Genomic DNA, 72089 nt, shown 5'->3' on the forward strand with positions numbered 1-72089 from the left:
TTTTTATTATCTATTTATTTTGCTTGTTTAAAATCATGGGAGTTAAGACATAAACCTTTTCAATCCTTTTTGCATTAAATCACAAGCGGACAAGAATAGTATTAAGCTGGTGGATTCCGCTGTACAGTGGGTAGCGTAACGCGCTATAAAGTCCGACGTTCATGTTCGAATCCTGAGAAAAGCGTATCATTGTGTTTCTCCCATCATAATTCATTTCATAATTCTAGGGTGTTTGGTTTGAGTTAGTGTTTTAAGTCCACTTTATGCACAGTAAGGCTAATCGGGACTGGACCTACAGTTTAAAGTGGGATCCGAACCACTTGTGCCTCCACCGGGTATCGAACCCTGGACCCCTTGATTACAAGGCAATGACGCTACCACTGCGCCATGGGGGAGGCCCCTCTAGGGTGTTTGGGAAGAAGCACTTAAGTCACAAACTGCAATTTTATGTTGCTTTCATTTAAGTCACACTGAATCAATTAAAGAAAATATTATAAGTATGATTTGATATTGGGCATGTGTAAAGATTCTAAACAGTGATGATCCAATATATATATCATGTCTATAATGTTTACTATTAAAATAATAAACATAAATAACTGCCTACTGAAAAATTGCATTTTTTTTACTTAAGTGCTTTTTTCCCCGAACAGCGTAGAATTTATCCAGAGAGTATAAAACCGACATAAAATAGCAAATATAGAAAAATAGATGAATAGGCAACATCTTACTAAGTTGCCACAATTTGGGGGAGTGGGGGGGGCCAATTTTGTACCACGTTTTCTACAGTGCCTATTCAGCACTGATGGTACATTACAGCAATTACTTCAATATACATTGAGAAGCTGTCTCAATGAATGTGTTGTATAGCACTCACCACACCAGTCCTTTCCAAGACTTAACAGTTCCTAAAAATTGAAATTCAAAAAGGGGATAAAAAAAGAGATACGATGATGCGATAAAAAGAAGTAAAAGCCGATAAAAGGAAAAAGGAACAAAAGAATTATAAAAGCCGCACGATTTGCCTGCTATAGTGATGGGGTCAAGACGTATTGTGTGTATAATTTGAAAATTGTGTGTTTATGTCTCGTCTGCAAACACCCACATCCCCCCTCTGAAGCACGTTTCGCCTCGGGCGCTCTCGGAATAGCGTCAGGTACTCATAGGCTGTTGGGAACAAACGGTTAGTCCTGTTTCAAAATGTATTAGTGCAGTGCAGCAAAGTGAGCCGGGTGATCAGGTTACAAGATAAGCCTATATCTGAACACAAACTTGTTTTTTTCTTGATTTTTTATGCATTGAATTACACCGCTCTCACAAAGTTGTCTGTCGGCGCCATAAAGAGGTATTAAAATAATAAAGGATCGCAGGTTACGTAACGCGCAGAAAGTAATAGCCTAACCTCATAAAATTATCACAGCTGATTCTTCTCACTTCATAAACTTCTTGAGATCTTTGCAAGGCTCCTGCAGTTGACTGTTATGGCGCTTGTCATTGCTTCTCATTTGTAGCGTTCCGTAGCCCAATTTACGTTACAGTGTGTGAAAGCCCATTACCTGCGGCAACACATTTTGGAAAAAGTATTTCCCTCCCCCTCCCTGTAGATATTTTCAACGGATTTTTATTTATATTTTTACATATCAAATTCACTCGAATTGAAACACATTTTATTATTTTTATTTTGAAATAATACAGCCTTAATTTTAGTAAAAAACAATGGGTGCATGGTTTTAAGTCTACTTTATGCACAAAAAGGCTAATCGTGTCCTAACCTACAGTTTAAAGCGAAATTCAAACCACTGTGCAATTGGCTTACACCGGGTATCGAACCCGAGATCCCTTGATTACAAGGCGACGACGTTACCACATGCGTGTGCAATGTGATGACAACAGTACTTATCCATACGTCTCTATTAATAGACTCGGTATGGATATGTAATTAAAAGTATCACTAACAATACGAAAACCACGATGATGTTTTATTTCTGTTTTGAATATTTTATCATTTGTTCTATTTCTCTAGGCTAATAGAGACGAAAACATGAATGATGGACTGAGGATGGGACAAACAACACATCCATCATCGTAGCGCATTACTTTAACCACTCCATTACTGAGGTTAGCACAGTGTTATTACACCACTTGCCGTTTCATATATCTTTATGTACGCCACTATATTAACGGACGTCAATCCTTACTTTTTAAAACGAGGTTCCAATCATGCAACGCATTGTCATCCGCATGATCAGCCAATATTTTATCCTTAAACTCCTTATTTATCCGCGATTGTCTGAGTCATCCTTCTTCCCCCGCAGTATTGTCAGCCATACCGCCCTCAACTTCAAATTACTGGGCATGGTCCCATGGTTATAGAGAGGATTTCCTCCACAAATCAACCAAGTCAACGGATTTTTCCATTGTTTGCAAATTTATCAACCGTCTCATTGTATTCTGTGTAGAGCTTTGTTTTTATTTTTTCCCCTTCACGACATTAATGGGGATGCACAAAAACTAAAAATATTCTGAACAAGCCATATCACCATTCAGTACCTTTTACCGTCCCTTTACTTGACATATTTTGGTTTTCTTGTGATTAAGGAACTGTTTTCAGGATAACCAGTTATCGTAGATTAGCTAAATCAAAAAATGAAAAATCTCCTATGAATAACTATCGCTTGATAATTCCCACGAGCTACTATCAAATTTAACATAAGTGTTTAAGCCGTCTAAATTAGATAAGTTTGCCAAAGCTCGACTATCATCATTGATCTGTAAATGGTTTGGCAGCTTTTTTTTTTATCAAAGGTATTTTCAGATCAGTTTCAATGGGCACTTGTCCATTAAATTTACCAAGTATTTTATTGTATTCTTTTCTAGGACCTTTGCTATTTTAGTATTTACTAATGATATATAATTTTATCTAGTGATTAGGTTCAATTGCTCTTTTCTGCTGATGACCGTAAAGCACTATATAATGCAATAAATCACTAAGTTATTAAGAGCATGCAAGAAACTGGAGATTACACGTAAATGCAAAATCCATCAACACGAATGAAATGAAGTCATCTCATATTCCAGTAAATCTCAATACTTTTCGATTGATTAGTTAAGTGGTAATGAAATCGAACTTTCAAGTGAACACCATTATTTATGGATTATTTGCGACAAAAAAATTACATTAGAAACCATATATTATTTTTTACTAACAAGGTTAAATTGCATTTGGGTAACTTTCTACATTGATGATGATGATCTTTTATTCTGTCATATACAGTCAATATTGATAGACGTATTTTGACACATAGTGGAATTTAATGAAGGATGAAAATATTCATAAAATGTTTTTCAGTTTGTAATAAATTTAGGCTTTTCACCTTTTCTCGTTAAAACAAAAACCCTTCAGTCAAAATTAAGCTTAAACTCTTAAAAGAAAACAGGCAATTTAATGCTATATAGCTTTGTTGAGAATTTACTTCACGGCACTGTATATTTTATCTAGGATTGGTTTTACAATACCAAGATACAACTCAACGAGGACTCTTGGAGATAGTTTCCCAGAGCTAGTAAATCTCATATTTGTGGTATTTAGGACTCCCCGATGGCGTAGTGGTAACGATGTAGTCTTGCAATCAGGAAGGTCTAGTAAAATAAACACGTATGCAAGCAGCGGATCTTCAAGTAGAAGAAGAAAGTGCTGCAAAGGTTATTATCTCGTCCCCGGACAGAGCTTCTTTGGTCGACGGTCAGACCAAAGGAAAGAAGAAATTTGTGACTGGAAAAGTGGGGCCAAAAGGAAGAAATGTAGCTACACAACTGTTTGTCCGCAAAGGGAAGACGGCAAAAGGCAGCAAGAGAAACAGAAAGATCAAGTTCAGAAGAATCTGACCCAAATCTGTCGGACACCTCATTTGACGAAAATAATGACGCAGAATGTTTGTTTTGTGGTACTCTATTCTCGAACGATGCATAAACATTTGTTGAAACAGTGAATACACATGTTTTTAAACATTTCCCCATAGCTTGTTTTAGAATAGTTTTGTACTGAATTCACCTTTAGTATGTTAAAAACCATAATATAATTGATATACGGTGCATTTTGTTTTTAATTCATAACTTCAATTTTCCAGTTTACTTGCGTTTAATAAAATGGGTCTCATATTTGGAGACTTTACTCTACATTTTGAAAATTCTACTTGTGTGTATTTACGAAATATTTTCGACCCTTTCATTCAACATTTTTTATTCGTATTTTAGCAAAATATAGTAAGTATAGTCCCGTCTAATAATTCTAAAGGACAAGAACAGTATACTCTTTCATTTTTTCACTTTTCACTTATCTTACTTCACATTGTTTGCATCAATGTAACACTCCAATACGCTTTCTTACACGTACCCATAAATAAATATGTAATATGATTTATTAACTATTACGGGTTGAAGTAAACAGAGTCAATGGCTCGTCAAATTCGAAACTTGACACAATTTATCAGGCTGTTACTTTGGTCAAGGTGGTATATCAATGTTCCCCAGTATTATAGTTACGTTTACGAATATGAAAATGTCATATAAACATTACTTGCTTGAAAATTGGACAACACGTGCGAGTTGCACTTGTCTGCGGTTGACATGTCCGCCCACCCAGGGCAATTTATTCTGTTCTCGCTAGATAAGACGAGGAATTTTGATTTTGATCTGCTACAGTTATGGTCGATGATCAACCGCAAAAGAAGGGACGAAGATTGTAAGATGAGGAACAACAGTTATAATACTGGAAAAGAATGCGAAGTGACACGGTATACAACATAAGTAACCTCCAATAGTGCTTTTTATTAAGAGCGAAAGGTGCGTGCTTTAGAAATATGTTCCAACCTATAAATAATGCATGAGGATTAATAATAGTGTTTTAACAGTAGAGTATCACTTAGTTTATCACAATTAGACTTAATTCATAGACTAGAACGTATTCAGTCAAAGTTCCTTAGATACCTGAAATTCAAAACCTATGGAGAATATCCAACATTCGATTCATACGATAATCTAGTTTCAGAGAACAACTTAAGCAAACTAGCACTCCGGCGACAAGTAAATGACCTGCTCTTTACGTATAAAGTAACTAACGGTATAATAGACTATTTCAACATGTTATCAGCCATAACGTTTAATGTTCCCGTTTTCAAAACACGTTCCAAGCACAAAATCTTTCGTTACCAGAGAGCGAAAACGCCAGTTCTTTCTACCTCTCCGGTGTGAAGAGCGTGCAACTCTTTCAACACAATTTCAAGTGTAAATACAATTGACATTTTTGCAATGAGTTTATACAATCTTAAAAATACTATTACTGTAACACTGCAGCGAATCAGTTGTAGTAATAATAATAATTATGTAATTAGAGCACTATAATTGGGCTTGGCCTGTTGGGTTCTATTATTAAATAAATAAATAAATAAAATGTTACATAATATTCATGTATAATAATACAGCTAAAATATTTTTCATGTATAAAATAGTTTACATTTTATGTGAATATATATTATCATAAATAAAATATTTTTATTCCATAGTTTATCTCACATTTTCCGACGCAACGTACCTAGAGGGAAATGAATACATGCGCGTTATTTAATATATAAACGGAAGAACACAATTTCGTTAATTATATAAGTATATTTACTTTGAAACAGAATGCTGGTTCATGACAAAAAATAAAAAGATGAGACGGCACTGGAAAAAAAAGTTATGAGGAAGGTTTTTGGAGCTGTAATGCAGAAGGAGAATGGCGAATACGAACAAATGCAGAACTAATGAAGTTACATGGAAAACCTGACTTAGTAACTGAAACTAAAATAAGACGGTTAAAGTGGCTCGGACACATGGAAAGGATGGAGGAGAGCAGAGCTGCGAAGAAAGTTTCCTGCGAAAAACCTGGAGGAAGAAGATTTAAAGGGCTGACCAGGGCGTGTTCTCCCGTTTCGCCTTATCTCATTTCGCCTTATTGAGTTTTCACCTCCCCCAATAGAATTTCAAATTATCTATGTGACACGAACTTTCTAAGGCGAAACGGGTCATCCCATTTCGCCTTATCCTGTTTCGCCTTACACAAAAAATTGAGGACTAAAAGTGGTAAACGTTGTAAGTGCCAAAAGCGAAAGTGTTGGGAAATCGCATCGTTCCGCACATCAGCCCGTAAGAACGTGCACACTAGTGACCTCTTTACACGCCCTTTGAACTACTTAGAGGGCTAACAGCCAAGCCACATTTCACGTTTACCACATTATAAAGCATGGCACATTTCACAGTTTAACGTGGAAAACGGTGTTTGAATTATTGTGGCACTTACAGCGTTTACCAATTTTAGTCTTCAATTTCCCACCTGGGTATATTATCGACTTGAAGGGTAATTCATAATGGAAGCGCAGAACTTGTGATGTTGCCTACCTTGGCTCCCATTGTCCTGTCGGTTAGGTTAGGTTAGATTAATAATACATTAATAATAATGATCCTTCATGTCGATAATATTTCCTGGTGGGAATTTTTTTGTGTGTAAGGCGAATCAGGATAAGGCGAAATGGGATGTCCCGTTTCGCCTTAGAAAGTTAGTGTCACATAAATCACGGAAAATTTTATTGGGGAGGTGAAAACGCAATAAGGCGAAACGGGATAAGGTGAAACGGGCCGTAATCGACCAGGGAGTGGTGGCTGGAGGATGCAGAGGCAGATCTAAGGCAGCTGGGAGTGAGGCGATGGAGACAGAAGGCTGCAAACAAAGAAGAATGGACTAAGATCATTATGGAGGCCAAGGCCCTTCGAGTACTGTAGCTCCATAGCATATTTATTTTGGAAACGATTATTGGTTCAGTGTATTTCTTCAAATTACGCTGGTTTGTAATAAGTTTAAAACATGTTTCTATTCGATGTGTGCCTCCCCGATGGCGCAGTGGTAGCGTCGTCGCCTTGTAATCAAGGGGTCCCGGGTTCGATACCCGGTGGAGGCACAAGTGGTTCGGATCCCACTTTAAACTGTAGGTCCAGTCCCGATTAGCCTTACTGTGCATAAAGTGTGCTTGAAGTGGATTTAAAACCAAATCAATCCAATCCAATATTCGATGTGTATTGCTAAATGTCTAGTACTGTTAAGATGGGCGGAGGCTACCATTGAAATTGAAGTACCTTTTATCAATGACTCCTCATATTAAGTTTATTTTTAATTTCAAGTGAATGGTAAATGAATATATAAAAGTTTTTACCAGAATAGTTTTGTAGATTGAAAGGATACACTTCAACAAGCGCACTACGTCAACATGGTGGTGATTTTCGAACTGTCATCCACAGACAGCAAAATGGTGACACGAGAAAAATGGTGGCCAATTTAGAAGTCGGAATTCCATAACATCCAAGAATACGTCCCATTCATCTGTTTGCAGTATTGCATAATCATCGCTCACATCCATCAACATAAATGGCAGTTTGTGCTAACGTAAGTTGGAATTAAATTTGATCTCCGTACCATTTGTAATGTTGAAATAACCTTGAACAGAGTGATGGAAAGGGTATGCTCTTATCTAAACCGCTATTATTTTTGTTTACTCTCATCAACCAAGAAAGATATGATGGTGATTTGCTCTCAATTACAGAATGCCAAAAATATTAAAATAAATTTAATCTCTGACTGTGTGTACATCTATGAATTATTTCTATAGTAAATGAGAAGGATATGTTACATTGGTTTATGTAACTGTTTTATTTTTGAATCCTTACCCTTCAGTAAGGAGACACATAAATGATGATGGCTCAGTAGCGCAGCGCGTTAAGTGGTCGACTTTTGATCTCTCAGTTTTAATAGGACTCAAACCACGTAACAAATTTTCTTTAGTAAATCAAGGAGAATATGGACATAATTGATAAATCCTAGCAAAGTTTATTACAAGACAAATTCAAATAATTTCATATCCAGTTCCTGGGTTCCATTCCCGGCATGGATGGGTGTTCTTTGAAAGTATTCCTTCACCAATTTAATCTAATCATCACTCACCCTCATCGTCACGATTAGGCATAAATGGCAGAAATGCGACGCTAAGTAACAAAAATACAAATAAATGTAATTTGAATTATAAGTACAAAATGATTCTTTCTTGTATAAGCAATTATTTTATTCTGACGAGGTATGGTTGACACAATTTGAATAATTGAAATAATTGAATCTAAAAGCAAGTTATCACATAAAAGTAACTGCTACTGTTAAATAAGTAAACAATTTGTGAATAACCACATATTAATAGCATTCCACTCTTTATTCTCTCTGTTTTTACCAAGTCTGTGATCAATGCACTCAGCTTTTCATCTCAAGCGATACTTCTGCACATAATTGAAGATACAGCGATTTACCGTAGCTCAACAATCTGTCACAACAATGAAATCCTAACGACAGAGAATCAACAGAAGAGCACGCGGCTTCATTAACCCGTCTCATAAGCAACATTCAGGATGAACAGTTGAATAATATTGGTACCAGATCCATCATTTTTGACAAACCAACCGCGGCTGATGACTGAGATGCTGCGAGCTAATTGTCATTAAGGAGGCCATGCCAGCAGTGGTTCTGGTTGGCAGTCTGAGGTCCACAGCATCCAGTTATTTTCCGGGCCGCGCGTCGGCTTCCGGTGCCAGTGACACTTGACAGAGGACGAACTTCCGGGCCAGAAAAGACGTGCGAACTCCGACAAGCGTGACCCGGGTTGCTCTCGCGAGAGATGAGAGGAAGTGGCTGCTTAACAATGTAACGGGAAAATTTAAACTATAACAACAATGGCGTTCTGGTGTGTTACATTGCATAATGTTACCATTTAATGGTTTAAAGTGTACATTAATAAGCTCTCAGTTTCTGATGATTACAGCCAATATTTGGAGAGCTACAATTGCTGCAAGTGTACTGCGTATAAAATGCCGTGCTGCGAATAGTATTGTTAATCTACTTCTACAAATTGAATTGTAAGACAAAGATTGTAATGTAGATTACAGTAACAATGGAAATTGAATACACATGATCCCCTGTCTTGACTAATTAAGAAGTGGCTAACACTGTAACGGTAAGATAAATAAGTTTGCCATTGTATTCTCAGCCCAAGACTATAGTATTGACACCAGCATTTCCACGAGGCTCCACGAGACGAGACAGGCCAAAGTCTCGTCTCGTGGGCAACACTAGACACCAGATATTCACTGCAGTATTTCAGGTTTATTATCTTGACGTAACAATCTATTTTTATTTGTATATTTGTTATTTTTACATTATTTTTTTTCCAATTTTGACTAATTGCAACGATAAGGTTGAGTTTGAGTGATTAAAAATACAATAAAAACGTCCAAAATTCACTCTGTTTTCGAAGCTAGATCGTCTGGTTTCATAGCGATTTACGTTAGTCATTCTTCCACGGAAGGTGGTTAAAGCTTGGTTTGAATCAACCATGTACGAAGCGTTGTGCAAATCGAATGCCTCTCTGGAAAGATGTTGTGGTTAAGTCGTTGTAATGTCTCACTACTTCGCGGGGAACCATGGTTTAATTTCTGGGGGTGGGGAGATGATTTCAAGCACGAATTTTACTTTCATGTACCTGCAAAAGCGACTCTGAAGCTAATCGGCCTCCCCATCAATGGCCAGCGGGTAACTCTGAGATAGTGGCCGGAGTGTGGTGTTGATCACAACACTTCTATGGTTGAACCTGAGAATATATGGAGCTTTCGTAATGACAGTATTACTTTACATTTATTATTATTATCCATTTATTTACGTCGCAGCCAGTGTTGCCACAATATGAGGGCATAATTTCCCTTTCCAAGGAGCAACATTTCCCTTTTTTCCCTTTATCTAAAGACTATAATAATAATAATAATAATTTTTATTATTGGTGGTGGTGGTAGTAGTAGTAGTATTTTCGTTGGTCCAAGAACAAATTAATCTCATCGCTTCCTGGCCAGATGTCCCAGGTTGAAACCCTGGTCAGGTATCCATTAATCTTTCATCCTCATCGTTGCTATTATCCGAAGATGCCGAAAAGCGACGTACAACAAATAAAAACACATTATTAATAGATATAAGCTTATACTAAAAGTAGTAGAAATAAAAAGGAACAGCAAAAAAATGTACTAATATTGAGTCTGATGTCTTCAAATTTCCCTGAAATTATGGTATTATTGATAGAATTTCCCTGCAAGAGAGAAATTTCCCTTCATGTTGCAACACTGGTCCTAGCGCGTTAAGTAGCCGACTTACGGTCTCTCCATACAAGTTCCGAAGTTCAAGTCCTGGCTGCTTCGTTGTGAGTCTCTCTTCATCAATTGAAGACTAAAATTGGTAAACACTGTAAGTGCCACAATAATTCAAACACCGTTTTCCACGTTAAACTGTGAAATGTGCCATGCTTTATAATGTGGTAAACGTGAAATGTGGCTGGTAGCCCTCTAAGTAGTTCAAAGGGCGTGTAAAGAGGTCACTAGTGTGAACGTTCTAACGGGCTGGTGTGCTGAACGATGCGATTTCCCATCACTTTTGGCACTTACAACGTTTACCTCTTTAGTCCTCAATTTCATCTAACCAGTTCATTTTTATTGTTGCGATTAGCCAAAAGTGGGAGAAAAGCGACGTCAAATAAGAAGAAAAACATACAAATGCATACAGTAAATGTAGGGGACGGATAAACAGATTCTAGATAATCTTGTATATTTCCTCATTATCGTTGACGCAGAAATGAGAGGATACAGATGTACATTGTACCACCTGAGATATTTTAGAAATGGTATGGTATCTCCTAAAATCATTAGTACAATTTATGCACCATTGGAAACCCTCATAACTTTCCCTGCCAGATGCAAAAGCTAAATTTGGAAGAATTTCATTTTAGTAATGCTCATTATCTCCAAGAAGCAAATAATTAAAACCATATCAAACCTATAACACATTGTAATGATAAATCAGATAAACTGTCCTGTGCTTCAGGAAAAATTGACGTGTGAACATATTTTATATATTTGACAATTATGTTTCTCTAATCCTGATTTTCAATCGAATGAACTGAAAGAGCTCCTCACACCTTTCTCTCCCTTTCTCAAAGGTTTTTCTTAATAATTTTAAAGAAACTGCATAATAAAATTAGAAAAAAATTATCATTTTATCGCTTTTACTTCATATTTTCAAAATAGAATTTTTCATGTAAGGGTTTTGAAAAATCGATGTAACTTGAGAAATTTAGCTGAGAAAGTGCTCTTAAATTCACTTTTCCTGAAGCTGAAGTTATAATTTCAATTTTCAAAATTTGAATTTGCAGTCCCACAAACTACAAAATTTCTTCTATTTCTGGTTATCAGTATTATTTTCTTACGTAAGTAATAACTGGGTAACATAGAAATTTTAATGAAATAATTTAATGTTCCTATTACAGTTCCATAGCCAATATTTGGCAAATTTTGTGTATTTAAATATGGGCGATGGTGACCAAGAATTTATTTATAAAGGCTAGACACATACGATTGTCCAGAATTAAAAATTGGGCTCACTTGTTGACAAATTCCAAATAGTCATTCTTTTTTAATATATATATATATATATATATATATATATATATATATAATTTATATATGTGTAGTATATTAAAGGCTACTATGTATTGCTCTTTATGGTTTATGTTTTTTGTGAATTCAAAGAAACTGTTTCTGCGTCTTTATTTGCAGAGCCTTTCAACGCTCAAAATTAGAGGGTTCCATCTGAAAATGAACCCTGTACCTTCTGATTGATTGACTTGGTGTTTGAAGTCCACTTTATGCACAGTAAGGCTAATCGGGACTGAACCTACAGTTTAAAGTGGAATCCGAACCACTGTGTGTTCCACAGGGTATCGAACCTTGATTACAAGGTGACGACGCTGCCACCGGGCCAATTGTACCTTTTGAGTACAAGACCTGAACTAGTGTGTGTCTGTGAGTTTTAAACTTCTCCCTGGAAATATATAAAGCCGTTAATTGTCTATGTGTTTAGGGAGATTGACTGTACCCCATAAAATGTTGTAATCTCTGTATTTTGAGATTCAAGGTGCGAATTCTGGTGGGATTCAAAGCAACAGCTCTTTAGCCTCGCACAAGTGGACTTTATTTAGAGCTGTTGAGGAATGACAACACAAACAGAAGCTTTCGTCGTCGCCTTGTAACCAAAGGTTCCTGGGTTGGATACCCAGTGGAGGCACATATGGTGGTTCGGATCCCATTTTAAAATGCAGGCCCAGTCAGAATTAGTTTATTTGTGCATAAAGTGGACTTAAAACAAAAACTCAAAGGTACTGAAATTGTTCATAACGTTGTTATTTAAATAATGTTTATGCGCGTGCTTGATTCCTCATCGCAACCGATTCTTCCTCAAGGTTTGCACCCAGAATGGATTTACTTCCTCCAGGTAAGTCCAAATAAGGAAGCCGATTCTTTTTGGCGTGCTTGTGTTTTCGTTCCACATGCTACCGCGCCGGCGTGTGGTAATAACTGGAGGAGGAAGACGCCCCCTCCCCCCTTCTTCAGCACACGATGGACTCGCTAGAGCCGTCCTTTGCACGCGCTCAACAGCTGACTCCAAGCACGAGTCTGGTTTTTCTTCAGTGATTTCAACGCGCGATTCAAGAACGATCTTCGAGTCTTTCAAGAGCCCCACGGGACTGTGAACATACCCGCGATAATACTCTTCGGATTGCATTACATGCTACTTATTGTCCACACTTTTTGGATCATCGCTGTCCAATAATAACTTACTTGTCGTGTGGCTGTCGTGGTGTCGATTCTGCTGGCAGAGTCAGCTGACACTAGGAATGCCATTACTCTCACCTCCTCTTGAGCCGAAAGCAGCTCTGCCATTGGTGCTCTTCCGGCGAAGCCGCGTTCCGATTGGTCCAGCGTGACATCACGGTTATTTTTAATCCCTTGATAGAAGCAGCGTAGCCCATGGTGGCTTCCTGAAGTGATTTTAAACTAGTCCAATAAGAACAGGTGTTATTGTTGCCGCGTAGCCATTCTTACAGTGAAGCTCTCGCGAGGGAGAGAGAGAGAGAGATAGAGGACTCGAGTCGGGTATTGCTCGCGGGGTACTGCGCATGTCCACGCCGCTCCGCAAGAAGAGGTGGTTGTGTCTTCACACCCACGCAGCAGAAGCAGCTGGTGTCGATCTTACGGGCTTCCATGATCTGAGATGGCCGATTTTCAGGAGGTAAGTGAACATCACGTGATACTGTTTCCAACAGATTGTGTGTTCATTGTTGACATCTTTTTAGTTTATGTATTTATTGTTGTACGGTTCTTGCCAGTGTATCATACTGCACTTTTCGGATCACGAGAACTTTGTTACACAATGCGCGGTAACAAGGGACACTTCAAAAGGTTCATGTCCGAAATACTTTTGGTTATTTATACATACCGTCGCGAGTGCTTTAAATATATATATATATACACGAAGACTGTAGATTTACAACTTTTGAGTGAACTGGCGGAATAAGGGTTTGTTATGAGGTGCATGAACTCAGTAATCTACGCACGTGTTTCTAGAGTTTAATAATATATATTTGTTTTCATGATAATAGGTGGGCCTACTTCTGTAGCCACTGTGTGAGTATCTGACAATTATCCTTTCCTTTCTCACTCTGTAGAACAGTTTCAGATTTGTGTGGAATATTACTTGGAAAAGTTTGATATCTGGCCCGCTTCCATGCACAGTCTGGAGCTGTGGGCAGTTTCTTTTGCTCCAGAAAAAAACATGTAAGAGCTCTGGAGCGAGAGTCTATTAGGGTTTTGTCCTTGTTTCCTTTAAAATGCACTTTCAACCTACAAAGCACCGGCTTAAACCTATTCTATTAGATTCATGTCTGTGGATTTAGCCACATTAATTGCAAATAACCCTGTCCTGTGTGAGCCTCGTTTACAACTTGTTACATGCAGATACAGTATTGCTAATTACGAACATTTATTAGTTGAAATAATAAATTAGCATTACCACCAGTCTGGATACATGATTTAATAATATATTCTTGCGTTTAGGCTTCAGAAGACAGTCAGAACCATGTACAGATCTTCATGCATTTCTAGTTGAAAATTCACTATTATTATTATTATTATTATTATTATTATTATGAACATTATTATGTGTTTACTCAGTTAATTCGCGTGCATAATATTTTTTGTACTGTTTAGTTATCTCTAGTGATAACAACGGTTGAATGATTATGATGCAACTAGATAAACAAAAGAAGGATATACTTCATTATTATTTGTTCAGGATTAACTTAATAATAATACTTGTAAACTATGCCAAGGGAAGTAAGTAGATTAAACTTTTATTACCAGTAGAGAAAAATGAAGAGTTCATTTGAATGTAATTAAACTGTAGCTGCTGCTCTACCTATTGGTACCTGACCGTGAGTGGTATGTTTTAAATATACGACCATGTACGAGACAATTTCGAAATGGACAAATAAACTAATTAGATAATATATATGTTAAATACAAGGCAACTCTCTTCTAAATGTTATTTCATGTTTGGTTAACATGAAGTACTGACTGAGAGTAATATCAGTATGCCACACTTGGATAACTAATCAATGTTTACTTCCTGTAAATGAATTATAGTTATGGAATAGAACAGTACCTGGACATATTAAATACTACTTCATTTCAATTCACAATTGAACACAGTATACTGTACTCATAGCAGACTATAAATTAAATAAATCTGATTGATATAATATCTATTCTGACCTTGTTATGATTATAATTAGTACTATTTTAATATTTGCTCTTTAAATAGCTATTTTATAAAGACTCCATGAATTATTATTATAATTTCAAAGGTGATTATGAAAACATTATAGACAGTATTATATTAAATATTATTGATATCATCCTCTCACGAATTGTAATTAAAAATTATCCGTTAAAATTCAAAACTGATTTTAATTAAAAACAATAATATCGAGATTATATGCCATACACAATTATAACATACATACATCTCATTAGAATCAAAATTACACTTTTGATATTTTATCGCAAGAAAAATGATTTAGTAACAACATGTAATATATCGTTAAAATTACAATGAGTTAAAATTCTGATGCATTATACGATGGAAATTTGTGTTGCCAGATATAAATATTTAGTCAACTGTGGTTTGTTGTACTACGAAATAATTATTTCCGTAATTGATAGAGTATACGTTTTCCTTGTTAGGTACTATTTTAGGGTTTCTAAAGCCATCTTTTTAGGTACTTCAGGTGCTTCTTGAAATTTGATATCTCTGTATATACGTTATACATGGTCTAATCTTTCTTCTATGGTTAACATAAAGAATCACTTTAGATTAAAAATGAACTCATTTCTACTTCAGGAATTTGCCATAATCTTCAATAAAAAAATCCTACTTAATTACTAATTACATGAATCTTAAAGTGAAGGCCTAAATCTAACTTTGGACTGGTAGTAAATTAAAAGTAGAAGATGGCTGTCATTTATAAAAGATATAGCCACTTGAAAAACAAAACAGAAAAGAGAGAGAGAGAGAGTGAGGGAGGGATTGGAGGGGAAAAAATCTTTACCCATAGTAAGCAATTTAAAGTTGAGAGTTTTATTGCTGCTGGAGGCGATAGTTCTGACCTGCCGTCACTACCACAAATTACGACTGCGGATTCCACTGCAGCAACAAAGAAAACTAGTCGAGACCCTCTCCTCCGGTCTCCCCTAACCAATCCGAAATTTCTTCTTACCTCAGGTATTTCACCGGCCCCATCAGGGAGCCGCGGATTTCTTGGTAAGGACCTTATTATGGAAACCACAAACAGGCTATTATACATTAAACCAAAATTCGATAGGGGCATAAAGGGAACGTACTGACGCAAATTTCTTCTGCTCTGTTTCATTTGATATAAAATATGAATTGTTTTAAGATTATTTCCGTTGTGATTGCCTAAGAAATAACCACAAACGCATCTCATGCTCGTCCAATAACCCTTTCTTTAGTGCTAGTGTTGTTTTAGTGCCTCTAAAACCATCATAATCCAACCAACCGCTTTAATTGCTTGGTGCTTTCTCCCGAATCTAGACGGTCTTAAAAACTTTACAACTTAGAACCATGTGTCCATGTTTATTATGTGTCAAATGGATTTTTCCTAAGTGTAATGCATTTAGCTGATACAGATTTGTACCCAGATAAAAATCCCATACTTTAATTTTCCATTTACTATCGCATTTTTGTTCTCTTTGGTCTAGCGGCTAGTGTAAGGATTCATAACGTATAGTAAGTAACAATTCCTTCATCCTCTTCACCAGGCACATAGCCAGGGGGGGAGGATTCGGAGGGCTGAAGCCCCCACCGAAATCCTACAAATATCTAAATAGTATACAGTGGTAATTAACTTTACTTCCTTAGCAGAACTAAACATCTTGTATAATAAGTTGTAATATGCTGAGAAATTCATCTTTAAAACTTCTTCCCCTCACTTCTTCGCCTTTAGATGGCGGCTGCTGATAAGGGATAAGAGTTCCCGAAATAAAATTCTGGCTGCGGGCTTGCCCTTTACCATTATCCTTTCAAATCGTCGTTTTTAAATATGCGATGAAATGTACCGGTGATGAGTGTACATAACCTTACTTCAATGAATCTGAAAGCCAAATCAGTGTTCTTAAAGATCATTTCGAAAGGACAATTAACTACTTCAAACAGTTCTTGTTCGTTGTCCAATAGTTGGAAGTCAATAATTGCAGTGACTAACATATTTGGATCTCGCCTATTCTTCTGTCTAGGATAGCTGCAACGATGAGAATAGACGATCAATTGACAAAATAAATGCTAATGAAAGCAGTATGACACATTCATGCTTTATCCGAGATTCGTTACGGTAATCAGTACACAACAGAAATAGATTTTCTTCTTTACATTTCGGTTATAAAAAGTCGCCTTGCTAGTTCTTATGTTAGTGGCTACAATGAGGATGAATTATAAACTTATGAAATAAATGTTGGGATGAGCACAATGATACATTCATGTCTTACCCATGATTCGAACCTGAGATACCTGACTTCCGCCACGGAGGATTCTTATTTCTTCTTAAGAACCAATGAATAACTCTGAATAGTCAATTCTGCACATACAGGAGATAATCCTTGCTTATATATAATATAAATATTTGCAGGTATTCTTCATATTTTTCAGTATGCAATGTTGACCAAGTTTCATTTTATTAGTTTAAATGAAACATACTTTGATTTCCTTCTGATAAATATCCCTCTGTACTATGAAACAATATCTCCTATTTTTTGTGGGAACACCCCAGTGCAAAAGGTTGATCTTTTCCACCCTATTATTATTTTAATGAATATTTCATGATTTATTTCCTGCCAGTGTGCAATGATTTGTCGCATTATATCCGAAAAGTGGGAAAACATCTGCTATGTAACAGAATTTATGCACATATTTTAACATGCACTGGACTGTTTCAAATTTGACAAGGTTGAGTGATGAAACATATGGTGGTGTATGATCACTTTATTTTGTATCCAATAAAATTAAGCAAACGTATGTCATTTGTGTTCTATAGACTGCTGACACGTCAAAAATAATTCTTGTGCTTAGCTTGGAAATTGATGCGTTAATGTGAAACTTTAAACTATGAGTCAGCAGTAAATTCAGTTTTAATAGGACTCAAACCAGGTAACAAATTTTCTTTAGTAAATCAAGGAGAATGTGGATATAATTGATAAATCCTAGCAAAGTTTATTACAAGACAAATTCAAATAATTTCATATCCAACATTAAAAAATGCGCATATAATGATGAATATGAATGTAAGTGCAAAGCGATGGGAAGCTATGACTAGAATATAGAGTTAACGGGTTTGAATCATGGATAAAGCATGGACTTTTTTGTTTTTCTTATTATTGCTTTTTTTATTATTAATTCACCATTTAGTTCCATTGTGGCGATAAACCTAGAATTTACAGTTTGTAAACAAACACAAAAACACACATATTTGAATTTCATCACATTTGCTACTAATCTGATGATATATTACCACGAGGTCAAATAAATTATGTACCAACATACAATAACATCACAAAAATGGAAGCCTTTATGCACTTTTAAATAAGTATCATTTAAAATATAACAATAATTAATTCATTCAGAATTTTGAAAATTAACGAACCTACGTAAGCCTATTGCCTGTTGTTACCTTAACAAGAGTTTTAAAACTGTTTAACACACGTGGCTACAGAATATAACAAAAAACAGTGTCAAATCAATCATAATTATGCGTATTTTGCTCCAATTATTTCGAACTCTATCAAGGTTTAAAGCCGGAAATGGTAGTTGCACGGTTATACGATCTTTCCAACGTCAAATGCAAATTCACTTGGAGTTCACAACGTTGGAACCACCTGTTGTCGGTTGCTAATATATCGCAAGCCGCCCCGTGGCTAACGTATTCTGTTAGAAAAAAATAAGAATTATACCGAGACGAGACTTGATACAATCTCGTCTCTTGAATGAGAAAGCCTGTCTTGGTCCCGAATTAAAATTGCCAGTCTCTGCCTCTCAGTCTCAGGTTTCAAATCCCCGTCTTGTTTACAGACTTGTCTTGATACCCACTACTAAACTGAATCCATACTCGGTCCCGGGAATCTGAGAAGCAAGGCCGCGCATAACGGTAGAAGGAGGAGAAAGCGAGTGGGCGGAGCGGAGTAGTTCGCACCGCTGCTGACAGCTCGTAGCTGCAGCCGCATTTTCCTCTTCATGCACTCAAATCCCCTCTCAGTTGTTCATTGGTCGAGCCCTCTCGAGTCCCTACTAGCGCAGAGACTTATTTTTATTCACTTGCTCCAGAGATTCCTGAGATATAGAGTAGAATTCAGTCTCGGTCTCGAGTGGAAAGTCTCGTCTTGAAGTCGTAAGGAGTTCAGAAATAGCAGATAAAAAAATATTTATTCAACAAAATACAAAATGGAAAAAAGTTTTCCCTTGGCATGTCTAAAAAACCCCACAATAAACCAATTTTTATTTATTTGACTTGATCTCTGTCTTCGTACTATTTCTAACAGATAAAGATACAACTCTAAAAGGCATTTAGTTGCAAATTAAATTTCGCGATTTTCCCATTTCTTGCAAGAAATCCGATTAGGAAATTAGCTTGCTATAGCTGACTGACGAGTATTCGTTGTTTGTCGTAAGGTATGATCATTACTGAAAACAATGTTAAAAATGTAAGTCTTTAAGAGTTACAATGGTTTAATTCGTTATGTAATGGTTTTTTCCTATGGTTTGATATGATTTTGATTGTTTTTTCGCTTTTCTGCCATTTTTGGGAAATCGCGACGATGAAAATGTTTGAGTTTATGTTTTAAGTCCACTTTATACACAAAAAGGCTGATCGGAACTCGATCTAAATTTTAAAGTGGGATCCGAACCACTATGTGCCTCTGAAACAGTGCGTATTAAAATGATGTCTTACCAGCATTCGAACGTGAAACTCCTGGTGTCGTAGCACAATACTATCGGGGAAATCATGCTGCATAATGGATGGGATTCGACTTTAAACTGTAGGTCCAGTCTCAGAGTATCCGAGTAAAACGTGCACTTAAAAAAAATCGCAAACTTTGCTGATGGCTATGCTACGGAGATCGATGAGAGAATATTAGAACATTAGAAAATATGATATACTTCTCTCATCGAGCTCATTATATATATATATATATATATATATATATATATATATATATATATACACACACATACATATATATACATACATATATATTTATATACATTATATATATATAGCCTATATATAAAAAAATACGTGATACAATGGCATGATAGAAATATCGTGTGTCAGTTCGATTTCAGAATAACCATATTTCATCCTCTTAAGTAATGGTTATATGGTGATTGGCGTACTGCGTAGCCCCGTTTAGATTAACAATCAGTAGTAGGCGTGGAAAGGAAATGTACGCAACTCTATCTTCTTTTTCGTTTGGGTGGAGCCCCTTCAGGAAGGAAGACACGGTGCTCAGCGTTATGCAACCGACCTACCCATCTACTCCTTAATGCTTGTCAACTTGCACATCGTATTTTCGAAATGAACGTAAGCCACAAATATTAACAAAAAAAATAAAAAACGCGCTCCAGCTCTTGCTTCCTTGTTTATTTTGCAATGCGTTTCAATGGAACCGTAGCAAAAACAAACAGGATGACACACAGTCTTGGGATGAACGTTGCATTTTGCATGTTTGCTAGTAAGCGTAATCCAATAGCTCTTCAGCGATTGTAAAGCTACTTATTGATCTGTTACAAGTGTCGGCCGATTAGTCATCGTTTAGGGCTTAGTCAATAAGTCATCCGCTTGGTTATTAGTTAGCTGGCAGCAACTGCAACTCAAGAAAGACGGAGTATTTTCTTGAGAAGCGATCCTACATATCACTTTCAACCGGTTAAGAAAGTATGAAGTTCAGCTGCACATTCAGCACTCAAGATAACTGTGATCAACAAAATTATTGTTATTAACTATAACTAAAATTCGAGTAGGCGCCTAGTCTCCGTGCATACTTCCCCAGTTCGATTCTGAGAGTACTGTCGCTGAGGAAGCAGTAACAGAGAGATGCGATCATAGATGCAGTCCTTATTATTTCTTTCTCTATCATAAACTTATATCCTGACGTGGTATATAACCTGTCTATTTATGGTGTAACTGCGGTTGCATATCTATAATGATACAGGCGATTCGCTTGACTGGATTCAATTTTAAAGCTGAATGTACAGTCACCGGCAATACAAATTGGGACACATATATCCTCAAATACCTGCTTCCCTGCAATGTGTTGTCTGTGGCACTTAATTCTACAACGGCATCATAACTTATTATTGATAATGAAGTTATACTATCGCCGTAGCGTTGGGCAACACACAAAACGCATTGCAGGGAAGCGAGTATTTCAGGATCTAGGTGTCCCATTTTTATTGCCGGTGACTGTACACGAAGTCTCTCTGATAGCATAGTGCTTAACTTTATCATCATGTAATCAAAGTGTCTCGGATTTTATTCCCGGTGGAGACACATTTAAGTGGACTTAATATTGCCGCTTAGCATAAAATTGACTTCAACTTTCCCAAACTTTGTTCTAAGACCGCCTTAGAATGTAGGTCCTATTGCTCAAGGATATCATCACAAACATCTAGAGTAGGATGTGTGGATTCTTATCATCCATTACCACCCATCGTTGTGGAGAGCAAGGGGTAAGTCTAATCATTCAGCAATTTTTCTAAAAACTTAGTAAACTCAAGACACACCTAGGCTGTCCATCTTTACGGGATAACTTTGAAAATAGAATTTACGCTCTCGGATTTCAAAATCCAAAGATCGAAAATGTGGATCCTCGTACGTTATACAACAACTTAAAGCTGCTAAGTTACACGTACTCTGTAAAGGTAAAAAAACTTGTAGAAATTCTTTGCTTTTCATGTTAAATACTAAGAAATTTGACACAGTAATGAAAAACTGTAAATGCCATGTATATCCGCGTTATACACGAAGGTGAATCTTAGTGAAATTGGATGACGTCTTTGGATAACCTCTGAAACAAGGATTGCCGGCTTTTGCTGCTAGCTTAAATCGTGTTGTCTTCTAGTAATCAGCTTATTACGAGAAACGGAGACTGGGTTAATAATGTAAATAAGATCATGGAAAGCTGCTACCAGCTTCTGCTGGAACAAGAGAGAGAAAAAGCAACAGAAGCCAAAAATCACCGTGTGTGAAATACAAATGAGCGTGTGCCGTGTAAAATTGTAATTGAATTCTCATTGTCGTTTTTATCTTCTCGTTCTTTGTGTTATTTATTACTTTCAATCTCGTCGACCGAGTTCTCACATCGCGAGTGCTAAAAACTGGAATTCTTGTTCGCCTTTTCTACGATACGTGTCGCTATTTAATGCTGTCGATGGTGAATTTATTTGTGTTCTAAAGGTTTAAGAGGCTTTCGAATGATTTGCTACAGCCGTAATCAGCCATCGCGCTCAATGCGATTGACTGTGATAAAATTAATTTGGAAGGACAATTCGGCATTGGGTCTCCAATTCCGGAGGTTCTTGAGTCGATTCCCTGGCGCACCGAACGAAATCCATTGAGTCATTTCAGTTTCATCCATTACGTATCTGTTTGTAAGCATATGGCCTGAAAAATGTCGTCTGATATTCCGGTTATACCTCTCCTGTGTAGTGTATAGACAAAGTTTGTTTCAATCCAATTTATGATGAGATAGGCTAATCGGGAATCGAACCTGATACCCCTCGATTCCAAGACGAGAGATTTACACAATCCCATCGTGGAAGTTCTGGGTGCAGTGGTTATTATAATGAGGTGCGAAGCCAAGGTATCGGTGTTCGAATCTCCAGTAAGGAATGGGGCCTCCCGATGGCGCAGTGGTAGCGTCGTTGCCTTCTAATCAAGTGGTTCCGGGTTCGATACCCGGTGGAGGCACATAGTGGTTCGGATTCCACTTTAACCTGTAGGTCCAGTCCCGATTAGCCTTACTGTGCATAAAGTGGACTTAAAGTAGCAAATCAATCAATCCAGTAAGGAATGAATGTTAGTTTGAGGTTGTTCGATCATCAGCTTCATCAGTTCACTTATTATTCTCATCGTTGCGATAATCTACACAGGTATGAACGCTAATTTAAATAACTAAAACATAGCCTGTTACTGCAACACAATCCCGTTGTAACACTAGGTTATAGGAAAGATGTGAAAACGGGTGACGAAAATAAACTCCAAGGAACTGGAAAAAAGATAATAAAACATAAATATTTTAATGTTCCATTTCGTGTATGAAACTTCATTCATCATCATGATTGTCTGTTAGTAGGTTCATCATAACGTCGCGCATTCCGAACTCATAGTTAACTGCTACCAACTTCTGTCACCTCAGTGGGTTGTCAAGTCACGATTTTGACTCCAAAAGTTCGGGATTCTATTCACGGTCATGATATGAGCATTTCTGAAGTTCAGGCAATCATCAGTCAGGCAACGTTAAAATAAGCTATATAAATAATACAAAATAAATACATTATGTCAGTATTTCATGGATTCAATTTGACAGAACGCATTCCTCAAATTCAACACGCGATGCAATTCTTGTGTAACGTATGTACTGATCCAAACTCCCTTTCACGTGCCCTCCTGTTCTAAAACCATGGTAAGGATATATTTGTCTTTTTATAGAGTTAGGGTCATGGTTCTGGATGATGACACTGAGTGAACGGAAATGTGTATCCGCATGCGGTCACGAATATGTTGTATACTTTCCTGTGGCGATAAAGTTTGAATTGAAGAAAGCTTCCAGGTTGTTACTGTTATGCTAGTACAGTCACGGACACATCTGTGTTGTAACTATCCTATTGACTTTCAATGGAATCGATACAAGCCAGATGTGTCCATGACTGTAGAACACTTCAACTGATCCATCCTATTTCGAAAATATGCCCCTTGCTATGGAGATGAAATGAACTCTCAAACCCAGTGCTGCTGCTGATGATAATAATGATTTCTTTATAAGCAGGCGAGGTGTTCCTTGTCAAGAGTCCTTTCATCAATTTAACCATATCATCACTCATCCTCGTCGTCGCGATTAGCCAAAAGAGGCAGAAAAGCGACGCTTATTTCAAAAATCGAGCCAAACCATTATCTATCTGCAAAAACGAGAGCCAATATGCCTCTTTCCTACACTCATAGGTATGTTTATGCAACTTAAAATATTTCTTTAAACATGCTAGTTGTATAATGGAAAATATAACAACATATTGTAAAATAACTTGTGCCAGATCTAACTACACTTTGAAATATTTATCCTCCAGGGTATAGCTAAGAGGGATGATTTGAATAATAACAATTTCCATCCGATGTTCTGTGCGTGTAGAAATAGTAGTATAGACAGTAAGATCGAAACGCACTGTAATCGAAAATTAATATCCATTCGAATGTACGGAGGATACCTGTTTTATTATTTGTCTACACTATTGAGTACATGTTTATGATAACACTGATACAACATGTAAATATGACTCAATGGCTACGCTTTAAGTAGAAATAACTGACGGAGCTGCCTGAACCAAACCTCCCGGAGTCGAATCACAGGCAGGACATGAATGTTGGCCATTAGTACGTACCATTTCATTACGATTAACACTGTTTTCATATTTGCTTAAAACCTCGAGGGGAAAAGAATAAACGAGAAATAATCAGAAACAAAATATCTCCAGGAAATGTTCTACCATATTAGTAACACGCAGTGGCACTGTATTTTGTATCTGTATTATTTTTACATCATCTTTCTACCCCCCATGTAACCTTTAACGAAGAAGATGAATGGTGAATTCATGAAACAGATGAATGCTAGGTTTGAACCTAGCACCCCTGGCTTTGCCTTGCTTGTTGGTCCCATACCAGCGCTTGAAGTGGAATGTGTTCAATGGTGGGGGTTTTGGTCGAGTTTTGGGGTTAGCTAAGGGAATCGTCCAATGGTTTAGTATGGTGATTATGGGGCAGGTGGGGGGATGCTTTGTGGCAATTTTGATGGCTGGAAGGATACCATCCTGCCGAATCCCCCCGTCACTTTGAGCTCTGTCCACTTCGAAGTGTCGTAAGCAGCGGCGTAATTTGGGGCCTTCCTGTGCGGGGGGGGGGGGGGGGGCATGAACCTTAGGTTCCAGAAGGTTAAAAAATACAGCTAACATGTACATTTCAATACACTTGGAAATTTTGTGGGGTATGTGCCCTCTTGCTCCGTCAAGTTACGCCTTTGCAGGACTTGAAAGATGAAAAATAAAATAAAATACTTTTACGGTTGTATTCCAGGGTGTACTCCGGTCGATCTGCGTGGCGAAGACAGAGGTCTCAAGTTCAAAGCGTACGTCTTTTTTATTTCATTATCGCATCAAATCTGGGCTAAATGGGGGCCAGGGACTATAAGAACGTTACTGGACATACCCAAATTCTAAGACATCGTAATCACTTATACTCTTATGCTTAGTTATGCTGTCGATAGCTATCTTTAGTGAGGCGAAAAGGAATGAAGAAAAAAAAGCGAGGTGAACGCGAGATGACTGTGACAGAAGAAGAAGGGGCTGTCGGCAAAGACGTTGACGGCAGATGCTTAGGCGCCGGCCGTCACTCGCGCTGCCGCAGGCTCCCTATTCACACAGGATCAAACCGTAGCCCAAGCCTTGAACGGTTCGCTGCCTCGCCATCCAGTTTCCGGTCGTTTTCCTTCAAAAAATAGCTTCCTCTTTCTTGTCCAACACTTTTCCTACTACACATTTGCTAACAGCTACGACATGAACGAGAAATAACGAGAAGAGGGACCGGGAAGGCAAAGCCAGTGAGCAACGGCGGAACAGATGCAAAATTCACTCGGTCGCAAAGTCAAGGGGAGTGCTTATGTTTTCTTCGTTGTTCCAGCGCGAGCGCATTGTCCCGCGCGCGTGTTTCCCCTCAAGTAGAACGAACATGAAAAGTCAAGACATCAGCGCTTCCTGTCTTTCTTTTAACGAACACGTGTTTAGGGAGGAAAAAACGTTGATTTTCCTTACTAAGGTTTATCATGTGGTAATTGCTGTAAGATTGAGATCTGATAAAATGGTGTTTCATTTACACTGGGGCGTGAGGATTGAATTACCTGGCTTTGTACATATGATTAGACCATTTCATTCAACATTTTTTTTCACATCAAAAGAGATTGATTTTACTGCAGTAATGAATGTGAGTGAATCAATGAATGAATGAATGAATGAATGAAAGTGTATATTTTTAAAGAAGCATCCGGTTTGTTTAAACAGAGAGCCTTTTGGAATTTGCAGTGAGGTTAATCACAGAAAACTTGTACTGCTTCCATGTTTTGAGTTCGGAACCAGATTTCATAAATTTGTATATTTTATATGTCCACGTTGGTAGCAACAATTTTTACATCTAATTATTGTTACCAATTTTCTTTTTAATTTTAACTCGTCATCTCTTTACTTATTTCAAGTTTATTTTCTGCTAACAGCAACAATAATGATGAATGATGAATAGATAAAATTGATGAAGAGACAAACACAAGGGAACCCTCATGCGTAGTTCGGAACTCGATCTCAGATCGTTCAACGGCGAGATCATATCTTGATTGATTGATTGCTTTGGTTTATTTTACTTAGCTTTTCTGCCACTTTTTTGGCTAATCGCAAAGATGAGGATGAGTGATGATATGATGAAATTGATGAAGGCACGATCACAAAGAACACCCACGCCGAGGCCGGGATTCGAACTCGGGACACCTGGCCCCGTAGCTGTGCAAACCACTCCGTCACGGAGGTCCGCGAGATAAAAGTATTCTAATAATAGTACAGGTTAGATACATTAGGCCGTATAAAGCTGCACGCGTTTGTAACACAATTACATTACTATGTAAGGCTGTGGGTGGTTGATATTCAATTGCGTTGTCGTTAACTGTAAATTTTCCAGTCGTTTTGCCAAATTTTGAATCTCGTTCCAAGTCCTCGAATTCACGTCCATTTATACAATTGTGCCTGTGACTATTTTCAGTTGCGATATAAACGACATAGCATGTAGCTTGTTGCACTATTACATGTTGAATGCTCCCGTCACACAAATCCATTACATATGCGCAAGATAATCTAAATTCAAGCGGGGAAACGTAACGATCGAACTGTACCTTTTTGACGCACGATTTTCTCAAACACTGCCGATTAGAGTGCGCGTCAAATCTCCTGCATATGGCGATAGCTAATAGCAGCGCACTGCAGCGGTGCCATGTCGAAATCTCACACAGAAAGGAGACAGCGTGGTTGAGCGAAACGCCTTGTCAAGGAGAGCACGGCAACGCCGCACGTCTGTGATTCGCTGGTGCTGTTCAGCCGTTCAAGGCCATATGCAGGAGATTTGACGCGCACTTTATTGTTTCTGTGCATGTAGACAACTTGGAACGAAATAACTTACATTTTATAAAAATTGTGGTTGCAGGCTTCACGTTGTCCGTATTAATGGGAATTATTGTTGCCAAATGCAATTGCTTGAATTAAAAATATGAAAATTCCAAGATGCATATAGCTTCATTTATTTCTTATTACACTTCAAACACTTACATTTCGTAAATCACAGGACACATTTATATGCACTGTGTTAGACATGTTTATATTTTTCTCAGTATCATGTTTATGACAAAAGAGAATATACTCTGATTAATAATCATTATATGATTTCCCTGGAATCAGTGATGCGTTTGTATTTGGTTATTTAAAACTATTTCTAGACTTCTTTGGGTTGACCGCGATGATGAGTTTGGTTGATGATTCTAAATGACTCAGATGGAAGAACAAAGGCATTCATACCTGTTTCTAGGCTAGGTGTAACCTATACAGGGTGTATCTAAATTCCCCTTACAGACTTTGAGGGCTTGTGTTTTACTTGTAGCGGGGAAACGGTACGTTTCCGGACATGAGTTCCTATGCAAAACGTAACCGTTTTGGTCCCCACTACAAACCCTCAAAGTCTGTAATGGGAATTTAGATACATCCTGTATTTCCATCACCTGCATGATATATGTACCATATAGGTTTTGGTATGATCCTCTAGAAAACCCAACAGACTAATTACAGTATGAACATTAGATGTTAGAATATTTTTCTGTGTCTTGGAAAAACTGAACAGATATTGCTTAATTGCACTGATATCGTACAATATTTACATTACTCACTTTTCATTCAGCCACGGTATCCACATGATGTGTGTAGGTTAATGAGATTTGAGATGACTTGAAATTGGATTCTTGAGATTTTAACAATCGACCGATACATGAATCAAGTTTCATAAAATACTAGGATACAAGACATTAAAATTATAACGGGTTTGAATCGGCCTTGGAAGTTTGGTCCGACGCTGCGGTCCGTGATCAAAATGACTTCGTCACATGGTCATTTAGTTCATAATATATGGCCACCTATAAAAATAAACCCAAGAAGTTTATTTACTCCCAGGAGAAGTGTGGTATCAACGAAAACGCAGATCGATTTGACGGAACTGTGGAGGGCTGTATATGAGGGGAAATGGTTCAGGTGAGCTGGTTAATTTATAGAGGATATTCCCCTTCCTTGGAATTCGCGTATATAAAAATGCATACCTTTCCTCTAGTACGCAGGTAAATAATAAAAACCCAATAATAACAGTAATTCAATAGTAGCAATTACATGAATATAATGAAATTCTGGCTCAGTGACTATCTTACGCTTCTTCCTATTTTTTACGGTATCTGAACACGTTGCTGTGAAATAAAAAAGTGTATTCTCTATTTTCCTACTGATTTATCCACAGGCGTTGAGTGGATTTGATTTGAATTGAATTGAATTGACTTTATTGCTGGGCGAGGTTCGGCTGTTGCTGGTCTACCACATAACCCCAAAAAGTACAGATTGAAATAAAAATAAAATTCATACAAAAAAATTAAACAACAAGGAAGTACAATAAATACAATAGGAATAAAATCATAGACAATAGAACAATTTGAGCAGTGAATTAAAATATAATAGTAATTAAGCTGAAGAAAGTTGAAACTCACAGTATTTTTCATTATTCGTATGTTGAATTTTCTTGCTTCTGATCGTTGATCATTGATTCACGGAGGCTGAATGTCTTCCAAAGCCGCGTGATAATCAGCTATTGCATTCCAGAATATAAAATGTGTTTTAGGAAGACTCATGTCTTACATTCTTTTTACAATTTGTATGTTCCCAATAATGTACGTTTCATATGATTTACCGATTGGATTTGTTAATGCTATATTTTGTTCCTTTTGTTCACTAAACGGCTAAATGTCGCAAGTGTCGTAAATGTGAGATCTAGCATTTGAGAAATAACTTTGTATGTGATAGAAAGCTCAGCATACACACACACATACACAACATCTTCCACCTGTGTAAACAGAATATCGTGATTGAATGAAAAATTCTAAGGAGTGTTCTAGCAGGTGTTACACAGAGAAGAGTAAGGTAGTGAATATTACTTCTACTTCTACTGCTTTCTGCTAAAACGTTCTTCTTTAATTTTCACTTTTCTTCAAGCGTTTTGCAATATGCATGAATCCACGCCGTGCCTAAGTAGCTTGCACCTGAAGTAAACAGCGTTAATTTCTCCAATCTGCCGAACGAATTAAAATACATTTTTGATGTTTTGTGCTTTGGATTCCGAGTACTTTGAACTCTCGATGGAACGTAAAATTTGTAAATATTGTGATGACCAGCATGCTCAATATCACATTTCACATTTCTTTTTGTAATTTTATCATTATTAATTTGTACATTTGTACTGGTTGTAGATCAGTAGCTGCCGAACTTCGCCCAGTAATAAAGTCCATTTAATCCTATTGAAAAAGAGCCGTCCAATCGGTAAAGCTTCTGACTGCCACGTGGAAGACACGGGCTCTATTCCTGGGGTGGGAACTTTCACAACAATGTCCAGCGGCTCACTCAATCTTTAATCAGTGTTCACAACGACGGCAACGCTGGTGGAGAGGGAGTGCTAGTCAAAGCCCCCGGAGCGTATTACTGATCACATCACTTCCACTGTGGCTAAGATCGCGAATGCGTGATACCAGAAGCTTTACTTCTTTAGTAACCTTCCAAGTTCTTGTATATTGTTCCATTCGTCTCATTATTTATCTTTCCATCTCCATCGTCTCGGTAGCCAATCAGGCTACACTATTACGATGCTCCTTCATCGTAATACATAGTCCAAACATATCCTACTGAACACGAGCGGAAAACTACTTTGTTGTCAAGTGTATAGTGCTATGGCAGCAAACTCGGAACGTATGGTGAGTACTAAAGATAACCCAGGAGGAGGGTAACAATGGAAAGAAACAAAGAATACGACGTAATAACGAGCACAGATATAAGTAAAAGTACCTTGAACATTTTAGATCTATTTAGCACCACCCTTTTGTTACAGGCGTCCTCAGTTTGTTCAATCGTTCTGGTGCCATGGAGCCACAGGGCAGATAGCAACTCTGGATGAAAATAATGCCATAATTCTTTAAGGTTCACCACTTCTAAGTAAGATTTGGGTGTAAAATGTAAAATGTTGGTGAAGCAAAGAGTATTGACCTAAACAGATTGGGAAAAAACGTAGAGATTACTAAAAGAATATATACAAATCTCACTTTACCATTCTATAGGCACAATACATGATTATTTGTTACAATTCGTTTGTCTTTGGTGGCAAATGCAAAATGAACTATTTCCGTGATGTTTACTTTTTTAAAGGCATAATTACCAATGATCATATGATTAAATTTAAATAATTACCAATGAAACTTACATTGCTGCACTGAAAAAACCCACTGCTGTTAAAGCGACTCAGAGAGTGATTCCAGGCGGTCTACGCCACATTTTGCTCAACGTTTAACCTCACTGTTGTTGAAATAACACAGACAAATGGTTGGAATCAACATCTTTTTGACACCACTGAGGATAAATATTGACCAAAATGTGGTGTAGACCTCCAGGAACCACACACTGTGTCGTTTTAACACCAACATTTTTTACAGTGTGCCACTTGAATTTTAAATTGTATAATTCCCAGTGCATAGTTAGCTCACGGTATAAAATGCATTAAATAAATAATAAAAATACATCTATATAAATCAAACAAACAATGATTTAATATATTTTTAATTTGTTTGCGAGATCTCTCGGTCAGGAATTTTAAATGGACAGAATATTGAAGAAATTGCAACGCACCTGAGTTTGAGGCGGGTAGAAGAGAGAAGTGGGTGGGTCGATAGTTGAAAACATTTTGGTTTTGTGTTGGTAGGATTTATTTCATTGAAATTAGTTTATTAATTTTTAATAAAAAAAAACTGCTCAGTCGGTAACGCGTCTGACTACCATGCTAAAGGTCCCGGGTTCGATCCCCGGCCGGTTCAAATCCGGGAACTTTTCTAACGTTGGAAGCGGCCCGGCGCCCACCCAGCGTCGAATGACATGGGTACCTGGGGGACACCCTGGGGGGTAAAGACGGTCAGGGGCGTAATGCTGATCACATCACCCCCACTCACGACCGGATCAAGAAAGTGTGGGGCGTTACCCCCACACCCCCTATACACCTTCCTGGCGTGTTGCTAAGCACACGGGAGCTTATTAATTTTAACTCATTTATGTTTGATATTGTATGGTCAATATTTGCCGTACCAAATCATACAATCCCAATTATGTATTTCCTTTTGAAGGGGATCATTGTTCGTCTTTGCGGTTAACAGGTACATGTCTTTTTTTCTTAGCATCGCACTTTGTGTTTAAGGTGGGAATTTTTCATAGTGAAAGAATATCGGATGGATAGAATTGGAGATGTTAGGAGAAATTTCTTCGTAGATAGTTTTCGACGGCCATTCGTTTGATTGATTGATTTGCTTTATTATACTTCGCGTTTTGTGCCACTTTTGGCTAATTTGCGAAGATGAGGATTAAGGATGATATGATGAAATTGATGAATGGCCACCCACAAACATCCATGCCCTGGCCGGTTCGAACCCAAGACCACTGGCGTCGTAGCGCGATCTGCTAACCACTCCGCAGACACGGGGGTGTTTCTTCATGTTGGAATGTCTGGAAAAACACCAAGATATGAAGATTGATTGATTGATTTGGTGTTTTTTAAGTCCACTTTATGCACAGTAAGGCTAATCGGGACTGAACCTACATTTTAAAGTGGGATCCGAACCCCTAAGTGCCTCCACCGGGTATCAAACCCGAGACCCCTTGATTCCAAGGCGACAACGCAACCACTGCGCCATCGGGGAGGCCCAAAATAGGAAGAATCGAAAATATTAATCAATTTATTAAAATTTTCTACGGTATGATTTTTCTGCTGATCGGTATAGAAAATATCCTTATCAATCCAAGATTGCATTTCATCGATAGTTACACATTTAACTTATATAAAATTGCTTTCTAGCACATTATGTATTCTCAAAATTAAGTATGGCACACCGTACTTTTTCGTTATATATAATATTATTCTAATGCATTTGTTTTATAGAATTAATACATTATTATTATTATTATTATTACTATTATTTGGGTACAAAAATATATTTAACAGTATTATTCAGTAATTGCTACCATACCTGTTCATATTTCTTATTGTGCACTAATAGCTCATACACCAATAGAGCTATTTTGAGCAGAGATGCTGTGTTTACGGAGGTTTGGATCTTTAAGATGATAATAACCACTCATGTAAATCAATTATCAACGCTTCATCCAGTGCTCAATTTATCTCTTCACCGTACTCCAATCTCTTTCTGAATGAATGTTTCAAATATTTTTGTCTTATTGCTACTAGTAATTTTATTTACACCAATTCCTTAAATTGTTATTATTTTATTTTTTTCAGATGTGGCAAGATATTGAAACCGTTATTCTTGGTGTTGGACCACCTGGTCATCCTGCAGACCTTCCTCACGTCTCCGAGAGCCCATGTCCTAATTCTTCGGACTCACCAAGCCCTGGAGCACAAATGGTATTTGGTAACACGAGTGTGAAGGGAAAGCTTGATTTGATTCGTGAGGGTAACGGCGAAATGGACTGTATATTTCCTTCTTCGTGTTCTCCAGAGTCAGGTTACTACAGCGAAACCGGTGGTCCTTGTCAGGGTTCGGAAGGCAGTAAATCTGGGAACGGAGATCAGCAAGTGCCGGTCGTGTCACCGTCGAATTTTTTCCTTCAGTCCAACGAGGATCCCGGAGGCTCAGCAGAATTACCTAAACCTGAACCCTACTTTCCGACGGCCAAAATTAAGACTGAGGCTAACCTGGAACCTATGTTCTCGCACAGACAACCCGTAGGATACCCAACTCAATATCCAGCGAATCATTTGGTTGTGCATCCCAGCGTGTCAACTTCCACTCCTGCGATCCACTCGCAGCAGTTCTGTCCTCAGTACGTCGGGAACGGACCTCAGCATCAACTGTATGCATCTGGAAGTTCAGGTGTTCAACCTAGTGTTCCCTTTGGTCAGATATCCCCTCCGTCAACTCCAGAGAATTGTGGTGGATTCTACAACCAAGTTCACTCTCAATCAGCTCCGCAAGCCAGTTATGGGGATCTCTACAGGCATCATCAAACTTTTGTAACTCAGGTGTCTCACTTTAAGATTCTCACTCCACCGTCCTCACCGCACTTAACAAACCACCTACAGCCTGCAGCTGGATTTTTGAGCCACCATCCTCACCATCCTCACCATCCCCACCACCACCATCACCCACATCTTGCTCCACCACCGAACGGAACCATTCCTCATCACACGGCCCCACCGACAACAGGAGGTATTGTTGCCGGTTGCCCTCCGGTGACTGAACAACCCAAAACAAGGAGAAGAAGAAACTGGAGTCGGAGGAAAGTGATTGTTCACACGTGTTCTCACCCTGGTTGCGGAAAAACATACACCAAATCTTCCCACCTGAAGGCCCATCTGCGGACACATACTGGTGAAAAGCCTTACCAATGCAGTTGGAAAGGCTGTGGGTGGAAGTTTGCCCGTTCAGATGAGTTAACTCGACACTACAGGAAACATACTGGAGACAGACCGTTTCAGTGTCGACTCTGTGAGCGAGCGTTTTCTAGATCCGACCATTTGTCGTTGCACATGAAAAGGCATATGACTATGTAATTCAAATCTTTGTCAGTAGTAGTTACGCACTAGTCAAAGAGGCCAGATTTTTAAATTTTATCCTGTACAAGAGGAATCGAAAGTAGCTTTATAAATTTTGAGAAAGAGCGAACAATTTAAATATTATAATGATTAAACTAAGAAATCAATACAGTCATAGAACCCATTACTTTAACTTGGTTTTCCACGTGCGAATAGAGTATCAATTCCAAAACGACCAGCTCTTATTCAGAACAAAAGATTACACTCAGTTATTGCTTTACTGTTATCTCTTTCAGCGTCTTTCATTTTATACTCAGATCAGATCAAATTCTACTCTATTCTCCCCAAAATTTAAAAAAGAAATAAGCCGTATGCAGTGATGATATTTGCCTGTGAATGTGTCTGTTTTCTTCATCTCATCCCTTTGATTCTGAACTTTATCTCAGATGGTTTAGATAAAAAAAAATGGATAATATATTTTTTTAAAGTTTATTTTAAGTTTACTTTATGCACATATGAGTTAATTGCGACTTGGCCTACAGTTAAGTGAAATCCTAATTATTGTGCTATGTGCCTCCACCGACGATCGAACCCGGGCTCCTTAAATTATGAAGAGATATACTCCAAGAACTGTACATTGTAAATATACGTATTTTTGTTTAAATGTAGCTATCATAAAAATACGATAATTGTTTTTCTGGTTTTAATGTTAATTTCTTTCGCGAATTTCAAAACTTTTGGAAAATCCTGTATTATATTTTATTTCAATTGCAGAAAATAGACATATTATTCATTCACGCTGGGCGATGTGCAACAGACATATCAAAGTTCAGGGTCAAGTAACATGGAGAATGTATGCCATAAAACCTGAGTTGAATGTATTTAATTGTGATATAATTGTTGTAAGACTATGGCCTATTGATTTCTTTAGTTTCTATTTTTACGTAGATCGTGAAATTGAATATGAATGTAAGTAAATAAGAACTTTATACTTTATTCATATTCTCGTTAGTTTTGTTCTTGAGATAAAAATGTTATATATTTTCATTGCAATTACGAATGTTTTTATCTCGCTGTGTAACACGACCGAAAATTCAAGTGTACAACAAATAATGTAAGTTGTGAGAATTCTGTCAGTTTACATTTCCTAAAATATTAATTTATATTTCTAATTACTTTTTGATAGACATGAACAAGTAGCTTTTTTATGTGCCATGACTCCTGTAAATATTTTGTACATAGCTCCTCCGACCTGTCATTCTTTACAAGTTTATTTTCCATTCATGACATTTTTTTTCAACATACACAATGTAATAAAAGATGTATATAAATTCACTCATATGTTAAAAATGTATTTTGGCCATTGAGTACTGTGCACTTGTAAATACAAGAAAATTTTAACAGTAATAAATATATAAATACAAATTTATGACTTCTTGCTGATGGAGAATATTTTAAAATTCAAATTCACGGAATTTCTGTTACGATATTTCGTAGAAAATTCTGTCCAAGAAATATACTTGCCCAACAGGTTTCAACAGGTAAGTATTTTGATAGGCACTAATACATAATGAGAGTTGCGAAATAAAATTAAATAAACATTAAAAGATTGCCCTTTTATTGAACTGTACAACATTTACTCTAACTTGACTTGCTTTGCTTACGTCGCATTTTCTCCAACGTATGAGATTCGAAAAAAGGAATGTTTCACATCAAGTAGTCATGTGACAATACTTTGATAGTTTGTATTATAATGATTAATAAATTTGTTTCAAATCCATCTTTATGCTCTAGTAGACTAACCATGACTGGGCTTGCAGTTTCATGTGAAATCCTAACCACTACATTACACCTCCACCATGAAATGCTCCTTAGACTCCTTGATTAAAATGCGACATAAATTACAACATCGCTATTGAGGAGACCCCAATGCTTTTATTTAATTGAAAGAGGCATATAATATAACATTACATATTAGCTAATTTGGCTCATTTGAAGTAAGGGATATTATTGAAATCTTAGCTACGGGTGGGTGGTCTTTTATTTTAATTGCTTGAAGTTCTTTTTTATTCTTTGTTTTAAGACCATTTTATGCACAGACAAGCTAATTGGGACCGAAAATACAGTTTAAAATGGAATCAGAAATACTATGTGGCCCCAACGGGTATCGAACCTGGAACCTTTTTATTACAAGGCGACGACGACAATACCACTACGCCATCGGGAGGCCCTTAATTTATTGTTTAATAATTTCTACATACTGTTGTTTATGGATTAAGGGTAAGAAGATGTCAAAGTAGTTTAAGTTCGTTTGTATAGTGCCGTTTCATACTGCGCATATTCCACTTCTACATAATTATATTGAAGAATTGATGTTATAGGAAGCCAATCATTAGTGTACATAGATGTGATAAATAATTTGTAAACCTTGCCTGCTATACTAGCTGCGTTTAAGTGCAAATTATGCAAATTTACGCAAATTGTCTCATCAGTAGTTGATATATGTAAATTGCATTTAATAGTGTCATCGTATTTAAAATATTATATAGTATTTGATGTTGTCTGTGGTAATTTCATTTCGCTATTCAGTCTCCCTAGATTAATAGCGATGATGAGAATGAATGATGAACTGATGAAAGCTGTGAGGGACTTACAAAGGTAACATTTGAATTTGAACCCAAGTCTCCCCAAGACACTAGCCACATTCGCAATGGTTCGCAATTTGTCATGCTAACATGAAAGATTGATGCTTAAGAAGATTTCAGATAACTTGCTTTGCATTTATGGATATGTAGCTATAGTGAAACTTGATAAGGTGTTCTTGACTCTTGTACAACAAATAAGGAGGAACATCATGACAGTATTGGATAAGATATACATTAACACATCCTTTTACACGCTATCGCATTCAACCAGAGACGCAACTATCTGACATGTTGACATGTCCATTTGTTGGCTGACTGTGCATGTTGACCTTTCTACGGTCACCAAACAAAATTTACATTGACGGAACTTGAAGATAGTATTGGCAAAACTTAACGGCTTTAAATATCACAGAACGGAAGAATACACCACTATACGTAGAAGATGTTAACATAATCTACCTGTTTACACATCCAATCCGCACTATTTCCAACGCGATTCTTGAAAATATCGTCTATACTCTTCAAAGCTTTATTTTCCTCACAAAGAACAACGTTCTAACTTCATTCTGATGCTTGTAAATAGGGTAGTTAAATGTTAACCGTCCATCGCCCAGAAGCAGGAACATGTTGTTTGTATACAGAACTTAGAAGATAAAGAACAAGTTTTTTTGTCCCCTGTCATGCTCATGAAGTTGCGGTCTCCGTATAACAAGTGTAAGCTGTGGAAAAAGTGTTCTACCATGTTTCGGTAACTCCTTTGAGTGTCAAGTTACATCTTTGTCTGTTCCTTCATGCAGGATTTAATTTCAGATCACCTTAACCATCCATGCGTACCATCTTTCAGTATCAAAGGAACCCTGAATGAGGATTATATGATCTGCATCAGATATAGTCTTTCACACTTGTGGAAGTGGCCGAAAGCGTCTGAGGAAAGCTCCATAACAGTCTGCTATTCTGTCATCAAGATGGCAAGGTGACTCTCGTCTTGATACTGTCGCTATGGAATTTGTCAGGCGTGGTAGAAGCTTATTTATTTTTATCTAACAGTTTAAGGACTTAGTTTCATATCAGTAACGAGAGAGTAACTGTACTGGCATTCAAACCTTATGCTCTAATCGACTGAATAATAAAGGGGATGAAGAATTTCAGAATAATGTATTACATTATAAATTTTAAATTTTGCTGAATATATTTTACACAGTTACTAATAGTTCAATATGTAATTTGAGTTCCAAGCGAATCTGTTTCCATATACAGCTTCACCACTTAGATGAGATGCAATGTAATGTATATAATAGTTATAATAACAATACAAAGAATAACACTATTTTATTCTTCGATTTAGCACTCTTCGTCGTATTTCGAATTATTATTGCGATGTTGACCTTCCTTACAATTTAATGTTTACCTGAACACTCAATTAATTAAGTCGCTTAGTAGTTGAATAACATATATCTCAAACTTTTATATTGTAATATTTCTCTTATTTCATACCACGTATATACGCATGTCATATGTATTTGTGTTTTGTGTACGTTTGTGCTAAAGGTATTGAAGATTCCCTGTCGTACTGCTGCATTCCAGAATTAATTGGCTCTTTACGAAATATATTAGTTCGAGTTTTTAAGTCCAATTTATGCACAGATAGGCTAATGGGGACTGGACTTACAGTTTAAAGTGGGATCCGAACCACTATGTGCCGCCAAAGGGTATATAACACGGGGGGACGCCTTGATTACAAGCCGACGACGGAAATATATTAGTATTGTATGTTAATAATATATTACATACTTAAGAAATTATTTATTTTATCCATGTATGAAGCCAACTCTGCATTCTCAACATTGGATTTTTTTTTAAATCTTGCATATTTCAAATCTAAGAAGCCTTCACATTACCATATCCAAGAAATATTTTCCTAAACATTTTCAAAATAGAACAATTTGTCATTAATATACAAATATATACATATGTATATTAATGACAATAATAAAAATATGTATACACTATTCTATTTCTTTTCTATTTAAAAACAGTTGAAAACAAATCAGTGTAAATTATATACAATTCTGATGTTGGTTAACATTCCCAATTGTTATAAGAACTCCAAACCATAATGTAGGTGGGAGGAAAAAATAATTGTAACAAAATAGAAGACAGGGGATAATGATTTGTTGTTGAAACTATTATATGCAATAGGCTACAAGATAAGATGACATATTCTGTTATTTTTCAAATAATAACCTTTCCTCTGGTATGATGTTTAGTATTTATAGGCAACACTACTTTACGCTGAAGCATTTCGTAGCATTTGAGTTAGATTTTGTAATTGTGTTGGGCATAATAATATAAATATTACAATATATTACAACAATACTAATGTTATTTCTACTCAAATAACAAACACAATTTTGATTTGAAATTCAACATTTAAAAAATGGAAGTTTTCTGAGTGACTTATTATTGTACCTATACATACATACATACCTGAAGAGATGAAGGGAAAACATTTGTATCATTACTATCAATTTCCAATTCTAATTATTCCTAAAGATAACATAATACAAGGTAGTCTCTGAACGGGTACTCCGCTGTATGTTTAATTCACTCACGCTCGCCATGGCATCTGCACAGTTATGGTAAATAACATAGAAATTAGTGATGATTCTATCTGTAATTCATGCCATTCATTATGCTGAAGGTGGCATACTAACTCAACACCAGAAGCTGGATTTCCTTATTTCAATTTTAGTCGTCTTACGACTCGTTTCTACCTTTAGGTTATAAATCGCGACGATGAGAGTGAGTGATGAACTGTATAATCCTGTACGTCTCTTATTTCCCCTTTATAAATAATAAAGATGTGAGACGAGGATTATATTATCTGCGCAGTGGAAGTTAATTATCATTCAGTAGGTATTTAAACTATTTAATGTAAACTTAATATTCTTTCAACCATAATCTTTATTAACAAATCATATCATTAAATATACTTTCCAAATTTATATATGCATCACATGGTTCATTCATAACCAATCAAAGCACCTAAGAACCACATTTTTGTTAACTCAACAAAAATAACTATGTATTATCTCCCAATTAAATTATAACAGTCCGTCCAATTAGATTGTCAAAAGTCAGTACGTAACGGCTATACGAGTCCGAGTCAACTGCAGCCCCGCCCAAAACCCCCACAGCCAACATGACCCGGAGCAATCTACCCTTAAAAAAAAAAAAATCCTTCTCTAGCACTTTTAAGAAGTCGAAATAACTGTATTAACGTTAGGCAAATTACACCAGGCCATGCAGGCCCAAAAAGGGTGATACACGGAAATACAGTATACTCAGCCTGTGTCCAGTTAGTCCTACGTCTCCCCCAGTCGGCAAGGATCTGCCACGCCAAGCTCCTCGCTCAACCAGCGCAGAAGCTTAGCCAATAGCATGCCCTACCTTAGTCACATGTATTTTGAGTCTTCAATACGTCACCAATGAGCTATCGTACACTACGGGCTTACAACTGATATAGTACATGATGGAACAGTGATACACCGATGCCCTTACCAGTGTTCGAACTTGGGATCTCTGGATTCGTAGCGCGTTACGCTCACCACTCCGCCACGGAGGTCGACAATAAGGGATAGTTGAAGGTGAAATTGCAAACAAGATTTTAACGAATGCACAGAAAATATAGCATGTACTGAATGTTTTTACAGAAGACGTTAAACAAAGGGCGCATTTCTTATACTTTGCTTCCAATGGTTAGATGATATAACGGATATTAAACAGAACATCGTTGATGAAAAGCAAAGCGATGTATTATATTTCAACGTTCTCTCCTGCAAGAAGCATTCAGCTACCACCAAACAATTGTACCCCCCAAATCTTGGTGTGTGGGGCGAATACTGACGGGTACTTAACTTGAATTTTATTCGCTTCATCAGTATTCACGATGCTTCCTCTTTTTTGGCTAGGGTAGCACATTGTCCGAAACAGAAATTAAGTTTTCTGTACATAAATCTACTCTTACCGCCAACGTCACATGCATGCCACGGTGCAGAATGGCTTTCGTAAGGTGTCCGTCTTGCCTACGTGGTCAAAATTTATTTTCCTTTGGAGTTGTATGTTTCCTCCTCAAGTCGAAAACAATGGTAGTCCGTGAAAGCAGGAATCAAATTAGTTTCCAAAAGATTGTTTTTGACAGCAATAACTCTGCACGTTGTAGATAACTCGTCGACTGGGCAGTTCACGTGGCAAACCTTTGATACTGTGTTACGTGAAAATATTTTATTGCCTTGTATCTCATGTTAGGGAAATGTACACAGAGTGAATTCAAGTATAGGTAAAGGCAAGACAAGTAACGGATGAACCAAGTGAAAAGACCACCAAAGATTCATTGCCCTTCAAATGCCAATATGGATTGAGGAACAAAAGAAAGTGTCCTAAGCCGATCTCAGTGGCTGGGTGGTTAGTTTAATGCGAAGCGAAGCCAGGGGCCTTAGGTTCACATCGTGGATAAGGCATGGATGTGTTTATATTTTTCCTATTTAAGTCGCCTTTCCTCCTCGCGGGTGTGAGGATTAATGGTGATTGGATGAAGTCAGGACGGACTCGAACCAGAAACCTTCGGTTGCACAGTCGTGAGTTAACCATTCAACGCGAACGACCTCCAAGGTGGGTAAGTCAATATGTTTGGCTAATAATTTATTTAATTCATCATTGATCCTCATCGTCCCGATTGACCCAAGAGTCATAAGAGCGATGTAAAATACGCAAATGAAAATAGAAACACAGGAAAAACTCTATACTCTGCCTTCTTTTTTGGAAAGATTAAAAACTATCCTTAGCTGATAACAGTTTTACTCTAATAGAACAATTACGACGCATATTGTGAAATGAACGAATGCTAGAATCTACTGTTACCCGACAGAATATAGCAAAACTCGTAAGGGAACAATAATATCCAAAACTTCCTCTTGGTATTTTATATTAGACTCCCCCCCCCCCCACACGCAGCCACACGATCTTGTCACAGAAGAATCTGGAGAGAGCATGGGTGTTTCATCGTGTTTGTCTTGCCATGTATTTCATGCAATCAGTATTAACTCTCGCCATTGCAATTAGCTTAAAGAACGATGTAATATAAGTACAATACATATCTTAGTTCTAATAGACTTTTTATTATCATTATGATTACAGTTTCAATTATTCGTAAAAACTTTAATGTAACCCCATAAAAAAACTAAAATATCACAGCAGCTTTAACTATAATTACCATGATCCAATCACTAGTTTACTAAGTAAGCAGAAAAACACTGTCAGAAATTATTAGAATATGACGACCACAGGGAAAGAACATGCTTTGTTCATTTTCTTGATTTTACAGGAGAACACGTTATTTCCTTGTTATGAGCATGCTCTTTACCTGTATACGCAACCAAAAGCTCTTTGCAATGGATGGAAGAAGCACACTCTATTCTTGTACAATTCCTAGTTAGAAAGACCCTTCACAGAGCTATTTAACAGCACCTTTACCTCAATTTGGCTAAAAATGGACTAAGCGCGTTCTTTTCCTGTTCTTCATATGTATTACAGTAAGAATACATTTGTAAAATCACAAAGTAAACATCATAAATTATGTTATATCCCTCTTGGGGTGTAGAAAATTTCATCCAGCCTTCTGTTTTTATTTATATGTTTTGAAAGTCCATTCATTGATTCTAAGTTGTTTCACTTCATCTCCTGGTGTCAAAAATTGGGTCAAGTTTCTTGTTGCTAACACACATCTCCAGAGACAAGCTGTCAATAATTTTGGCACTTCAGGTTTTGCTTTATCTAGACGATCGTCTGCGAGCCAAATAACGGCTTTTCTCCTCCCATAATGAATTTTCAATTCAAGTAGCGAATTACGTTCGTGTAAAAATATTTCTTATCGCACCATCTCCAACACTCAATTTTGAATTCCAGCGTCCTTCGTGTACGCGACAACCTTGACAAAAAACGAAGAAAAACTAACCGACCGGGTTCTCGAGGAAGAGTGAAACTGGCGAAGTGTGTAAAGGACATGGACAGTGAAAAGCGAGGACAGCTTCAAAATAATTAAAGATCTCTAACAAGACAACGGAAATGTTCCTTCTACCTGAATTACCTACGTTCCAGATCACAAACAAATTGGATAATGGAAAGAGATCAACTGTCAGAACTTATGTTTACTCTTTTGCTTAGCTACTGTTATTCGTTATAGTTCAATAAGCATAATATTTCGATTTACGAGTTCGTTATTGCCTAAATATGTACAACGAGGTGTGATATTTTCATAACTTTCCGTAACTTTTGAAGATACGCAATCAGCACCATGCTCCGATCACCTTCACCCTCCCACAGGATTGCCGTCATTTACCCCAGAGCGGCTTATGTCAGCTTGTTAACAGGGAAATGCCCACCTGAAGTCACCTAACCTGGTGGGAAAAATACATCTGCCCTTGTGGGGCAGTTAGGCACCTTATCATGCATGGCTCATAATAAAACTTTCAATAAGTTTTATTTAATTTCTCACCAATATGTACATGTTTACGGCAAAAATATGACTTGAAGAAGTCATAGAAACCAATTCAAATTGTTTCATTACAATACCAATAGCATTAAAGCATAATATTCTAGATAAGGTAGCCCGGGGCTATATCGATCACGGGGCTATATCGATCGACGAAAGAATATTCGATCCTAGCGCATTGTTAATTCTCGGGTTGGCAAACTGCATGGCATCAGTGGAGAAGGAGAACCTACATGGTTGAGATGCGCACGACACTGCTGCTGTTTGTAAATTAACGTGCCTGCAAAAAATTGGTTTTGGAAACAAGGTGCGTACTCTGCATGTGCATTTTCGCATAGTTAAACAGATAAGCTTTAGAACGTAAGCTGTACCAGCCACATTATTATGAGTAAGTGAGTAACTATATATGTAACAATGGGGTAGGTATATTAGTTGTTAGTCATACACGTTCGTGGCGCCAAACCTGTATAGCGCAGTGTAGCCAACCAATGAAAGAAATATCGGCTTTTGGGGCTTTTACGATCATTACGATCCTCTTCCACTTCACCATTCTCTGAAATAATCCCATCTCCCACCAAACAACCAGAAAAGACAAGACGATGTAGAAGAAAAGTGGGAGCATGCCATTTAACATCTGACGAGCATACGCCTGTAGGGAAGAAAATGAAAAAACGACAGCAAACTAAGAATGTCGGTAACGATGACCTTGCGGTTCTTACGGTCAGTTGTACTACTCCAACAAAAGTGCTGTTAAAGGTGGCTGGATACGATGTCAACGATGCAGCACTTCGTTTCATGAAATATGTGTCGGGGCTTTTGGTAAGAAATAATTCATTTGTGGAAAATGTATCTAGACATGTGATTTTAAAGTGATCAGAATAGCCCCGTCAATGATCAGAATTACCCCGTAGTTTTGAAAAATCTTGCAATGTGTAGTGTTTCAGTTCTTCCATTTTTACAACTATCAGAAATATAAACATAATTTTAAATTGTGCACTTTTGTAGCCAAAAGAATGATGTTTCAGAATAAATTAACAGTTTTGGCAGGAAACGTTTTTTCAATTTTTTATATACTGTTCAATGTGAAATGATAGATATAGCCCCGGGCTACCCTACGTATATTTATTTTAAGAACAGTCCATTTTTCGAAAACAAAATATCATTTTGCACAGAAGAAAAACAGTTTCATGATTTCCTTTTCCGCATGTCAGTAATACAATTATTGTTATCTCTTCTCGAAATTATTTAGTTAGTTAGAACTAAAATATTAGCTTTCCTGTACGAAATTTCGTGTTCAGGTGGGACATGATTGATATCTACATAATGCAACACTATACCGCAAGCTCTCGTAGAAGTTCACTGAATGTATCGTTGTGTTTGTCCGATCATCCATTTAATCAGCTTATAATTCATCCTCATCGTTCCAATTAACCCAAGAGATGAAAAAATCACACAAGGAAAACAAGTATCTATTCAATAACATGAAAATACACTCTGTGTAAATATTGTTTAATGTAGTCTAAACGATAGACCTTAGTTGTCCTTGTGCAGAAACGAACTTTTTTTTGGTGGTTTCAGCCATTAACAAGGACACTGAAAAGAAAACGACCTTTTGTGCATTTTCCTATGATGAAGAAATATTGTTTTCCTGCATAGAGAAGACTTTACGAGTGTTTACACCAAGGCAGTTCCTCATCAGGATTTCCGGACCGTGCCTTTAACAATAAGGAAGCACCACATTGGCAACTGGATGTGTATATTGACGTAATATTTTCTTAACCATGAAATTAAATCCTCTCTTCCGTCAAGATTTTCTTCTAAATCAGTGAGGATAGACGCAGCAGAGGTTGTAAAGTGTATGATTCAGGTGGCAAAAATGTACTCAGTTCTTCAGGGCTGGCCATGAGTAAATAGATTCATTAAGAACAGTTTTCGAATTAAACAGGGGTGTAAGGGCGGGATGACCCTTTCTGAAGACACCCAAATGTCAACCTCACTTCCGTGTAATTCACCCTGGACTGCATATAAACAGACTAACGAGGCCCTGACGCCTGGACCTGCAGCCAGGATAACACTCTGTGGGAAATGTTTTGCGTCGTCCGTATATGTTTGTGATTGTCTTTTCAACTATCTCATCATATCACCACCATTCATCCGCATCGTCGCGACTAGCCAAAAGTGAAAGAAAAGCGACGTAAATAACCCAATTCAATCAATCAATCGAATTGAACAGGTTGCATAAGGGGGAAATTCATATTTTTTTCCTATGTAATTTTAAGTCTTATGGCCTACCCAATGGAAGTCAACCTGAACCTACAGTTTAAAGTGAGATCCGAACCACTGTGTGCCTCCACTCGGTATCGAACCCGAGACCCCTTGCTTACAAGGCGACAACGTTAACACTAAGTCATCGGGGAGGCGTATAGCTTAAGAGTTCTAGTTTTTTCGCAAAGATTAGGCATATCAGTGGTGAAATTATCCCTTTCGTTCTTTAAAAATCTGTTTCTGTAATGAAAAGTACAGATGAATGTCAAAAACTGAGCGGGAACAAATTACAAAATGTAGAGCCTGAGGTGAAAATGTCAGATACAGGTGGGAGGGATGTTATTGCCAATTGGAACACTGAAGAAGGATCAACGGCTGTTTGCTTACTTCCAAGAAAATTGCTTGGAGTCGACCAATCGTATCATAGACATGCTTCATTCAAAGCTATAACACTTTAAAAGAAAATACCTATAGGACTAGCAACACTTTCTCTTATTCAAATACAGAAAATTCCAATCGTACAAATGTGCTTTGTTGTGATGAGTAAGGCATAACCATGGAAAAGTTTGGAGCATGATTACGTCGATGGATAGAATTCTGGCTGTCTTGATTTAAAACCTGCGAGGATCATCTTCTCTGCTGTGGTACCTCGACCTCTAGAGTTTTTACTTTTTAATAGATATGCGTTTAAATATCTTAGTCATGCATTGCATGGAATTTATATCCATTATTGTTATCCATAAACAGACAATGTCATAATCTAATGAAAAATATTCCTAAAACTTTAAAAACTAAATCCCATGACGAAACATCTCTCCAAGGTCCAAGGCTTGTCAAAGGTATTTTCATTGGGTAATGCGTGGTCAGCGCATCGAGTCCCATCGCCGCTGTTTTCTGGCTTTCGAAATCGGAGCCCGCAACTCATCTTTGCAAGTAGCTCCCTAATTGTTCTGAAGTTGGCGGGTCATTACCAAAATTCTGGGAGCTCCCAGCGGGTATTGAACCCAAGACTGCTCGCACCAAAGGCAAGAGCACTAACCATTTGGCCATAGAGACTCAGGAAAGCGCGTGCACACACACACACAGCTGTGCGAAACGTAATACTTCCGCAATGTTTGCAGGTGTTATTCTGATAGAGTTGACGTATTCGAATAATAAATAGAATTAAATAAAGTTGTCTCATTAATGATTAATGCACTGTACTACTATCCCTTATATTTTTATAGATTTACTTTATTTTACTTCGCTTTTCTGCCACTTTTAGCTCATCGCTAATGAGGATGAACCATGACATGATGAAATTGATGAATGAACACTCACAAAGAACATCCATGCTCAGACCGAGATTCGAACCCGGGATCCCTGGCATCGTAGCGCTCTGTGCTAACCACTTTGCCCCGGAGGTCGGCTTATCGAACCCGGACTCGGGACCCCTTTATATTTTTATTCACATATTCTTGCAATACTATATTAGTACAGTACATTAATGAAACGTCGGTTATTTTTTTTTGGCCTAAAAATAATGGGCTACTACTAATGATTGATGCAATGTGCGTGCGCGTGCGTGTATATACATATTACACACACACACACACACACACACACGAAATCTGCTAAATATCTCGCATTTCTACAAATCAGTTAGTCGTGCTAAGCAGATATGTGCATACTAACTGAACTGTAGAGATATGCGAAACATTTAGGAGATAACACACTAGTACATTTTCAGTTCATATGAAGGGCCATGGTCAACGGAGAATGTTTTAAGAAGTAAGAAATAATCTGTGTGGACCTTTCTCCCTCTGGAAAAAATATAAAAATGTTAACATTATTGTTGTTAATTAATACGTTGTTCTAACATATTAAGCCAAACTTCCCTTTGTGTAGGTAAGCTTGGAAGAAAGCCTGCAGAAATTGTGTCAAGGGGGATAAAGTACCAAAGAGGACAAGAAGAAAGAACAAAGGCAAACATTTGCACGGTAAACTTGAGAAGACTGTAATGAACTTGAGATGCCTTCGAGTTGCATTCAAAGTATCTGAAATTTATCTTAAAACCCATTAGAAATATCCTCATGACATCATTATTGAAAAAGGACTCCGAAATGTGATACTGACACAATACTTAATTAAAAGTTACTTCTCTAACAGGATTTCAAACACAATAACAACGTTTGCCGTTGAAAGAGCCTTTGTGTTACAGGAGACAGTGAAGCATATGTTCTTATGTTCTTCCCATTTAGTTGAACTCTAACACTATATGCTCATGACAAAGTTTACTTAGCGTGGTAAATTGCTAGTGTACACTGTATGAACACCAACGCATGAGAAGCCCCATTGTAAAGAAGGACCGTGAATTACTGATTAACACGCCGAGAAAACGGTGGCTTTATGCTTCTTAAGAAGTCCATCGGATTGCGCCGGAAACCCTAATGTGTGCAACATTGTGAGGAAGCTGTAGGCCAATGAACCTATCCGCCATTATGTCTATTACTCGTATTAACCCTAAGGTATACAAGGCTATTTCCTTCATTGGTGCCTCCCCGATGCCATGGTCGCCTTGTAATCAAGGGGTCCCGGGCTCGATACGCGGTGCAGGGACATAGTGGTTCGGATCCAACTTTAAACTCTAGGTCCATTCCCGATTGCAAAAAGTGGACTTAAAACAAACTGAAACAAACAAACAAACTTCATTGGATTTGTAAACAACGTACTCAACGAAGTAGATACCGTATTATAATGTATCTAACATTCCACATGTGATTAAACTTATACTATTTGTGATAATTGGATGTCTACTTAGAAAATAGTATTCATTCATAGCATGACAAAGAACTGTGCAAGGAATATCGGTGAACAAGTAATTTTACGAAAAAAAAAAAATACCGAACCTTGCAAAAAATATGTAAAACTGAAAATTTGCCAGAAAAGTTTTTTTGAATCTCCAGGAATAACATGCTAAAAGCCCCAAAAATCCCATTTCTGCGTCAACCCAAAATGGCGGCCAGCAAACTGCACCTATGGTTATATCTTCATAGAATATAACCATATGATCTGCTTCAAATTAGATTTTTGAACCTGAGTAACGTATTTTGTAAAATAACTCTGCAACTACAGTATGTGATGAAAAACAAGGTTATTATAGAAAAGAAAGCACATATTTGCGAGTAATTTGCAAGTTATTTCAATAAATTACCTTTCATAGCATGGATGTTACGTAATAAAATATATGCATAAAATGAAAAATCATGATCCAGCGAACTGTACACCAGAATTATCATATTTGCCTAAACTGTTGGTGACAGTAATGTTAGATTAGCTTGCAAACTTAGAGCTAGGTCTCTGACGAAACTGCTTATGAAAGTTCTGTTAGGTAATTTTAAGTCTATTTGTAATGTTTTTATATTATTTGCCACAATTGATTTTCACGTTATCATGCGAGGAGTTATCGAGAAGTTTGTGGCATCACGTTTGAGGGACCAATGTAAGAAAATCAAATTCACTTCTTCGTTCAATTTCTATCTCTCTTAAATGAACATACTCGATTGTTCATGGGACCTAAGATACATACTGGAGAGAAGGAAGTAGTTAACAGCACTTCAAAAAATACTGTTTGTGGGGGAAAATGCGAACAAGCTCTGTTGGAAGTGCCTAAGTCAAATATTAGAGGAAGGCTGGATCAGTTAGATATTTGTTTCTATGTTCCTTATTTTACGTAGCTTACTACATATTGGATTAATTTCTGTATTGTATCTTGCACAGCGCGCTACGCCACCAGTGGTCATGGGTTCGAATCCCGGCTTAGGCAAGGGTGTTCTTTCTGAGCGTCCCTTCATCAGTTACGTAATATAATCACTCATCCTCATCGTCGCGATTAACCCAAAGTGAAAGAAAAAAGGTCGTTAAATAACAAAAATCAATAAAAACTCAAGCACTGTATTGTATACTGCTTTGCACATTCTTATGGGATACAGCCGCTAGCACATGTTAAGACATGCCTCTATGTTGGGCATTTTTAATGTGAGCATGCATTAAATAAAATTTAGTACGTTCCAAACCTTAAATATAAAAAATAGTGTGCATTTAACCAAGTGCATATCTTAATGACAGTAACGAACAATACGTAGACAATTATATCAAAATTTGTGTTACCTTTTGAAATTCAGTACAAAATATAAATAAATTGTAAATTAAGAAAATAAATATCTCTTAACTTTTAATGCAATTTTCTGGTTCAGCCTAAGAGCCAAGAAAAATTACAAGCAAAAATGTACAACTAAAGAGCTCCTTAGCCTTATATTTTGGTCCCCAGGTAGGATTCTGGTTTGGCTCCCGCCCTTCCCCCGCACTACCAAACACATACATTTTATGTGCATCCTTCGATTATTTTCTTCCTATGGCATGGTTTGTGATATTTACATCCTACAAATTTTGAAATGAGGAAACAAAGGAAAACTCTTCAAAAAATAATTATATAGGCTATATTTAAAGATCCGATTTCTGATTTTTTTTTAAAAAAAATTTTAGCCTATTTAAGAATATTTTATTTATTAGTGCCGTTTACCTCTGCCAAGTGTAAATTTCTCCGTTTCATTACTTTGTTGTAAAAAAACAAAAAAACAACAAAAAAAAAACAACTTTGAATGCCGCCCTAGGCAGGCTTCAGTTCCCTTAGCCTACCCCTCGCAACGGACTTGCAACTAAAACACAGGAATGATTCCCCTCTCCACTCCCCTTGAAGGGGTTGAATAAAAGGCACATGACAAAATATCGAAACGTAAAAGCGGATGCCTTTTGACAGCAGAAGTGGCTATAATTTTGAGTCTGTCCCATACTAACACGTTCAGCAGGGCGTTTATGCCAAAGAAACATTCATGAATGAGGGTTCTGAATTGGCCACGGGTATCAGGTGGAGGGTGAGGTTGGGAGGTGGCGGTCGGCGAGGACCTGTCCATGCACGGGTGTTAGGAGTCAAAAGCTTCGTAGCGTGTCCACGCACTAAACGGCAGGCGAGATAGATCTGCGCCTTATATACCGTAAATTCTTTTATTGCCTAGCTTATATGTTATATTCGGAATTCTCTCCCTCTTCCCCTACCTCGTGCCAAGCATGTAAATTCCATAGCAGCTTGACTGCAGCGTTGCTATTCTTTAGTGTTATTTTTGTTGTTATTTTATATTGTTAGTACATTCCAATGTAAAATGGCAAACGCTGTATTTGGAACCCTATGTTAAATAAATAAATATTGAGAATTTACATTTTCTTTGCAAGCTTCTTGTAATTTATGATAGACCGCCAAAGGAAAGGTTGTATTACTCTTTTAAAAGGCGAGCTGCAGGTCTGGGAATATGACTTTAAAAAGTCTTGCTAACCACGTCATATAATTCGAATTAGCTAACAGGAATTGCAAAAAATACATAAAATAATAATAGAGAGATTGGAGAAAAATTAATGCATTTATTTTTAATGTGCTTGATTTGATTTATTTTACTTCGCTTTTCTGCCACCTTGGCTAATCGCGAAGATGAGGGTGGGTGATGAAATTGATGAAGCCATGCCCAGGCCGGGATTCGAAGCTGGAACTTCGTAGTTCCCTGTGTTAACTATTCCGCTTCGGCGGTCAGCTTCATTTTTACTATATTTACAACATTACTTGATTTGTTTATGCTAGTATACATGAACGTAGGCATATTTGTATTTGTTTGTGCTACCCTATTTTTTCTCTCTCTCTATTTCACCCCCCCCCCCACACACACAAAGAGAGACATACAGTGTTCCACACACATAGCATTACCACCAAAAGTTCTAATCTTGGAGTTAAAACCAAGGGTGTTTTTTTTTCATCTATTTGATATAATAATTTCTCACCCTCATCGTTGGGATTAACCTATATGCTAGACAAATGACACTCGTGATTCATATACATACATACATATATATATATAAAAGAATAAAAAGTGATTACATAATTTCTTTTGCAATTCTTGGTTCTTATAATTGTTTGTTATTACCAGTCAATAGAGCTTAAATTCTGTCTCCTTACAAAATGTGTTGTTGTTGAACACATGTTCAGTTGTTATGATTTTGGAAAGTGTTACAACAATTATATCACCCGAGATCATGTCCTAGCAAATAGAGTAGCGCGCTAAGGAGTTTTAATACCTGGACTCGAATATCGTGTAACCAATGGATCTTATGCCTGTTGATACATTTTCATTATTATCAACAGGAAAGGGCACTCACAGAGAAACAGCCTTTCCCAGGCCGAAACTCCGATCCACAAATTTTCATGGCGAGAGAGAAGAATTAAAATATCCTAACAAACCGGGAGCAAATTTATTTGTTATTTGAAATAAATATCAGCTACAGACATTTGTATTTGCTTCATAATGGACAGCTATTGAAATGTAATTTTGTTAAAAAGTATTACGGTTAGTATTTATAACAATTGTAAAAGTATTACATTTTGTAAAATCTTGAGTAACTTGAGGAAACCTTTCAGTAAAATGATAAATTACTTGACGCTATTCACGTAAATTTTCATTAAATATTGCCACATGTAATGTGACAGACAGTTACAAAGCTAACGGAATGTGGAAACAACCACAGAATACTAATATTTACATAGACACAAATGCACTCGACACATTCAATTAAGGCAAATAAGTTTTCTATTCCTACTTTCATTTGAAATTAATTTGATATTAATATTTACTGACTAAAATAGAATTTTTTAGAAAATCAATATAGTCAGTTTCAATTTTGAGAAGTTAATTTTGGTACATTACTGGAACTTTAATGAACACAGTGGCCCAAACAACAAATATTTACTTTCCATGGCCGATATTACTTTAAACTGTAGCTGTTAGAACTTGAAATCTATGTCATTGGACGTTTGAAATTATTATAAATTCTGGTTCGAAAAAAAAAATATTGCCTCTCCATCAATTTCGACAACCGCATCCTACAAGAAAGCACCACACCGCTCTGGAAACAACACCTACCTGGACACTTGGTAACCGATATCACAAACGGACGAAATAGCAATTTACACCAATATTATATTCCATTCCAAAAATGCACCATAGACACGAGATTCTCGTATCACATGACCATCGCACAAAAAAAAGTAGCACAAAAGAAAACTGCAACGCCCACGTTCAATCCGAGAGCTCTCCATATTTCTTAAACGCCTCCGAGGGGAAGCAACAAACTTGCCGCCACTAACGGCTGCTGGAAGATGAACATCGATCCACGAATCTGCACATAATATTCAATCTTGGTCGAAATTGGTACCTGGTGCCGAAGAACTGTCGATCTTCGAGTCCTCACTGCCTCCAAGTGTGAGAGTGACTACCGTATAAATTGCAGCCAGTCGATATAACCCTCCACCAACGTTCCGTCTCCACCTCTTTTGCTCTCTTTACACAGAACCGGGTTTGGTTACAGACAGGGTGTTGGACTCCAAAACGTTGGTCAGCCAACACCCGTTGTCTTGTAACCCCTCCTATCTATAAAGAGTTGACGACTCGAGGAACGTGCCGTCGAGTGCAGGAGCCTGTGTTCGTCGGTGGACTCCCTGTCATACAAACGACCATTATTCACACATTATCCAAAACAAAACACACATGAGCTTCATCTCATGTGATGTTAACATTTTGTGGCTCGTTGGCAAAGGGTTCACGTTCATTGAAAAACTTCGCGTTCGCATAACAGAGGCGGTGACGAAGGCTTTCACGCCCTTTCGCTGCTAAAAGGGTGTGGTGAAGCATGTGAACACGACCACATCTTTTGAACATGCCTTCCAAGGTACGTCTCTGCTGCTAGGAGTACGACGTGCATTACACACTGTTTTTCTTTGTCGATTTATTTTTCTTTTTTGTCCTAGCCTATCCTCCTACTCGTGTTTTCCTTCCATTCTGCTTTCTTCATTCATATTTCTTTGCGTTCACTAAAATCTCTCGACGCATCTCAGAATAAACGCATACATATGAGAACCAGTTTCTCGGTCTTTCTTTTCCTCTTTAAGATCGGATTTCTTTATGTTTATACAATGCATGAATGGAAACCTCAAAAACAGCTATATTTCAATTTTGGAATGCATTTCCCGACCTCGTTCGTATGACAAAGGTTTTTTAAAGAGTATTTATTAAATAAAATACTTTTATAGTCCAGCGGTTAAGATACTTGATGTCCATGTAAGTGACGCAGGTTCAGTTCCAAAGACCATCAATGGATTTTTGGCAGTTTATTTATCAAATGGAGTCCTCCTCCGTGGTCGTGCGGTCTAAGGTGCCGTGCTTTGGACTCCAACTGCTGGACGGCATGGGTTCGAGTCCGCCAGGGTTCAGTCTCTGGGTTTTCGGCCTGTGTATAGGTCCGGTGGCAACCTACCACCGTGAGGGAATTGGGGAGTTACGAGTGAGTAGCGTAATCCGGTCTCGGAAATATCTTATAACGGCTGAGGGTTCGACGTGCTGACCCCATGTCACCCCATTACTGGTTGAAGAATCACACCTCTTGGTAGGATTGTGCTAGGGAGACTGACAGTCGGGAGATAGGCGAAGGGCCTTCCAGGGCTGTCGATCCACGGATTATTATTATTTTTTATCAAATGAATACATACTCAGATGTTATATTAATTTTGGAACGTGAAAATGATAAACACTTTGAAAACACTTCTCAAAATTTCCTGTGGCACTGTCCAATAGATTTGATCAACAACAATTTATGATAATTTTGGTGATGATTTACCTTCACACAGCTATAATTCCGTAAAACTCCATAACATTGAAAATTCTAATTATGTGCTTGTGACGTTACAGAAGAGCGGCACTAATAGCATCATTGACACTGATTTTAAAATAATGGACACGTCAGCACATAGACTACTTGTGCCTGTCACACAATATAGGGATAACCCCCATAACTAAAACAAAATGGAAAACACAACCCTAACAAGAAAAATATATATATAATATATGTGTTGAGGGTGGGGAGTGCGTATATGAACATGAAGTTTATACATCCAAAATCTGAAATATGTATTCGCCAAATATCCATTCGCCAATATGATATTTGATTTTTTTATTCGACGACGTTTTTCTGCAACTTTCGGCTGATCGCGACGATGAGGATGAGTGATGATACGATGAAGTTGTTGAAGTTGATATGTTGAAGTTGCTCACAATGAACATCGGTGCCCAGGCCGGGATTTGAACCCGAGACCCGTGGCGTCGTAGCTTGCTGTGCTAACCACTACGCATCGGAGGTCGGCACGCCATAACAAGTCAAAGTTTGTTTTTAGTTCACTTTGTGAATAGATAAGACTAATCGGGACTAGACCTAGAATTCAAATTGGCTGGAGTTAAAACAAAACATGTGTCCCCACCGGGATCTTTGATTACAAGGTGAAAGCGTTATCACTTCGCCTGCCTCTCGCTCTATCTCGGTCTCTCTCTCTCTCTCTCTCTCTCTCTCTCTCTCATATATATATATATATATATGCACGTATGTATGTATATATATACGTATATACATAGAGAGAGAGAGAGAGAGAGGAGAACAGAACTGGAGTCAAAGGGAGTACGATATCCATCACCAAGCAAGAGTATTCAACTGCGCCTTGGAGAGACGAAGCCTATTGATGTAGATTTATTACACGTTAATAAGCCGCGCGTTGGAGGCAAGTCCTCGTGGTTTTCCTTCAGGCCTGGCGCCAACACTCTTCTGCAGACGTCGCAGCTCTAGGTGTTTGTAAATCTGTCCAATCTGCAGCTGCAGCTTCTAATGTTGCCATTTGAACTCTTTTAGCACTAAATAAGGCTCCTTTGTTGCAGTGAAGAGCACATGTACTTGTTTTCATTCTCCATTGGGTACTGGAACGAATAGTGTAGAAAGATTCTTAAGTAGGCCTGTAAGTATTTCAAACATGAACGTTGAGGGCAAGTAATGAGTACTTCTTGGACCAAGATATTCAGCATAGTTTTACACTGCACATCTATTTCAATTGGTAAAGTACGAGTCTACTTTTAGTATTTGCCAACGTTTACTATTTTTATATTTAAAAAATCATATAGTCTTCTAAGGTATTTACCAGTTCTTTAATAAGCCTATGATTAAAATATGCATCTTATGATCCACTTTTATAAAAAGGTATATTTGCATTGAAGACATTTCAGCATCAGCTTTGTGATTGATTATGTTACATGCATTGTCATTGTCATTGAATTGAATTTTTAAGTCCACTTCCAGCGATAGGCTAATCGGGACTGGGCATACAGTTTAAAGTGGGAGCCGAACCACTGTGCAATGTGTCTCCACTAGGTATCGAATCCGTGAACCCTTGATTGCAAGGCGACAACTTTGCAATTATCCCATTGGGGAGACTTATGTTATACGTATTTCACACTACGCTATACGTTTTGCTACACTAAACTAACATGATAATCTAATATTCTTCCAAATCAAGGGTATGCTTAGAATCGTGGATAAAGGATGTGTTTCTTTGCGTTTTTTCCTTTCATCTATATCATTGCCTGAACGAAGAGCTAAGCAAACAACGTAATAGAAACTAAAATACAAAAAATACGTACAAATACTTGAGGCAAATATAATTAAACTGCAAATTATAATATTGGAAAATTATGAAGAGAAAGACTGGTATTAAATTTCCTGAAATATTTGTCGCGCTTGAACTGTCATTTTTAAAATAGAATAGGTTAGATATATGTACGATAAAGTACTCCTATTAAGAAGATGATGCGGTGAAACCCATGAACTAGTTTTCATTTGTAATTTTTTTCATCCTCAGCCTATTTCATCTAAGCTGACGATTAGCTTTAAAGTTCCAATTAATTGAAAGAAGAAACTCGTACAATGTGATTCTCTGCGAGGACTTAAGAATTTATGGGATGGCAACACTGTCAATTTCCCTTGCACTTGTTCGTGTGGTTTTACTCAGCTGTCCAGCTCTAGCTATCGCCACCCTCCGCCCCCGACACTATCAATCGCACATAAAACCTGACATACACGTTTTCGCAATTACGGCACATGTCTTATCCGCTATTCCAATACATGCATCCAATTCATTCTTCCAACTTAACTCCCTTCTCGCATTCACTTCTATCTATGCAACCAAGTTAGGATGGAAGCCACGTTCTTAACGAAATTGTCCTTTTCCTACCTAGGTATTGTAAAAGTGAGTTGTATAGATACAGCTAGCTGTCACTTGACTTCAACACATGGCCTTATTTTATATAGAACCAAATAAAATTTCTGGATATTACTGACAAATGAGAATATATTACATCTCACCTTTGAAGAATTCGTAAACTGCATGATATAATTTTACGTGTTGCGGAATGATAGCGTGGAGGGTTTCTACCCAACTAAAGATATACAGACCATTTTCAATACAGCTGTCTCATATATTACATCGGGAATTTTGAAATTACATTTATACATATGCATACAGAGTGTCCATAAAGTTCAATAACACATTCCTTGGTTTTTTGTACAGAGTTTACGAATTATATAACTTTTTACGTATATCATGTAAAAGACAAACTCAAATAGTTTTGTCGTTTATTTGGTTGTTTTACATCGAAAGCTTGTAGTTCCACAATTCGCCGCATTTGGTGTTAATTGTAAAAAACACCACCTCACTTCCATTAATCATCATCAATGACCTACAAATTCTAAAAAATGTACTAAAAGTAACAAAATATTTTAAAAATTAACCATTATTTTTTTTTGTATTTTAGATATAAAATATTTAGAAAGTCCTCTTCGCACCGATGTTCGTAATTAACTGAACACAAAATTCCCTCAACGTCTGATCTCTATCTCCTCCACTTATAACCGTTCTCTCTTCGTACCTGCAGAACCGCCGACAATATGTCATGTATCAAGGCTGCAGATCAACTGAATACATGGCCAGTTCAGTAGTTCCACAGGGGTCGAATCTTGGTCCCTTGCTATATTTAATTTTTATAAATAATTTGCCAGAACTACTCACAAAATCTGAAACGTTAATCTTTGCTGACGATGTTAAAATATATAAAAATATCGTAAATGCTGATGACTGTACGCAGTAGCGGCGATTAGGGGGGTGGGCAATTGCCCCCCTACTGTCCCCACTTTTGCCCCGACACTATACTAAACCTTATATACACAAAGGGAAATATACTATATTTGCACCGTGGTTTTGGAACCCGATCGCCGCCACTAACTGTACGATATTACGAAAAGAGCTTGCTTCAGTGGTGTGAAATTAATAAAGTCAGCCTGAACTTAAAGAAATGTAAACATGTATCATCACCCACAACAGACACCCTACTCAATATTCATATACTATTTCTAATGTGTTAGTACAAAGTCTGAATATCGTTACTGACCTAGGTGTCACCTTTGACCAAAAGTTATCATCCAACCACACATTGCCGGCATTCTAAGCGAAGCTCACAGAAATTTGGGATTTATGTGTAATGTGTAATCAATTTAGAAGAAAGGAAACATTTATATTGCTGTATTATACGCTCGTCAGATCTAAACTCTTGTTTGGAACCTACAATTGAAGAAAGATATCGAAAAATTAGAAAAACTTCAAAATAAATTTCTCAGATATCTACTATTTAAACTTGATGGTATATACACTGGCTGACAAAAAAAGTGAAGCACCCAGAAGGAGTGGTCGAAGATTACCCCATTTCGGTATACATGCATACCATTGATGTGTGAGTAAATGATTAGATGTACAAGGATCTGTAATGTGTAGAACGCCCACCAGAGGGCATTTGTGACGTCACCTCCTGTTGCTGATAAGGTGGGACCAGTCACCTGCTATGAGTCAGACAGTGCAGCACGAAGTTTAGAGAGGAAAACGAAGCACCGGCGATGCCTCGCAGACACGTTAGACAGCCGATCCAGCAATTGACAGCATTTGACAGAGGCCGCATTGTGGGACTGCATGAGGCAGGTTGGTCGTATCGGGCAATTTCCAGGCATGTGGGCCATTCAGATGTCACAGTGGCCCGATGTTGGAATCAATGGGTACATGAGGGCACCCATGCACGTCGTGCAGGTTCAGGTCGACCAAGAAACACCACCCCGAGGGAGGACCGTCATATGGCGCTCCAAGCAGTGCGGGATCCTACAACTTCGGCACCCGTCATCCAAGAACATGTACTGGACACTCTACAACATCCTGTGAGTTCCCGCACAGTGTCTCGACGACTCGCATCCACCGGATTTGGGTCCTACCACCCCATGCGCCGGTTGCCGTTGACACCACAACACCGATGCCTGCCGTTGGTGTGGTGCCATGCTCGGGAGGTGCGGACAGAGGACGAATGGCGTTGCATCATGTTCAGTGATGAGTCCCGCTTCTCCATGACCTCTGATGACCATCGTGTGCGGGTGTGGCGGCGTCGAGGGCAGAGGGCACATCCTGCCTACATTGTGGAGAGACACACAGGTGTGACCCCTGGCATCATGGTATGGGGAGCCATTGGATATGCGTTCAGGTCACCTCTAATAGTGCTTCGGCAAACTTTGACGGCACAGCGATATGTCACAGACATTCTGCATCCATACGTCCTACCCCTTATGGCACAGCACCCTGGGACAGTGTTCCAACAAGATAGTGCACGCCCACACACAGCCCATGTGTCTATGGACTGCCTAGAGCATGTTGAGGTCCTCCTGTGGCCAGCACGATCCCCGGACCTCTCCATCATTGAACATGTGTGGGATGACATTGGACGGGGACTCTGTCCTAGTGCCAACCTGCGGGATATGGAGGGACAGCAGCAACACCCGTGGACGAACGTGCCTCAGGAGAGGATCCAAAGGCTGTTTGACACTATTCCGAACCGCATAAGGGCATGCATTGCAGCCAGAGGGGGTGCGACACCCTACTGACCTGGTGCCACCATTCCACCTGTAACTGCCAACGGCCTTGACTCTTGCATCCTATATTGTAATCAGTTCAATAAAGGTACATGGACTTTCAGCATATGTAGTTTCATTCACGTCCAACCACTCCTTCTGGGTGCTTAACTTTTTTTGTCAGGCAGTGTATATCCAAAACTCACTCCTAGTAACATATTACGCGAAATATTTAATATCTCGTCACTTGAAGAAAGAAGGCAAATAAGTCAATTAACTTTCCTCTTCAAACTTATTAATGGTAAAATAGATAGATAAATTCTTCTAACCTGCTCTCGAATTTAAATTTTTACGTAAAAAAAACTGTATGTTATTAACGCCCAGAACTGACCTCTCTCAAATCCCCCTCGGAAGAACCAAAATGACAGAAGCTGAACCCATGAGGAGAATGTGCAAGTTATTTTACTCACTTTCTAAGAATAACCCAAGCATAGACTTATTTAAATGTAATTGTAACTTTAGATCTAATCTTTGAATTTTTATATATTTTTTTTTTCTGTTCATAGAATTTCAGTTTTCAATTAGCTTGTAAGTTCATATCTCACAATTTAGTTTCATTATTATTGCATTGCTTCTGTGTTATTTTTGTCTCTATAATCTAATAATTAAATTCTTTGCACAATTGTTATTTAATACAAATTGTATATTACGTCGTTCATATTTCTTGTGAACTATCTTTATTATGATCTTGGTAATGTAATGGTGGCATCCAATATTGAACACTGTAATTTGGCATGCACCTGTTGTGTTTCAATTAAATAAATATAGCCTATAAACAAACCTCTCATACAATGGCCACAAATGACGACGGATATGACTCTGCGCAACTACTGCGTATGGGGTTATGTAAGGAATCTCGTCCATTTGTCATATTGCCACAAAATGAAGAGGAACTACGGATTTGAATATTTTCCTATATCATCACTCATCCTCATAGTAGTAATTAGCCAGAAGTGGAAGAAATGCGACGCTGAATGAAAAAATAATAAAACAAAAACATGTCAAATCTAGTACTTCAAATAAGGTTTAAGCTATCAATTAATATTTGCATTTATCCCACGTGGCGTTACCCCCACACCCCCTATACGCCTTCATGGCGTGGTGCTAAGCACAGGGGAGCAGTTTTTTTTTATTTATCCCACGTTTTCTCTTATCGATAAACGCGGCGACAATGATGAATGATAATTAGAAAAAAGTAACAAAATAACTCACAGATAACCAACTGTGCCCACAACGGGACTCGAAACAGGAACCTGAGGTGGCAGATCAACCTGTCAGGCGTTCGACCACCGAAGAGGCATGCAACTACCTACTAGAGCGTGGAAGCTGACTAGGAATTTGACGTCTTCTATGGTGTAGTGATAACGCTGTCGTCTTCAAATCAGGGACCTTGGTTTCCAACCCGGGTGGAGGCATATAGTTCATATCCCACTTTAAACTGTAGGTCCAGTATCGACATGTCTGTGCATAAAGTACCTTAAACCTAACATTGTTGTTGGTATTTGTATTTTTGTTATTAAGCGTTGCTTATTAAGCCGTTTTGGATAGTCGCGATGATGCGTGATGATATGATGAAACGGTGAACGGACAATCACAAAGAACATCTATACTCTGTTCCGGGTATCTGTGGAGCAAACGAAATAGAGCGAAAACAAGCCTCTGCGCAAGTAGTGACGCGAGACGGCTCTATCAATGAACACGCGAGAGGGAACGGGATTGCGTGGAGGGTGAAAGTGACTGCAGTACTGCTTTGTTCTTCCCATTCGATCCCCCCTTCTCTACCGCTATGCGGGGCCTTGCTCCATAGATTCCGGTGATAGAATATGTATATGTCCAGTTCGGGATTCGAACCCGGGACCCCTGGGGTCGTAGCGGGCTGCGCTATCCACATGGTTGTTGGTATTGTTTGTTACCGATTAGGAATTATTGTACTATAAAATTAAGTTTTCCTAACATGTCAATTGTCTTTTGAACGACTGTATCTTATCAGATACCTTTCCAGATTTACTTTTGTTTACGGCATGTAAGAAGAACTGACATAGAACCTAACGGGAAGTGCTACATGGTATGCCATGTAACCCAACTCCAGTGAAATTCAACAGAAACCTTCCGTGTAGGCATTTTTCTTCCATTTTGTCATTTTCTAGAGACCCAGAACTCGAAAACAGCCTTAAACACCTTCTTGTACCGTGGTCACGTTGAGAACAGGATACGCCAGGCTGTAAGGATGGGCCTTCTCGTATCTGATGAAGTCTTCATTCCTGTAACTCCTTGACGCAGGCCTTTTGTACAGCGACACTAAGGTCAGCCGGAGGAGAAGAAAAGATCCCGTTGGGTACGAAAGCTGGCAGTTCTTTTTCCCCACGTTGCCCCCCTTCCCCCCATTCTATCACGCCGCATCATCTCGCCCACGCACACATCCAAACGGGATGGCAGTTTTCGTTTTATTCAAAGAAGGGGGAAATTTGAATTTTCCGAAATTAAACGTCCGTTTGTAAACTTGACGCGCTACTTTTGCTACGTAGCTCATTCGTACCGTTACGTTTGCCACGACGAGCTAAGGGTAGAGAACGGGACGCGGAGATGTAAGGAACAGCCCGTGGCCTTCTTCAAAGCTACCACTCCAGCATTCGCCTAGACTAACTGAGAAAAATCAAGGATAAATCTATACTCTGCCTCGGGAATCTCTGGAGCCAGCTAACGAAACAAGTCTCTGCGCAAGTAGTCACTCGAGAGAGTTCCACCGATGATCACGTGAGAGAGAACGGGATTGCGTGGAGGGGGAAATGCGACTGCGGCTACCAGGCGTTTGCATCGGCATGTACTGCTTCGCTCCGCCGACTCGCTTTCTCCTCATCTCTATCGTTATGCGCGACCTTCCTCCATAGTTTCCCCGGGATAGGGTATAAGCCGGTTTCGTATCAAAATTTAAAAATATATTTTGGAGCACTTGCAATAGTCGCTGTTGAACGATCTATGATTGATTTATTTTATTTTAATTTACTTCGATTACTTCCACATTTGTCTTATTGCGATGATGAGGATGAGTAATGATATGATGAAATTGATGAAAGGACACTCACAAAGCACACCCGTGCCCAGACCAAGATTCGAACCCGAGACCCTTAGCGTCGCAGCGCACCGCGCTAACCACTCCGCCACGGAAGTCGGCGGACGATCTATGATTAGGTGTAAATACTGTTATAATTGCAAATATCTTGAGTCTTTTGGTACGATTTCAATGGATGGATGTTCTCTAAGACGGATGCTCTAAGAAGAGTTAACGGACAATAAAGTTGTTGAGGAATTCATTTTCAAACTTCTTTCGTGTATATACAGGGTGTATCATTTAAAAGTGGTCCAACCAGATAAAGTACAAACAGGTTTACTCACTCTGTTTTACAGGAGGTGTTGAAAGTGACGACTTTCGACGCAAAGGTACACTTCGACCTTGTTGAATATGTTCCTAAGCACACGCTGAAGCTCGTTCACAGAGGTGTTCCTTATTTTGAGTTCAATGTTAAAGTCCTCAAATCTTCGTGGATTTGTATCGTAAATTCGGGTTTTCAACTTTACCCATTGGTAATAATCACACACGCTTAGATCAGGTGACATCGGAGCCCACAATCCTTTAAAGATAGCCGATCTGAAAACTGTCTCTCGAAGAACGCCATTACTTACCTTTCATTGTGAGCAGGAGCGCTATCTTGCCGGAACAATGCGTAATTATATTCATGCACTGTTAATTATTTGCTGATATTATATTCTCTCTTATCCCGCACATGGCCACTTTCATATAATAGCCCCATTATAACTGCCTTATGTATACTCTTTTGTATCATTCGTAATTTAGGTCGCTTTTCTTTCTCACAACAACGATGAGAATCACGTGATAATGTAATTTAAATAAAAATCTGATACAACTACGGATTCGAACCGAGGACACACCATATCGCGCTGTGTATTGTGTGCTGATTTGAAACGACAATAAATGAGGACTAAAAGTGGTAAACGTTGTAAGTGCCAAAAGCGAAAGTGTTGGGAAATCGCATCGTTCCGCACATCAGCCCGTAAGAACGTGCACACTAGTGACCTCTTTACACGCCCTTTGAACTACTTAGAGGGCTACCAGCCACATTTCACGTTTACCACATTATAAAGCATGGCACATTTCACAGTTTAACGTGGAAAACGGTGTTTGAATTATTGTGGCACTTACAGCATTTACCAATATTAGTCTTCAAGTCATGGATGGTTTTCCGGTGTTGTGTGAGTTCATCGTTCATTCTAGGCTTCATACAAAGGTGGTGATAATAAATAAAGAACGAGTAAAATATGAATACAACATATTTTGAATAGAGTTAAGGGATTATGTGGACTCTACCGGTCCCCTTTGCTTATTGGTTTGTATCATACGCTGCAAAACCAAAGGTTCTAGTTTCGAATACTCGGTGCGGCAAGAATTTGGGTCTTTTGAAGCATCAATTATATTTATAAGAAGAATACGCAAAAATTATAACACGTTTTAATACTGTACAGTGTGTAAATAATCAACCTAGAATTCTTAAGAGCACAATAAATAGAAAAATGTCAAAACTACTTTTTTGTCTCAATTCATGTCTCATTAGGCATGATATATTTGTTTAGAATCAAAGTTCTTGTTTTTATGTAATACAATCTTCGACTGACTGATCGATTTGGTTTATTTTACTTCGCTTCCACTTTTGGTTAATCGCGAAGATGAAGATTAGTGATGATATGATGAAGTTGATGAAGGGAAACTCACAAAAACATCCATGCCCAGGCTGGAATTCGAACCCGGGACCCCTGGTATCGTAGCGCGCTGTTGCTAACCACTTACAAACTTTGATTGATATATATATTAAACATAAAATAAAATATTGCTAATAATTAATCTTATTGTCAATAATATTCTGAAGTTTACATTCTTGCTCGTATAGATTTCAATGAAACGCACTTATTGGCTGTATCAGAAGAATGATGATGGCATTTAAAAAATACTCTTTTCATCAGGATGATACCATGACATCTGCGATAATATCACAGATGATGGATTACAAGCACTCTGGCTGCAACTTGTACATTCGGGTGGTGTACGAAAGTTTAAATTTTTTATCCGAATATTATTTATTTTACATTAATATTTGCACAACAAACAATTGGAAACTAAACTGATGAATATCTCAAGTTGTCGAAAATATTCCAATGATTACATTTGTTAGATCATTCAGAGGTACATTATCATATTCTTAACTTTCCATTTTCTTTCTCCAATCCTTTTATAAATGATGTGCAAGACACTATGGGCAAGCAAAGGTCCCTCTTTACCAGTCGGTTGATGGCTGAGGTCTGCTACCATTATCGTGGAGGTTGCTTGACTGACAGCCTGAAGAGCTCTCCTCCGAAGCATCATAGATGCGCAGCAACGATGTGAACGATTAGTCTTTTGTTCCTATGCATGAGCACGTGGCTCCCATCTGATGAATCCAAGGCTTCCCCTTCCATCAACCTCGCTGTGGACTCTGCAGAGGGAAAGAGTTGGAAGAACGAGTCTTGGCAGCGAATGGGACAAAGTATTGTTTAGTCTGTTGGCTTTCAGCGGGGGTAAAATGGAAAAGCAATTTGCACCTCTACAGACAAGATGTCATGTAGAGGTCGAAGTTGTGTAATTACCTTTTGCCACCCACTGATCATTCACGATGCCTCTGACCCCCCTAAGAGTATTCCTCAATCTACTCGGGTTGAGGAGGAGCGACCAAAGATTGACTGGAGGACGATTAATTTGCAAAATCATGCTTTTTACCCTCTTTATCTGATTAGACAGACAAAATGGGACATTGCCCCCCGCTGTTCTCTTCCCTTGTATCCCGAAGGCACAAGAATATGAAGAGCTTCGTCAGTGGGAGGAGATGAAAGTGCAGTTGTTGAGCCCATAGTTCACGGTCCTACTGTAACGATGTTTGCACGACGAGTGATAAAATATCAAAGGAATCCCTCCTACTCGGCATGAAGTTTGTGAAAGGCACCTTGCTAGTTCTCACAATGGAAAGCAGAAGATACAAGTACGTAAAGAGAACCAAGAAATTTTATTAAACATACATACATACACATATCTTATTATTAATAATAATAATAATAATAATAATAAAGTAGAATATACTTGCCTTGGATTAGCTGGATTTGTAGTAAAATCACAAGTCTGTCGTAGATTCGATTCCCACCAGTTTTCTCTTTCACCTGAATATGTATAAAAGCACTAGACAATAGATAATTGACAATTAACATTGCATGCTAATGTAGAACCATTGTTACTAACATTCAGAGAATAAAATATATTAGCAGTTATTATTTTAAGCAAGAATAGCATAGATGTCGAACAAGGTTAACACGACAATTGCAACGCTAGTATGTCCTTCATTTTCAATTCAAAGTTAGTAAAAGCAGTCAATATTTGGTACTACATGATATAATATAATTTTTAAATTGCTCCACCACATAACGTTCCTTGAGTATACTTTGTACATTCTTCTACAAAATAGTGTCTGGACAGGAGAGGCAAGCTATTTTCAGTTTATATAATTTAATACCAATCACATATTTTATTAAATATTTTACATTTGCATAATTTTAATATGTAGTGGTTCCGTCAGGTAAAATTGGCTGAACAAATTCTTTAGTTCTGTGTTTAACAAGGAAGAGTAGGGTGTAAAATTTGTAAGAAATTAAAGGTATTTCTGCACCAAAATTTGTTCTCTTTCCTTGTTTTGTTATATACTACATGACCTTAAAAAATAAATTTGGGAACTGTACGATTTCAATCTTAGCGTGGGGTAAGGAATGGGAAACCAGTGTGGTTGCTGGAAGGTCAGCCATGGGGCAAAACCGCTTATTCACCCTACGTCACCACGCCTATTGTTTGAGACACGTTCAGAATCTTCTCTGCGCCATCACGTCAGATTTTGTAGCCACAAAATACACAATTTTCCACATTGCCCCGGAAGGGTCTCAAACGGTTCACAAATATTGATGAAACTGACTTCCACGGGGGAATGGTGAGGGATGATATGTTACTTTTCTCAGCATTAAAGTGTTATTTCTCTAACAGTACAAGGGAAATATCAACTACTAAAATACTAGCTTAGCGAGCTTCGCAGCAAAGGTATTCTGAATTCGAATCCTCATAGTTATTTTATCCATTTACTCTTGCAGCAGTGATCGAATTGGGCCTGTATGAGCCGGTATGGCATGCCAAAAAGCATACTGGCAGTAAATTTTAAAAATTGGCACTTATTTATTGGAGCTGATCGCACAAGTAGCAATGGCCAACAATGTACTCGCTCATTTCTCTCTCTCTCTTGCACGTTTGAGTTGTTGGTTGGTTGGTTGATTTGTTGTTTTAAGTCCACTTTATGCACAGTAAGGCTAATTGGGACTGGACCTACAGTTTAAAGTGGGATCCGAACCACTTGAGCCTCCACCGGGTACCGAACACGTTTGAGTTGTACCGTAGAACTCTGCACTCTTCCATCTGCTATCTGCTTCCACCACGAGCGAACACTCCTTGTCGATCATACGTCAGGGAAACGCAACAATAGCGTCTGCAATTAAAATAGTAATTTAAATAAGTGCTGATAATGTAAACTTTGCTTTCTGCATAGGAGAATCAAAATGATAGTATTAACTGTTTTTACCTTCAACAATTTCTTTGGTTTGATTGATCAAAATTATTTAAAATGTTATACGCAAAAATGTACAGTCACGTGCAGTGTGCGGGGATTTCCCCCATACAAAAACTTTGATCCCGGCAGAAGAAAATTATTAAAATTCCTGCCAGGGATGTTTTTATCCCCCGTTCAAAGAAAATTGAATTGAAAGCATATAGTGTGCCATTTTTTAACTATGGAAAAAAACACAAACAAATTTGATTGTATCAAGAGACGGGTCTGTGCATACGAGCATACCGGCAGTAGGGTCCCTGGTACGATTCCCGGCGGAGGCACATAGTGGTTCGGATCCCACTTTAAACTGTAGATCCAGTCCCGATTAGCCTTCCTGTGCATAAAGTGGACTTAAAACCCAACTCAATCAATCATACCGGCAGTAATTTCCAATTCGACCACTGTCTTGCAGTTGCCCAATCTCCTATATGAATTCGCAATGTTCACAGTAACCGGAAATTGTACAAAAACTTACTCCAGCAACCTAATCATTACATTATGAATGAAAAGTATGCCATTTCTCAATAACGAGGATTACTTTACAGAATTAATTCCTCGGGTCAGTACAGTACTACCTATAATAAGTCCAATACTGGAAAAGATAGCAAAATATAGCACTGACTATTACAATAGTAAAACATAATCCCTCCTTTCGGTCATATTAACCCTTATGAAAATCCTAGGCACACCATTATTTTGGGTATTAATATTCTTTATGATTCTTATTCCAAAACCTATCATCCCTCAAATATTTTGAAAAGTTATCAGTTTAATATTTCCGATTCAGGTACGAATAACGATCAACACAAGAATCTAACCGATTGGTCCTAATTAGTCAACATGTCTACCAAGAATTAGGAAATACCGTACACAATATCATTCGGAATGTGTAATAAACACGAATGTATTATGATGTCCTCGGTCCAGAAAATCAACAAATATAATTTTCGCAAAGATTATATGATGAATGAAGAGAAATAAATCCAATACCAGAGAATAAATATCCTTGCAAAGAGTCGATGACCTTCATTTTCCGTCACTTTCTACATTAGTACATTTCCTTTTTTGTATACAAAAACATTATGCATATCATATATGTGGCCTGTTTGTGCAAGAAACATGACTTTCAATTTAACATTGTCGTTGTTGGTTGGATGAGTGAATTCATTGTTGTTTCAAAGCCAAGTGCAGAAAGGAAGTCAAATGTTCTTCAGTAGAGAGTATTCTGGCCTCAAAACAGTATAGCGCCTTGATCCCAAGGCAAGTTATGAAAATTAAGTAATTACACACTGGAACACGAAGTAATCCAAGGAAACCTACAAGACTTCGTGCATCCTAAGCTCCTCCATGATCCACTACCTACATTAAAATTCCACATTACTTAAAAGAAGACGGGAAATAAAAGTTAGTGTGGGGATAAGAGTTTACGTTTGGGAGTGTCTTATCCGATGAGGGGTCCTATCTGGAGTCGTGTTTCAGAAGAAAGTCCCCATAAACCAGGCAGGTACAACGGCAAACTGGCTGAAGTTGACAACTGTATTGCCTATCTCTTCCATAGTGTACTTTCGGCTAATTTCATGCCGGACCGCGATTCCTTTTGTCGGGACGGAAACAGACCCATTTCTACCCATGTGCGCATACCACGCTGCCTTTCTCCTGGACCACAACTACCTGTCATCCTTTACTCTCGCTCAAACTGTCAAAGTTGTCCTTATCGAAGACCCCCAATTAACCAGGCACGAGCACTTCTCGCTGGCCCAGCGAAGATAAGCGTCAACAAAGAGACAAATTAAAAGACCATAACGTTTTCACCATCCCGTTTGTTTTGTTTCTTATCATTTGGGGTGTGCGGATACCCGACAAGAAAGCCCCATTTTCCCCTCAATTAAGTTATTTTATCTCCGAAGACAGTGGAATGAAACGTGCCGATGCCCTCCAACGATAACATCCCAAAGGCGAGAGAAGGCAAGAGAGCGGATGAATGGCATCGCTGTTACAACTTCACCTGCAACGACCCATCATTCACCGCCTTGTCTGGAACAACATCTTTGTCGCAGCTCCGTGGCCTTTATCTCACGGGTTTTCTTTCTTTGACTTAGCTGCAGCTAAATCTCAATGCCATTTTGTGGAATCTGGTATTGATTTTCATTCTTGTCAAGTGTGTCGACACTTCAGGAAAACAATGTGCCTGCACAATGGTGGTGTGTTGAAAACGTTCGAACTTTGAGGTGCTTCAGGGGTGCGCATAATTGAGTAACTGCATTAACCCCCAAATATAGTCACAGAAAGGCAAATTCTTATATCTCATGTCGTCTGACATTGTCGGACAATCCAGGGTCATTTCACGGAAATGAGAAAGATTCTGATGTAATACAATGGGGCTTACCTCTTCGGTTAATCATAAGAACAATGGTGAATGATGAACTGATGAAGGAGACACTGGTACAGAAACACAGTGACGCACTCAGGGCCTCCCCGATAGCGTAGTGGTAATCTCCTCGTCCTAATTAAGGGATTCCATGTTTGATACCTGGTGGAAACACAGTGTGGTTCGGATCCCACTTTAAACTGTAGGTTCAGTCCAGATTAGCTTATCTGTGCATAAAGTGGACTTAAACAAAGAATGACGTATTCATGTCTTGCCAGGGATTCAAATGCATGGCCTCCTGACTTCTTAGCACCTAACGCTTACCACTCCACCAGTGGAGCTCGATCACACTCCTTCAGAAGGGTACTCGAGAACGCGCTCAGGAAGACAGGAGTGGTTGGAAGAAGTTAATCTACAAAGGGAAGGAGAAATATATTTGGAAAGGGATGTAATGTTACTCCAATGTAATAAAAATATGCGAAGTATTTAACTGCATGAATTACATCACAGTCGTTTCGGTAACAGATTGCACTCTTTGCTCGACTCACGATCTTTCCACAAAGAATACAAATCGAATCATGCTTAGGTGTTCCTTTGTGATTTTCCCTTCATCAATTTAATCACATAATCATCGTCAAGATTAACAGAAAGAGGTAGAATGGCAACGTAAGATAACCAAAATACAAATGCAAGACATAAACCTACGTACGTAACTATATGCATCTAAATTTCCATAAAAATCGTGCAAAAGTAGTTCACAAAATTAACGTATATTAGCAAAGCGGAGAAAGATCCGGCGAAATTTAACGCCTACTATATATGTAGTTGTCTTCCCCCTCCTAGTCGAGGAGTCTTCAGTTCGATGTCTGGCTCAGTGTCGTCGCTTGGTGAAACTCAGCATATAGAAGGCACCAAATGCCATTAATTCGCGGGAGTGGAATATCAGTTCAGATCGCAAAATTGAATATTCACGTTCACCGATTTGGGGGGTGAATTCATCTTTCGGAACCCGTTTACGGGTGTTTTCCAAAGTTCCCACGGAGCTCTCTCTCTCGCTCCCTCGAATCGCCACGGACATTATTCGTAATTGCTTCCGTTCTGGTTGTCATGCTAATGCCGCTTTTTTCTGTATGCGTTACTTCTGACACACACGAGATGCAAGTTAGAATCTGCGACGCGGAACAGCACTCGTTGGAGCCAACAATTCTGCGGAAAGCCAAACAAAAATTCCCTCGACTCCAACCTCGGCCATCGCCCAATAACCCCCTCTCTGCACCTCCAATCCTACGGATGCGTAAATACAATCTCTTTGAAATTTCACGTTCATTTCCCTTATCCATTTACCCACTTGCCCACCACACACACCTGGTATGTATGCAAATGAACGTCACTCGCTGCTGAGTTCGATACAGGTGTCCCGAAGAGTTCGAGGGGCAGGAATCCCTCTCTCTAATGCTGACAAATTCGAAACAACAAGGACACATAGATTACTGTCAAGATACGGGTCGGTGATCACGTACATCGTAGGCGGAAGTCATGTCTCTTATCTCAATTATTCGAATGTTACGGATGCTGGGCTTTTGGTGTATGGTTGTCGAGAGGGGATGAGACACAGAATGCGAAAGTCCTACCAACATAGATTTACGTTTGGACACGCTTGTTGAAGAACGTAAGGGGTAGAAACCTCAGGAAATATTTTTTAACGTGAGACGGGCTGCTTCTATGGTATTTTTCCTGCAGTAAAAGTGTCACCCGTTATAACTATAGATATTGTTTTCCGGCGAAGTGTGTTAACTGGAAAGTTCCGAGGAGACCGATTCCCATTATTTAAAGAGAACTGAATCGTTGTCCCTTACTGATGCAGGTGTATTCGCAGGAAATATTTTGAAAATTAGTCCCTTTAAATCACTCAGTGTGAATTCTATGCTTCGAATAATCAAACAGTAACAAACAGATCCTGTGTATGTTGTGTAGCGGCTATGAATTTTGAAAAGAGAAACAAAAGATTCCATGTGTAAAAAATAGCGCAGATATATACATATTATATTTGTACATCTTCTTATATAGATTGATTGAATTGGGTCATTTTATGTCGCTTTTCTGACACTAATGGCTAATCGCGACGATGAGGAAATGGTGATACGATCAGATGGATGAAGGGACAGACACAAACACATATGGACGATACAACACAGAGAATTATCCTGGCTGAAGGTCCAGGCGCCAAAGCCTCGTTGACCTGCAACATTGCAGTTACCGGTGGAGGATCTATCTATCGTTATGTACAAAGGTTATCAGGGTGAAGTTTCTGCTACAATATGCACTAACTTTAAGGAATATTTTCATTGTTTTGTAACGACAGTACTATTTTGGATACTAGTGGAATAATCTCCCTGTAGCTCTATGTATTTGGTCTTGAATAGTTCGTCGAGGCACCTGGTCAACTTCAGATTTTCGTTCTTATTTTGTACTGGGGAATTTATATTTCATAACAACATCAAGTATTGCTTTTGTGTGTTAGTTTTTGTATATAGAGCATACAATAATAAGCCAAGATTACGATGAAGTAGGAAATTACAAAAAGTGCCTTAAATCATTATTTTTAAAGAACAAGCAAATATTAAAAACTGCAACGATTAATAGGAACTAAGAATGAATGGTAAATTAATAAATATTCATCAAGGGGTTGTTCATTAACAGTACTAATGACTGAGTAACGTTGACCTTATAAAGCTTTATTGCAACATAAAACCTTTCTGACGTAGGGATGCGCACATGCCAGCGTGTTGCTTCCACATTGTCAGTATGCACACCAGGCCC

At 38.1% G+C, this 72089-nt stretch overlaps 1 protein-coding gene across 1 annotated transcript; it reads left to right on the forward strand.

Moving 5' to 3' along the window:
* Positions 1-13019: 13019 nt before the first annotated feature.
* Positions 13020-35222, forward strand: LOC145984360 (uncharacterized). Its single transcript, XM_083118017.1, has 2 exons — positions 13020-13234; positions 32499-35222. The coding sequence occupies exons 1-2, from the start codon at positions 13217-13219 to the stop codon at positions 33771-33773; spliced, it is 1293 nt and encodes a 430-aa protein (XP_082974143.1). The 5' UTR covers positions 13020-13216; the 3' UTR covers positions 33774-35222.
* The last annotated feature ends 36867 nt before the right edge of the window (positions 35223-72089 follow it).

Source organism: Lepisma saccharinum, chromosome 2 (assembly GCF_977018435.1).
Source record: "Lepisma saccharinum chromosome 2, izLepSacc3.1, whole genome shotgun sequence".
Taxonomy (NCBI): Eukaryota; Metazoa; Arthropoda; class Insecta; order Zygentoma; family Lepismatidae; genus Lepisma; species Lepisma saccharinum.